Genomic DNA, 72,089 nt, shown 5'->3' with positions numbered 1-72,089 from the left:
ATACTAATTATTAACAAACTCTTGCAGAAAATAGGAAGAAGGGAACATGTCTAATTTATTCTATGAGGCCAATATTACCCTAATATCAAAAGCAGACAAAGATATCAAAATAAAAGAAAACTACAGACCAATGTCTCTCTTGAACATAGACACAAAAAATTTTTAACAAAATACTGGAAAAGTGAATCCAGTAACAAATTAAAAAAAAGACTATACTTGATGAGCAAGTGGAAGTTTTCATAGGAATGAAAGGTTGCTTTAACTTCTTAAAATTGAAATAATCCATTCTTCGAATTAAGGACAAAAATCACATAATAATCATGATAGAGGCAAAAAAGCATTTGTCAAAAGCCAATGTCTTTTCATGATAAAACTTTATAGGAATTTAAGTAAACTTCTTTAATCTGATGAAGGTCATCTATGGAAAACCCACAACCAAGATCACCCTTACTGGAGAAAAACTGAATGTCTTTCCTCTAAGAAAAGAAAAAAGACAAGAATGTCTGCTTTTACCACTTTTATTCGATATTGTACTGGAGGGTTTAGTTGGAGCAATTAGACAAGAAAAATAAATAAAATGCATAAAAACTACTAAAACTAATAAACAAGTTTGGCAAGATTGTAGGATACAAGATTAACATACAAAATTCAACTGTGGGGCCAGCCTGGTGATGTAGTGGTTAAGCTTGCATGCTCTGCTTCAGTAGCCTGGGATTCACTAGTTCAGATACTGGACGTGGACCTGCGCACCACTCATCAAGCCATGCTGTGGTGGCATCACACATACAAAATAGAGTAAGATCAACACAGATGTTAGTTCAGGGCCAATCTTCCTCAGCAAAAAAGAGAGGAAGAATGGCCACAGATGTTAGCTCAGAGCCAATCTTCCTCACCAACAACAGCAACAACAAGAAAAAAATTCAAATTGCATTTCTCTATACTAGGAACAAATAGCCTGAAAATGAGATTAAGAAAATAAGTCCATTCACAATTGCATCAAGAAAAATGAAATACTTAGGAGTAAATTTAATGAAGGAAGTGTAATATTTGTACACTAAAACCCATAAAACATTGCCGAAAGAAATTAAGGAAGACATAAATAAATAAAAGACATACCATGTTCATGGATTGGAGGCCTTCATATTGATGAGATGGCAATATTCCTAAATTGGTGTACAGATTCCACACAATCTCAAAATCCTAGTTGGCTTTTTTTCAGAAATTGACAAGCTAATCCTAAAATTCACATAGAAAGGGAAGGGATCCAGAAGGGCCAAAACAATCTTGAAAAATAACAAAGTTGGGGGACTTAGAGTATTCAATTTCAAAACTAACTACAGAGCTACAGTAATCAAGTCACTATCAGTGTTGTGTTAGCATAAGGACAAACATACACATTGATGGAATAAAACTGAGAGCCCAGAAATAAGCCCTTAAATTTATAGCCAACTGATTTTCAACAAAGGTGCCAAGAAAATTCAATGAGAAATACACAGTCTTTTCAATGAAAAACTATGGAATATTGGCCATTCACATGCAAAAATATGAATTTCAGTTCTTATCTCATACCATACACAAAATTCAAAATGTATCACATACCTAAATATAAGAGCTGAAACTATAAGATTCTTGCAAAAATATAGAAATGAATCTTCATGACTTGAGTTGGGCAATAATTTCTTAGATACAACACCAAAAGCACAAGTAATAAAAGAAAAAATTAGGAAGTTAGATTTAATAAAAATGTAAAACTTTTGTATTTCAAAAGACAATGTCAAGAAAGTAAAAAGAAAATCTAAACTGAGGTGTATACTAATCAGGAATGCATGCTTATGATCACCACAGGCATAGATAAGATTATTTATGCCAGAATTTATTCATAGAAGCCACATACTGAAAACAACTCAAACAGAATGTATAAACAAATTGTGGTATATTTAGACATTGGAACATTATACGGCAGTGAAAAATGAATTAACTATAAATTCATACCTCAACACATAATATTGAATAAAATAAGCCATACACAAAATAATACACACTATTTCATTTCATTTATTATCAGATAGATTATTTATTTAATTTATTTATTATTGTATAGCTTAAGATGTAGTCACTGTTGGAGAAACAAAGGGGGCAGTGATTGAGAGGGCCACAAAAGGAACTTCTGAGATTAGAAAATCTTTTATTCCTTGAGGTAGATAGTAATTACAAGGGTGTTTGTTTTATAATAATTCACTGTACTATACATGTATATTTTCAGCACTCTTTGGTGTGAGTATTACTTCAATTAAAATAAAACTGATTTAAAAATATATCAGCCAAAACAAAGAATAATAAAACAGAGAAATCATGGTATGGATAAACTAATAGTAAACAGGGAAACAATTCACATGTTCCAGTCTTAATAATTGTTCTAAACATAGTGTCAAATAGCATGCAAATGGCATTAACAAGTCTTTTAAGAGATGATTATGTGGAAGATTTATAATTTGTTTGAAAAACTAGTCTAAAATCCTAAAAAATCCTAAGAAATACTGGAAAGAGGAGGGGAAGGTGCAAAGAAGTAAAATTGTGCTAGTAGATTCATCCTGCCTGATTGGGGAGGTCAGTAGATTATACTTTGTTTTGTCTTGCTTTTGATATTTAAAGGCTACAAACTTTTCTTTTTTAAAACTTGCTATATCTTGCTTGCAAGAGCTATACCATAATAAAATGACTCAGGAAAGACATAAATAAAGAGTTGGGCAAAACATATGAACAAATGTAAACAAAATTAATTTCAAAAGAATATATAAAGTAGAATACGTGCAAAAATATAAAAGATTCATTGGTCATCTTCTGTTAATAAAGAACTTGATCCATGGTGGAGATGTATCAGTCAAAATTATGTACTGAATAACAGAATTAAGATGTGTGAAGCAAAATCTGACTGAAATTAAAAACAAGTATTGAGATAAATAAATATTAGTAAAAAACTCCAAAAAATGTCTTTTTTAACAGATAATACAGGAAAATTAAGAAAGGACAGTAAAGATAATAAATATAAACCAAATTCAATGCCTAGAAATACTACCTTCTTTTCCAGAACTCATGATGCACGTATATAAAATTGATAAATATGTTATGCTTCAAAGAAAGTATCAATAAATATTAGTAAATTGAAATCATTTAGGCAATATTTTTTTGAAAACTACATAAGTCCAATTAGAAATTAAGAGCAAAAATACAAGAAAATAAAATGAAACAAAATTTGGAAAAGTGACCTGGCAAATAATTCAAATTAGAGGAGAGAAATCTGAACTGTAATTACAGGGCATTTAGAAAATAATGAGCATAGGAACACTACATCTTAAAAACTTAGGTTGGGACATGGCTAAAATAGTAATTAAAGGAACATTTATAACCATAAAGAAGAATAAAGGATAATAAAAAAATAATATAAATAAAAACTCAAGAAGTTAGAAAACAAGAAATCGACCCCAAGGAAAGCATAAGAAAAGAAAGAGAAATAATAGCAGAAACTAATGCATTAATAAATCAAAAATTGTAGAGAGGTAAATCTAAGAGCCAATTCTTTAGGGAGTGTAAAGCATAACAAACAAGGCTCTAGCTCTAGCTGAGTGTGGTTGTATTCTCAAACTGATTGTTATCTATCTACTGCAAGACAAGGAGTTTGTGCAAAAATGTAAATTGACTTAGTCACTATACACATATTGCTGTTCACTAACTTTTTGCTGTGTTGCCATCCTCTCTTGAAGCAGTGTATTGATTTACAGCCTTGTGCAAACTCCTTACCCCATTGAAGGCTGATTACATTAGCTCTGCTATTAGTGCGAAGTAAAATTGTTAATGCATAATATACAAAATTAATAAAGAACATAGGGACAGTTACAAATCAACAGAGACCAAAAAGTTATAAGATTACATGTAATACTAGGTTAAAACTTTGAAACTCACAAATAATCTTCAAGGAAAATAAGAATTAATTAAATTCATATATGAAAAAGTATAAAACCTATAAAATGAAGGACTTAAAAAATAAAAATTATCTCCAAGAAAATAACCAGACTCAGATGGTTGCCCAAGAAAATTGGTGTTAGCCTTCAATATACAGATAATTACTATACTATATAAACTGCCTAAAGTGTAAAGTAACTATTGAAATGTCTATACAACTCTAATAACAAAGATAGCATAACCTTGACAAAGACAGCACACAAAAGTAAGCAATAGACCAACCTAAGTTATAATTTTAAATGCAAAAACTCTTAACGAAGTTCTAAGAAATAGAATCCAACACTTTTAAACACTGGTATATCACAACCAAGTAAGATTTAATATAGAAATGCAAATATGGTGCGAATGGGAAATCTGTTAATATAATCCATCACAGCTATAGATGAAATGAGAAAAATGTATGATTATCTTAACAGATTCCAGGAATCTATTCAATAAAATCAATACTATTTCCTGATTAAACACACACATACACACAGAGCTACGTAGGAGGAGAAGAACATTTCCTTAACATGATGTAGCACATGTTCCTTCGACAAAGAGCCAACATCATACTCAAGGGTAAAACACACAAACGAACAAGTTCAGTCACCATTTCTGTTGGAAATTGTTCTGGAAGTTCTAGATAACTTGGTAAATGAGAAGAAAAATACAGGAATACTTATCATTTTCATTTGTTGATTCTTTGGACTGATATGAGACTATGAAATGTTTAGAACAAATGAGAGTTTAGCAATGGTTGAAATTCTGTATCTATAAACTACTAAAAATATAACATATATGTATAGTTTTCTATACTATATGTAAGTAAATAAAATATATATAACTATAAACTAATATGCCAGTAATAGATAAGTTAAAACATATAATGAAAAAATTATAGTAATAAGAAATGTAACTAGAAATCAACAATAAAAATGATGGCCCACGTGAAGAAAACTCTACTACAGGATGCAAAAAAAAGACATGAATAAATGGGAAAATTCCTTGTTATAAAGACGTCAATTATCCTATAATTAACTGATAAATTGAATAAAATTTTATCTCTTGGAACTTTGCAAACTTAATCCAAGTTTCATCTAGAAAAGTAAACTTGATGGGAAAGTCAAGAAAATATTGAAAAAAAGAGTAATGATTAAAGGCTGCACAGGAAAAATCTCAAAAATCCTTTAAAGCAACAATGATTAAATCGTGTGGTTTTGATATCTGAATGGAAAGAAGCATTAGAGGAGCAGGAAATAGAGATCCACAACAAGAACAAAGCTATAAAGATGGAGGAGTTTCTAAAGACGGCATTGCTGACATGGTAGGGAAATGATGACTTGTTCAAGGAAATTGGCAGAGGCATCGAGTGAATTACTGAAAAAAAAAAGGATCAAGTTGAAGGTTTACTTCATACCATATGTCAAAATCGAACTCTGGAAATATCAAGGAGTTAAATAAAAACAGAAAACCATAAGAAAAATAACTAATATAGATGAATAATTTCATAATCTGGAGACATGGAAGACCATGAGTCTAACACAACAGCCAGTAACTATAAAGGAAAAAATGTATTTCACTTGATAAAAATGGAAGAAAAATCTATGTAATTTTTAAAAGCTAATGACAAAATGAGAAAATATTTGAAAAGGGTATAAAAGAAAAAATTGTTTCTATTCATAATATTAAAAGATTTCTTTCAACAAAAAGAATAGAAAAATGTAGAAACATTCTTCAAATTCACCAAAGAAGAAATACAAATGGACCAAAAATATATGAACAGAGTTTAGACTCGCTGATATTCAAAGAATTGCAGATTCCATTAAGAAAATGGAATATTTATGTAATTAACAAGGAGAAGGAAAAGGGTATCTTCAAACACGTTTAATTATGATCAAACTGCTTTAATCTTTATAGGAGACGATGTAAGGGAAATCTGAAAAATTGTTCCTCAAATGCCTTTGACTCAGCCCTTGCCATTGGAGGAATTTACCATTAAGAAATAGTCAGAAATACACAAAATGTTTAATATGAGGATGTTTTTGGTCAATCACTCCCAATCTCTGTTCTAGCTTTGGTGATAACGCTCTATCAATGGAAATGTATTTAGATTCATCATCTATCATCCCAGGAGACAAAACGCTTCCCCATGTTTTCCAGATTTCCCTATAGATCAATTCTCGAGCTTTTGCTGTCTTAATGGAATTCCTTCCAGGCTTCTTTGTACCTTTGACATAGTTAGACCTTGTGAGAACAACATAATTACCATGTTTAGAAAAATTTGATGACAGGACAGTTTCTTTACCTGAACTCCAATTTTAAAAGTCAGATGGAAAAAGAGAGACGAAGGGAGGGGTTTTTGCAAATTAGCCATCACATAAAACTCACCTTGATGGACTACCTCAGTGCTGGAAAGAGCAAAGAAAACCAGTAGTTTCCTTAGGCGGCAAACATCCTGAAGCCGTATCTTTACCTCGGCACCTGGAGACTTTAAGAGTAAATCTGCTTTTATTTTTCTTCTTGCTACAGGTTTGTTTTATGACCTTTATTTCCTTGAAGATGCTGGGGCTTAATGCGATTTTTAAAATTTTATCTTATGCCACATAACTGCATGATAAGAAAAATATCCTTATGTTCCATATACGCAATCAAAAGATAAAGGCTAACTAGTTAATATGGAATATTCACAAGGGAAGGAAAAATAGACCAAGAATTTATTAAAAGAGCAACTCATTACCATTTCCAGTGGAGCAGAAGACAGGTTGGGGACAGTGTTGGCTGTATATGTGGAGAGAGATTTGGCCCACTGGGGTTTTTTGGGGGTTTCTTTCCGGTGAGGGGATAAACGGACAGAGGTGATTGGGAACTAGAGTTTAAGGGGAGCTGCTGCAGGAGGGAGGGGATATAAATGATTGAGGACCCCTATAACACACTGAACACAGATTGTATGTGCTAATAGCTTCTTATTTCAACAGTCAAGGAATTCAAATACTCTGAAGAAAAGTATTTGACTAGATATTTTTGATATTTGAAAGGTGATTTTTCAAACATACACATATATACCTAATGGAAACATAATAAGCTTGGGATTTAGAAACGAACACTGAGTATTTGGATCTGCTTTTCAAATTAATAAACGCAATATTCTTTATGCATCTATTTCTGATTTCATTTTCTTGGATAATATAGACTCATTCTGCTATTCTGTAGTCCAGGGCCGTGGCTGACATTAAAATCCTGTTAAATTCTTGGAACATCTATTCGTTACCTGGTGTTATCAGGAGGATTATTTAGGTACTCGCTGTGGTCATTGGGTAAACTCATTGCTTATAGCCTTTGCATGCATTTTCAAGCGGTAGCAACACATCAGCGGTATGGGGTTATGTTAGTAAGCCTTAAATTTAAAAAGCTTACTAAGGAGCTCTCTATCGAAAAATAGTCTCATAGTTTAATAGCTGCTCCAATCCACCATAACATAAAGTTGTTAAAATGCAGTACAGAATTCCATTCAATATCTCCCTCAATTCAGAGCAGAGAGCAAAGATATGGGGAAGAAATCAGCAGTTGGTAAACTAAGGAGACATCTCTTAAGAAATTCTGTTACCTTGTGGTTCAGCTGAGTGGTAGAGGAGAAAACATTACCTTGTAGAGTGAGGAGAGAAGTAGCGTCCTCAGAGGCACTTGTAGGTAAGTAGCATTTCTGAATATCTGTTAATGTTGCTTAGTCCACATATTTTCTTTGCACCATCCTTTGAAAAAGTGCACTGCCTGATCTGATCTCTGATACCGATACTTGCTCTGATAGTGGTGCCTAATGCTTCCTCTCCAACTGCAGTATATCTTTTGCACCCTTTGGGCACCCACTCACAAAGCTTCTCTCATTTATCTTCAAAAACAGCCAGTGTGAACCTGCCTCAGGCAATCTTGGAATTCTCTTTCAGATATTCACATGGCTTGATCCCTCACTTCCTGCTTAAATGTCATCAGTGAGCCCTTCCCTGACCATTTTATAGAAACTAATACCCTCCCTCCTTTATTCATTATAGACCCTACCCTGCTTCATTTTTCTCCGTAGTATGTATTATCATCTGGCTTACTACATGTTTACTTATTTGTTTAGTCTCTACCTCATCAGAACGTTTTTGAGGAACTGTCTGATCTGTTCATGGCTCTATCAGCCCCACTAAGGTGGTGTTTGGCACATAGTAGGTACCCAGTAAATATTTATTGAATGGATGAATAGCGGGATATTAATCTCTGACATGAAGGCAGTTGGACTGTTTTTCTAAAGACCACTTAAATTTACACAGCTCACACTCTGCCCCAAGGAGAGTGATACTTACTTGATGAAATGCTCACTTGGGGTTTTCTTTTTTCCCTTACTTCAGACCCTATCATGGGGAAAAAGTCAAAATTCTTTGGCCTAAATAAAGTAAACTGTGGAAAAGTACCCAACCTGAGTGTTCCAACAAGCAGATAGTAGTAGTGGGAGGAATTAAATGTCAGTTTGGACAAAATCTATGTATGACAAGATTTTTCAGAGTATATGTGTGTGTGTGTGTGTAAATGTATCAGGTAGATGGAAGCCATCCAAAAATGTAAAAGTGAAGTCATGTGACTAGGGATATTTTAGAAGTCAAATCTTTTTTTAAATATACTTTATACTGGAAAATGAGAAAGCCTTTGTGAGGTACGATTTTCTGTCCCTCGGAGAGCCTTTGAATGACATAACCCCTTTAAGTAGGATTTTCGTTAAATGCATTAACTAGCAATTTTAGAAAAAAAAACCCTTGCAGTATAGGAAAAATTACTTGACAATAAAAATCTGATTTTACGCTAATACTTTTCTTGATGCAAGACTCAATGCCGGGAAAAAGAGTCGCAGTGATTGGTGCTGGCGTCAGCGGGTTAGGCGCCATTAAGATATGTCTGGAAGAGGGCCTGGAGCCTACCTGTTTTGAGAGAAGCAATGACATTGGAGGACTGTGGAGATACGAGGTAACTATGAATAGATTTAATGCTTCTATCCGTGCGCTGACATTTTTTCCATATCTGGGAAATAGGAATGAAAGGATTACAGCACTAATTTATCCTTCAGTTACCAGCATAATAGTTGTAATTTTATTAGTACATACATCTGTGCATTAAATCTCCGTCTTTCCTTGCCCCGGAAGGATGATGTTGCATTAGTTCTTCTTCCTTTCAGAGTCTAGCCCCTTGGAGGAGAAACGTGTGCTTGCTCTCCCCTCCTGTCGCCGCCATTGTTACATGATGGGCAACTCAGCACTTTCCAAAAATTGCTGTCCCTGTTGTTACTGATCAAAGCTGTCAAATCAAATGGACTTCCTGTCCAGAATTTTCTTGCTTTCTCAAGGGGATCTAATAATGTTAAAAGCCAACTCCTTTTTAAAACACTGGTCCCTACCTTCTGAGATTTCATGATCTTTTCTTTCTCAATATTTTTCCACTTGGCTTCTAAGTGTGGCTGATTGTGGCTCTATTCTCAGTCTTCTGGTCTTTCACCTTTTTGCAAGTTCTTTAGGATGCTTCGTTATCCCCCCTTGGCTTTAGCTACCACATATGTGCTGATACAAGACCCCTATACTTTTATCTTCAGCCCAGTAGCATACATGTATTAGTGAGGGCAACTAACACTAACTGTCCCACAGACAAACCCTAAAATCTCGAGAGCTTAGCACAATAATAGTTTTGTGCTGCATCGTAGTAATATGTGATTAAGTGGCCCTTCTCCAACTTATAGTTATACCCTTGGACCGTAGGGCCTCCAAGATTGTCACGGAAGGGAAAAGAAGGAAAAAAAAAGCATACCAACCCTTAAGTGAGTACATCTAGCCTAGAGGTGGTGGTGCTGCCTGCTTTTGCTAATCTCTGAGATGTCTCACCAAACCTCATTGGTTTTCAGGGCTTTCATTACCTGTGTGACCAGTTCCCTGCATTACATTCCCTACTTCAAGTATTGAGAGTAGTTTCCATGTTTCTGGTTGGACCCTGACAGATACAGACACATCTCCAGGAAAGCTTCTCCAGCCTTGCAGCCTGATGTCCACAGCACCCTTTGCTCACATCCACTATTATTCCTATCACACTGCATGAGAGTGTTGATCTCCTGTGTAGGGTTTGTAAGGCATTTTGTGTGCATTATTTGGTCTCCACAGCAACACTATGAGATAGGCAAGCATTTATTTACAGGTAAAGAAATAGATTTCGAAAATGATTTGATATCAAATTCCTTGTCCAAGCCATGCAATGATTTATCTCAAGGACCAAATCAAAATTCCAAAACATACCACATCAAATCACTGATTCCACTAGTGATGCCCATATTTTAAGCTTTTACTTATTAAAAATGCTGATTATATTTGCAGAGATTATCCTTATTAAGAGGGGTATTTTTGTATATGAGTGTTTCATCACGATGGGCTTTATTAATAAACAATGTTCATTTTGAAGAAGAAAGTGCATACTTTGATTTGTTCTTAAAGTTGATATAGTTTAGCAGGAATTAAATTTCTTATTTCCTGGCTTCCAGTTTAGAGGTACATGCATTACTGTAGCTTCGTAATACCATTCATAGTACATGCATTGCTGATCCTATATTTCACCAATATTGCACATAAGATGCAGAAAAAAATAAACCCCTTCAGATTGTGTTTTCTGTGTACATATATGAAAACGATTATATTTTAGGATTGCAATAAATTCTTCTAGGAGAAAATAACATATTTTCAGTGATGGTGTGTTTTTTCCTTAGCCTTAAATTACTTCGGTATCTAGCCTTCATTTTGAAAAAATCAAGAATGTCTGCTAATGCACATAACAGATATTATATGTTGTATGGGCTGCCGTTATAACCTGAAAAGTGAGGATAATAATGTGCTTCACAGGATTGAATTAGGTAATGTATGTGAAAAACCCTTTAGAAAATATAACAGTAAATGCTGAAGTACTATATACCTATCTGTATTGTATAAATAAGTAGATAACATAGAGAGAAATAGAGAGAGAGATACTGAAAGATTGAGAGACTAAGTCTGAAGGATATACATCAAAACATTTAAAGTGATCATCATGAGTGATATATTCTCTGTAACTTTCTGTAAAATTGTAATAAACATGCTGCTTTTATAATTAGAAAAAAAAGCCAATAAAAAGAAGGGAATAAAGAAAGTCTAATGTAATCATGCTCTTTCTTCTTTTCGGTCACTCACTATAAGAGCTCGGACTTCTCAGATACCCTCTGCCCGGGACTCTCTGGTCACCCCACAATCCAGTACTCTGACCCCATCAAGCTCTGTGGGCCAGGAAGCAGCCCCAACTTCCCCTGCTCATTTTCACTCTCTGGTGATCTACGTACGTTTTTCTTTTCATGTCCTTTCCGTCTTCTTTTCACGTTCTTGTGTTTGTTCCCCAGCAAAATTACCTGCTCTTTTCAATTATTTACCACAAGCTAACAGAAAAGCGACTTTAGTTTCTTTGAAAGAATTTATCCCAGGAGCCTCATAATTTGGCAAATAAAGTACTTATTTTTTAACTGTTAGTCTTGTATTCTAAAAGGACAGTGGGTGTCCTTTTTTGGTAGGAGAAGGTTGAAGCTGGTAGGCCAAGTATCTATAAATCTGTTACCAGCAACGCTTTGAAGGAGATGACAGCCTTCAGTGATTATCCCTTCCCTGATCACTTTCCCAACTACTTGCATAATTCCAAAATCATGGAGTATATCAGGATGTACCTCAAACACTTTCACCTGAAGAAGCACATCCAGGTTCTGCTAAGTGGGACACAGAACACTCAGCATGTGTGGAACCCTCTGGGTAAAGAGCCAGGCCAGGGCAAAGCGCAGTAAGCCATATTCAGTCTTGGAGCTTAGCTTTGTGTACATCTCCAGTGAAGTCAGCAAGAGCTCCTCTCCTCACTTCTTTCAGGAAAAAAGTAAAGTGGATTGGCTGAAATGCCAAACTGTGCACCTGGTGTTGGCTCACCGCTAACTACATTCAGGACCACAGCTGGGAACAAACCGGGCTACATCTCTGCTATAAAAGGCCTGGTGGGCTGGTGGTGTAGTGGTTGGGTTCTCACACTCAGCTTTGGTGGCCCTGGGTTTGAGGGTTCCGATCCTGGGCAAGGACCTAAGCACCACTGGTCAGGCCATGCTATGGCAGTGTCCCACATACAAAATAGAGGAAGATTGCCACAGATGTTAGCTCAGTGGCAATCTTCCTCAGGCAAAAAGAGGAAGACTGGTAAGAGATCTTCCTCACCAAAAAAAAAAAAAAGGCCTAGTAGGGAAACCAGTTATAAAGGAACTCTTTCACAAAACCTGAGAGGAGAGTAGCTGTAACCAAACTTATTCTTTGCGTTCTTGGACAGGAGGGCAACTGTGCAGAGTGGTCACAAGTCTGGGTTTGTCTCTTTCGCAGTCAAAGGTGTGCAGTGTGAGGAAGCACTCCGACCTCTCTTCCACAGGACAGTGCGATGTTGTGGTTGAGGTTGAAGGGAAGCAGAAATTCTTTGTCTTTGATGGGGTTATGGTGTGTACTGGCCTTTATACCAATCCCTTCTTGCCACTCCAGAACTTTCCAGGTATGTCATACTGAATGCTAAGGCACAGGTGTTGGGTTTTATCATTGTTGCAGTTATTACTTTTCAAGAAAGTTTATAACTCTGAAAGTCACCTTATTTTCTAAATAAATATTATTTTTTCTGATTATAAAGTAAGGCATGCACTTTCAAGTTTCATTCAAATAATACATAAAGTTATAAAATTGAAAATTAAAGTTACTAATACACTATTACCACCAGTTCTGGGCTGTTTCAAGACAAAAGTGCTACATTTACCACAACTGGAAGGCAAAGTGTGGGAATCGTTTTGTGTCAGTAATAGTTTGGAGTAAATAGTGAGATCAAAGCTACAGAAAATTAAATATTAAGATTTAACTTTGTGCCTGAATGTGTATGTATTGCATGATGAATATAAATATCTATGTGCTAGTGTCACTAAGCATCTTAGAGGAGACCACAATGCTATTATTTACTATTTGGAAACTTAAGCACCCTGCATATAAGGAACGGTGCAGGAATAATTTACCTGCATAAGATCTCCCTGTTTATCTCTAGAAGCGGGATGTATACTCAGTCTTCTCAAAGAAGGTTGAACCTGAGATTCCTTCGAGGTTCTCAGGAGTTTCTAGTCTGCTCCACTTTCACTGCTATGAGTGTCTGTTTCCTGGTATACGAGAAGATAGAGGAGATTAAAATTGGTCAAGAGAGGTCTATTAGTTAATCAGTTAGTTAGTTCATTAGAGATTTAAGTATTCCTGTATTCATTCATTCAACATTCATTCAAGAAATACCTATTGAGCACCAACTGTGTGCCAGAGACTCAGCAGAGAACAAAACAGATGAAATTTCTGTCCCCAAGGAGTGTGCATGGCAGTAATCGGAGACAGACACAAATGGGATAAATATGTGGGAGGCAATAACTGTGAAGAGAAACATTTATCAGGGAATGGGGAGGTATTTTAGGGATGGGGGCTGTGCTGCAAGATTAGATAGGGTGGCCATGTAAGGCTTCAGTGAGAAAGGGACATTTGAACAAATACTCAAAGGAGTTGAGGAAGTGATGCAGATATCTGGGGAAAGCACAATGCAGAAGGAAGAGTAAGTGCAAAGCCCTCAGGTGGAAGTGTGCCTGACAGGTCCAATGTGGGAGGAGTAGAAGAAAGAGTAGGAAGGAGATGATGTCAGAGAATGATATTGGTGGGTCAGATAAAGAAGAGCCTTAAAGGCCCTTGTTTGGACTCTGGTTTTAACTTTGAGTGAAGTGGGAGCTGTTGGGAGGTTTTGAGCAGAGGAGTGGCATGCTCCAATCATTTTGGCTGCTATGTTGACAATAGTTGTGGAAGGAGGTGATAAAGGTGAAAGCAGGGAGACCAGGGGCAGGCTCTTGCACTAATTCAGGTGAGAAATCCTGGTGGTTTGGACCAGGATGGTGGCAGTAGTGACATAAAGAAGTACTTGGATCCTGAGTATAGTTTGAATATAGAGATGCCACAATTTTCTGATGGACCAGATACGAGATGTGATAGAAAGAGAGGCATCAAGGATAACTCTAATCTTGTCAAACTGAGCATGGAAGTTGCCATTTCCCGAAATGGGGAAGGCTGTGGGAAGAAGAGCTGATTCTGCCCGTACGAGGGAGAAAGATTGAGGAGGCCACAATGTGACAAGGTTGTGATGTTCACTGAAAATGGGAGAGGATGGGATGGGATTGAAGACATTCAAAGAAGAGCATTAAAATTATTTTTCAAGTACTTATTATGTTATAGGAGTATTTTAAGGGGTGCTTATACCATTCCTATGAGATAGGTGAAACGATTTCCATTTTACACATTACAAATGCTGCTAATAGAGAAAGAGCTGAGATTCATGCCTAGGTTTGTTTGGCCTCAAAGTCTTCTCTCATATTGACCCACAGAGCAAAGGGTTCATTCTGGAAGAGAGGAGAAATGTTTTCTCCTGGGGAAAGGAGACAGAGGAAGGATGGATGTAAATACTTCTGGCGTTGAAGAGCTCACATAAGGTCTTTGTTGTTTCATAAAATGAGAAGAAAAGCTGTTTTCAGGGAGTGAGAGAGATTGCAGTGGGGCCAAGGAGGGGGGAAATAATTGAAAAAGCTGCAGTCAGAAATTTGATAGACAATAGAATTGGGCCAAATTGGTGTTTGGGAACTATTAGATTCATGCCAGGAGTTCTCTAGGTGAATGTCGAAGAACTGCTTCCAGGGGAAAGCTGAAGTTTTGGAGCGGATTCTGTACGGAAAATGCAACAGGGCAAGGAATGAACCACAATCAGCACTGAGTAAGGCTGTCGAGTGTCACAGGAGGAGCAAATGAAGCCGTTTATGTGCAGGCCCTCATGTTGTTTAAAAGATGCAATGCTGTGAAATCAACCAACTTTTGTGGCTTTGCCACAAGAGGTTTCTGTTTAAGTCAGAGCAAATTTTTAGGCAAAATAAGTTCTTCCATCATCTCGGCTTCAGATCCTGTGGGTGATGTTGGAGCATTGGTCCCCAGTAGGAGAGCAGAGTGGATGGTGCAAAGCAGGAAGGATGCACTAGGCCTAGGAAGAGATGGAAACAACCTAGACAGAGAGGCAGCTTGGGCTGGGAAAGGAAGACAGCGAATCGGGTCCACAGCAGTAGTTGTAAATAACAAGGATGACAGATGAGGAAGATGTGTTACTTAAACAGGAGCCAAGCTCCTCTTTGAAGGCTTTGCAGGGTATAGCTAAGTAAAAAGGAGGCAGAAATGAGATGTCTGAGATTCTTAGAAACCTGGGAATTTGAGCATAGAATTTGTGGTCTAGAACCAGACTGTAGAAGGATTCATTTTGTCTCATGATGTTGGACAGGCAGAGTCCACAGACCAGCAACAGCAGACCAGCAAATGAGAGGTTTAAATAAGATTTAAAATAGGCCTTTGAGTTCAGTAATAAGCTTTAGAATACACCAGCAGTTAAAAAAAATAAAATAATGGCCAACACTTGAGCAATTCTGTTCTTGCCCATAGGAATCAAGAGGTTCAAAGGTCAGTAGATGCACAGCGGGGAATACAAGACTCCAGAGGAATTTAGGGGCAAGAAAATCATTGTGGTCGGCATTGGAAATTCTGGAATTGATTTGGCCATCGAACTCAGTCATGTAGTTGCACAGGTTTGGTTTCTAAAATTCCCTTTCCTGAGATGCAAACTGCCTACTGCCCGCTGAGATGTGAGCATTGCATGGAATGTGTGTAGTGTGTACCCACACACTGGTTCAATCCTGATTGTTATTTACCTCTTTATACCTTTTTCTCGGTAGACATCTCAGCAATTCATTCCCCCAAAAATTGAGCATGGAATAAAAATAAATATTTCAAATTTTAGTGACTGCCATATTGTTTATTTTTACCAGAGTGCGGAGGTTTCATCAGCTCAGCCAAGAATTAAAAAAATGAACATGTCAGAAAACCTTTTTTTAAATCCCTTTATTTTAAGTTGACACGACACTTGATGCCATCTCCCAACTCTGATTCCTTCTATACTTAGATTTCTAGGGATGCAGATTAACTAAGCATTCTAGATACAATAATAATGTAATTAGCAGATAAATAGAATCTTATGTGTCAATTTGATGATCTCTAGTCTTCATGCATCACTGTTTTTTGTGGGTTTTTTCCCTGCTTTTTCTTCCCAAATCCCCCCGGTACATAGTTGTATACTCTAGTTGTGGGTCCTTCTAGTTGTGGCATGTGGGATGCCACCTCAGCGTGGCCTGATGAGCGGTGCCATGTCCACACCCAGGATCCGAACCAGTGAAACTCTGGGCCGCTGAAGCGGAGCATATGAACTTAACCACTCGGCCACGGGGCCGGCCCCAGTCACTGTGTTTTTCCAGAATTTGAAATTTAAGAGAGTGCAGGCATCAAACGCTACGTTGGAGAAGGCTCAAAAGAGATAGTGGGTGAAATCCAGAGGAAGCCTTGGGGAGATCTCTGGAGCTGTAAGCAACAAGTCAGGTGTGCGAGTGTGTGTGAGATCTGTTGGTCTACCTGTCTTTGACAATGGAGGAACTCTTCATGCTAAAAAGGCGAGAGAGTTCTTATCCATTTCTCCTCATAAGTCAAATGAGAGATATCAGAAGAACTGAGAAAAGGATCCTATGAAAGGACACTGCTATATTGTGAGGAATCTATTTTTCATTTATTTGCATTCTCTCCTAGGTGTTTCTCAGCACAAGGCAGGTTGCATGGATTTGGAACCGGGTCTGGGATAATGGGATGCCTATGGACACTGTTCTCTTCACTCGTTTTAACAGTGTCGTCAACAAATTTTACCCTACATTCTTAATCAACAAATGGGCAGAGGATAAATTAAACCTTCGATTTAACCACAACATTTATGGTTTGCTACATCAACACAGGTATGTTCTAGGATTTTTAAAACATAATTTTGCCTCTGCCTTTTGGAGTCAGCAGGTCAGACTTGGAACATATGGGTAGTTTATAGTTCATGTTTTACCACCTTGAAAATAGACTTCAACTATCTTAGGAGAACGTTAATCATTTCCTTTCTCACGTTTCTCACGTTCTACTTACTTACTTAGAGGAAAGAAATAAAGTTTCAGGAGATGGTGGCAGCTTCATCTGTCTCCATCCTTCATGTTTTCAGGCTACTAGTCACCTCTTCTCTGGACTCAGAGACCTTCAGATGATGGACAAGCAGTAGATGGTATATTATGTCATAAAAATCAACTATTTTTCCAGGCTAAAAGAATGACTCAGGAATCCAGTAAGATTCCAGCAGTAAGATGGGAGACTTGAGGGACAGAGGAGTCCTTGGAGATGCAACACATGCTTTCTTTGCCTTGACCAGAACTCTGGAACCAGATAGCTGTAGTTTGAATCCTGGCTTCATTACTTACCAGCTGTGCGATATTGTCAGATTTACTTAACTGTTTGTGCCTCACTTTCCTGATATATAAAATGAGAATAACATTAACACCAACTCAGAGGACTGTTCTGAGCATTCAAGAGGAAAATATATGTACACCTGATGCTAGTACCCAGCACATAGTCAATGCTCAACGATTTTGTGGTGTTTTATTATATTATTAATTTTCTGACTATATTAAAATTATACTCATGGGATTTTAATTTTTGAAGGTGACTGAGTGATGACATAGAGAGGCCAATGCCATTGAAAGAAGAATTTATTACTTACATTTTCTGAGAGGAGACACGCTGGGCCATGTAGGGCCACATAGGAGCACCAGGTTTGGTCAGACAGGAGAGAAGCAAGGGAAAAAGCTGAGGCCAGAGCCTTTAGTTTCCATGGGAAAGGGAAGGCAGGGCAGGTAAACAGTTTAGAATTGGCTAGTTTAAATACTTTTGGCTGCTTTGGCCTAGAGCGGTGGCCTCTAGTTGCCTGGTTCCTGGCCCTGGGATGATTTAGGACAGGGGAAATATTAGCTTGGTGTATGAGAGTTAGATAAAGAGTTGGTTGGGGCTATGGACTTGGAATTGCTTGGTTTGCTCCCGGCAGAGCCCTTTGCCATCTCTAAGAACTGGCTAGCCCTGAGAGGGTCAGCCTCTCCCTGGCCAGCAAGCTTTTCAAGATGAGAAAACATCATAAAATACAGAAAATAAAAAAAAACATGATTATATGTTGGCATTTGGTTTCTAGCTTGAATGACTGAAAAGAGAGTGTACTATCCTACAAAGGTAAGGAATTTAGAAGGAAAGCAACTTTGGAAGGTATGGGGAGGCTGGTTGCTGATTTAAGGTTTAGAAATCTGTGTTTGGGATACTTGTGAGGTAGGGGGTTAGACTTAGAGTCATCAGCCCTGGGGAGGTATATCAGAGACCCAGTGCTGGAGGGTGTGATTGCCAGAATTGGGAAGAGGGAGACCGGTGAAGTTTGAACAGGTACTTCTGGTATTCTCACTTGTACTCACACACACATCTCCATGCACACACTCTTCTCCCCATGTTGGCTTAAGAAACAATGATCTAGGGGGAAAAGACAGAAGGTCTAGATCAGAAGCTAAGGACTCCCAAATGTTAAAGGAGAAGGTGAAGAAGGGTAGTCATTAAAAACACTGAGCAGGAAAGTATACATGGAGAGGTAGGAGCATTTGTATTAAGGACAGGGAAATAAGAAGGAAAACATTTTGAGGAAGGAATGGTCAACAGTGTTGAGAGTAGCAAGTCAACAAATATTATCTGAGCCCTTCTGTGTGTTCCTTATTACCCTCAATAAATACATAGTGGAACCACAAAAATCTGAGGAAGACAATGAAAATAATGAAGGGAGACTGAAGGTCTGCCACATGAAGGCAGTCGAAATCTGCAGATATAATGGGTATGAGAAAAGGGTGAATGTGGATTCACTGAATATTTGAATACAAACTAGTAGGAAATACCCGTGAAGCAGAAAGGAGTAAAATGTGAGACGAATATAAGCATATACATTATATGATTAATACAAACATGGTGTTGATAGAATAAAACTTTGCTTAAAATGTTAGGAAAGATAAAGAGAACTATTTTCCCTTTAGTTGAATCCATATTCATCCAAGTATAAAGAATATAAATATATGTCAGTTAAAATATTTTATCAAAATCATGGATGATAAATTTATTTTGTCCTTGTTGGTAAAGAAAAGGTATTTTAGTTATGTGTGTGTATATATATACATATATATATATATATATATATGTATATATATATACAGAACACTGGACCTGCCATCACCAGCCCAGTTTTAACCAAAGTCTAGTGTTTACCTGCCATATGACTTTGGGATAGTTATGTATTTTCTCTTTCGTGTTTTATGTTGATAAAATGCAATGTCTTTTCGCCTTTCTGTTGTGAAGTATAAATAGAGAAACATGTAAAATTGACTATCTTTACAGCCTAGATACATTTAATATATTTTTGAGTACCTACTATGGTCAAGAGGGTTCTGGGTACTAGGAGTAGAATGATGACAATGCCAGATAGAGTCCTAGCTCTTGCTGATCCTCCTTTCTAGTAGGGGAGAAACCAACAAGTCTATATGTAGTGCAATGATGTGGAGTAATACGTGCTGTGAAGAAACATTAAGGATGGTTGGGGAGAGAAATATTTTTATAGATGGAGTGGTTATGGAATGCTTGTATGATGAGAGACATTTGAATCGAGATCTGAAGGAAGTGAGGAGGCAAGTTTTGAGAGAATATCTGAGTTATCTGAAAGAATAACACTTTAGGCAGAAGAAACACCAAGTTCAAAGGCAGGAATGAGCATGATTTATTCAAAGAGCAAGGAGTCCAGTGTAGCTAGAGTCCTAGGGGAGGGGGATAGCGGTAGGAAACATGTTCAGAGAGGTAGGCAGGGGACGGATCATATGGATTTTAGGATTAGGGCATGGTGATAATCTTGGATTTTATTTTGGGGGAAATAGAAACCTGTTGGGGGAATAATTTTACACTTTAAAAAGATCATTCAGGCTGGAGAGTATAGAAGAAATTGCAGGGAGTCCAGCGTGGAAGCAGGGACTATTAACAGTGTTAAAATTACATAACATTGATAAAATTTATAAAAGTGATAGACAGGTTCTCAAAATAAAATGGAAATCAGAATACGATCTGATTTTCCTCTTCCAATGTGAACACTTTGCCAACTGCTTTAAAAAATCTCTCCTCAAAAAATTGTTTTAAAGAAGTTAGATATCAATATATTACTTGTATAAACTTATATATCACCTTTCAAAATCTTCTCTTTGCATATAGTAAGCATGAAATAAATATTGTTGGCTTTCTGATCAATACAGTGTTTATTCAGTAAATAATTCAGAAAAAGCATTGAGCAAAAGAAATCTTTTGTAAAACAAAAATATAGGTCTTTCATTTTTTCAGCTAAACTAAAAAATATTTTAAGTATTTTCTCAGTTCAACTCCTTTCCAAAATAACTTACATTAATTTTTCTGAATTTCAAATTTTATTCTTCGGATATCTGAGCCATCACTCTTCTTTCGCTGATGATCTACCCAATCACATAATTTCTGGAAGAGTTCTGATAAAACCAAATATTGGAGAGTTCACAGAGACATTGGCCATCTTTGAAGATGGCACAGAAGAAGACCTTGATGTTGTTATCTTTGCCACAGGATATACTTTCTCTTTTCCCTTTTTGGGAAACGACTCAACAGTTCTAGACAGTCAGTGCTCCATGTTTAAATTTGTCTTCCCTCCTCAGCAAGAGAAACCAACACTAGCTTTCATTGGCATCCTCCAACCAGTGGGACCACCATTCCCACATCAGAACTCCAGAGCCGATGGGCTATTTGTGTATTCAAGGGTATGTGCTGACCTTAAACATATTTATAAAAGATGGCCATCCAGATAGTGTGATTTCAGATGCATTGCAAAGGTCTTTTGCTGTAAAATATATCTGAAGTTAACCTTTACAGTGTCTGAAATTCTGCAACTTGAGATTTGTTACTTCAGTATTTGATATCTATTTAATCTTTAGGATTCTTGTATGAAAATGAAGGTTGAAAAACTACTACCTTAAGCTATCATCAAATGACAATTTATTGGCAAGTAATTCTTTAGAGCACTTCAGGGAGGTATGTAGTACAGGAAGTGAGGGCAGTAGAAGAAAGATCTCAACCTAAAGTATAGATGGAAAATAACAGTTATCTTTCTTCCCAGTGTTGCTAGGATCATTCTGGAATGAATGAAGGTTAGCTATTGTCATCATATTTCTTTATTATTATTCTCTACTATATCATCAATTCTAAGGTTGAGAGTAAATTGATGAAGACAGCTTCAAAACATACCTTTATGAAACGAGGCCAATCACATTGTAATAATTCTGATCACTTGTGTGCTTCTCCTTTAAAAAGTTTCCCATGTTTTCCTGGAACATGGCTGTGTTTCTCAAAATGTAGGATTTCACCCATCAAAGAAATGAAGGAGAATTGTAGGGAGGTGCCTTCCATGAGTTATAATGGAAAGTTAAGAATAAATCTCTGTTCAACAAAAACAATCAGGAGACAATGAATCACCATTAGTAGCTACAATATACATTTGCAAACTAAGTCATCACATAAATGAACAAGTTTAACTTTTTGCTTAAAGGAAAGCCAGAGAGAATACTCTGGTAATGGGACTACACACGTACTATTTTGTGTTTTGTCAGTTAAATGTGACTGCCTTCAGTCCATCCCTCTTTGTGGGCTTTGAGGGCTGCTAGCCAACACATGAACTCATTAAAGGACACGTAAGGCACACGCACCCGATAACACAAAGAGTGGAGGGCATTCCAGAGCGACTCCTGGATCCATTTCCCCGACTCCTGTGCTACCTCACCCATGATGTTTTCTAGCAAACTGACCCTCGGGGTATCCATTTCTTCCTGAAACCACATCTTCTCCATAAGAAAGCCATGTTCAAATTTGGAATTTCTTTTCTAGGACTGAACAAATTACCTTCGATGGGTGTCATGATGGCGAACATAAGGAAGAAGAGAAGAAAAATTGAAAAAGAGTAAGAAACTTGCTTTCTGGTGAAAGTCAATTGAAAGTGGTTAGGTGGAGTTGTTTGCCTATCAAGTATTCTTCATATTTTTCTTATCATAGAGTTTGAGTCTATTTGCCTAGATGAGATCTCAAATGATCACTTTTTCATTTCCTCTTAACCAAGCATAATATCATATCTGGAATGTGTATGGGATGGAATGGGTACAGAATTGCCCAACATGGAAACCTCGGAGCTTTGTTTAAAGTTCATGGAACACTAGACACAGCAGACAATTATAAATTTATGTCACATCAAAGCCTGAGAGATGTAAACCATGTGAAAATGTAAAATGAAATAAAGAACTGTTTCACTCTTTTAAGGAGTTGGAAAGATAAATCAATGTGAGAAATGAGTTGGCAAATCATAATAGAATCCTATTAAAATTCTAACCTGAGGTTAGAAACTTGTAGGTTGTGCCAAATCTTCTTAATGAAAAATTATTCTCAACCGTTGTCATTGGGAATGCAATTTACTTCTATTCAACAAACATCAGCTGCGGATCTACAAGGTAAATGTCATAGCATGTTCTCTAGATCTAAAGGCTTCATCCTCAGAATAGTCAGTTATCCAGTAAGTTTGGTTTAAGAATGTGGGCCAGGAATTTCATGTCAGTAATACGGAAAATCAAATTAGTGTCACACATACCTAAATAACTGGCCTGTGAAATTCATATATCATATTCCTCACCACTGATTTACCAAAATGAGATTACGTCTTGAATGAGAATCAAGTGCAGGGCCAAAGTACAAGATTTAGGAAAAGAATGTCATTAATAACACAAAAATCTTCTGAAGCCCACCAATTACTATCTGAGACCATTGGAGGGATTTAAAGGGAAAAAAGTCTGCTGAATAAATATATTGTTAGAAACCAGTGAGACCATGATCACTGAAAACAAGAAAACTCATTTTATCTCTCACTTTTTTGGCAAAATCATCAGTAACTGTTAATTCTTTTCACCACAGATTATCCCCTTATACAAGGTCCACCATGTTTTAGAGGAAATTGTACTCGGAGGGATGGAAGTTGTTATCTGACTTGTTTCTGACTTTTTTCCCTTCTGATTTCAGAATGCTGAATAATCCTCGTAACATATTCAGAGTGCAGTAGGTGGATTACAAGGATGAAATTGCCTCTGAAGCAGGAGTGAAGCCCAATCTGTTCTCACTCTTCCTGAGGGATCCAAAACTGTTTAAGGAAGTTTTCTTTGGGCCATGCACACCTTACCAGTATCGCCTACAGGGGCCAGGGAAGTGGGCTGGGGCCCAGGCAGCCATCTTGACCCAGAAAAAGTGTATCATCAAGCCCCTGAGGACCCGCATCCTCATCCGTAACCAGCCTCTATACTCTGTGCTATTTTGGCTTAAAATTGTCTGTTCAGCTCTTCTCCTTTGTTCTCACTTTAGTCATTATTAAAGGATAATCTTCCTATGATGATTATTATATTGTAGGCTAACAGTGATGCACACCAATTAAGAGACTGGGCACGTGAAAGTGTTTATTCCTCAGTTCAGATCAGGCTAATGCAGTGAATTATCTAATAATTCCAAAATTTCTGATGCATGAGAATTTTGGCAAAACTGGAAATTTCTTAAACAGAGATTTCAAATGAAGTGGTTTGAATGAAACTTTGCTTTGAAGTACATATTTAATTTCTATAATATGACAAATGTTCTTCAGTTACACCAACGTCTCCTAGGCCTCCATTTATAGTAAACACACAGTTTGTCAGCTAATTGCAATTGGAAAATTTTTTGTTTTGCATGTAAAGCACAGGCAGGAAAAATTCTCTCTTCAAATGATCTAGAAAAGTAAATAATAAACAAATGTCACCAGCAGAAACCCTTTCTGTTAGGGTCACATTCTATAGGATCATGGATAGTGAGGTAACAGGTTATTTCAGGTATTATTGAGGGTATTTTTAGGGTCTGGAGGGTGCCATCGAGAGAAAAAGAGGGAGTAATAGAAGTCAGGAAATGTACGTAATCTTGTGTTCTCTTAAAACTATCAAAAATACAGGGAATAAATTCTATAGTAAACAAACAAAATTCTATAGAAACACTGAGGATAAGAAGAAGAAGAAATGAGGAGAAAGGTAGCAAATATTTGCAACATTTACAGAGACTTTTACAATTAATCAGAGGGGAAAAAACTTTATGCTCTTATTCAGTCACTCATATCACAAGCTATGTCTGAACTTAGTCTTGATGTTCTGCATAACCGTTTTTCCCCCCAGTTTCATCGATGTATGATTGAAAATAAAAATTGTATATACTTCATGTGTGCAATGTGATATTTTGATATACATATACATGATGAAATGGTTACCACAATCAAGCTAATTAGCATACTCATCACCTCACATAGCTACCCTTTTTTTTGTGGTGAGAATACTAAGATCTACTCTCTTAGCAAATTTCAAGTCTACAATATAGTGTTATTAACTGTAGTCACCATGCTGTGCATTGTCTCACTTATTCATCTTATAAATGAATGCTCCATTTACCCAACATCTCTCCATTTCCCCCAAGCGCCAGCCCCTGGTAAGCACTCTTCTACTCTCGAAGAGTTCAACTTTTCAAAATTCCACATACGAGTGAGATCATGCAGTATTTGTCTTTGTGTGTCTTATTTCACTTAGTATAATGTTCTCCAGGCTCATCTATTATGTGGTAAATAGTAGGATTTCCTTCTTTTTTAAGGCTGAATAATATTCCATTTTATACATACCACATTTTCTTTATTCCTTCATCCATCATTGTTCACTTAGTTTGCTTCCATAGCTTAGCTTTGTGATTAACACTGCATGAACATGGGAGGGCAGATATCTCTTTGAGATCCTTTTTTCATTTCCTTTGGATATATACTCAGAAGTGGGATTGCTGGATCATATGGTAGTCCTATTTTTAATTTTTTGAGGAATCCTCATACTATTTCCCATTTACCAATTTGCATTCCCACCAACAGTGTACAAGGGCTCCTTTTCTTCACATCCTTACCAATACTTGTTATTGCTTGACTTTTTTTTATTGCCATCTTAACTTGTGTGAGGTAATATTTCATTTTACGTTTGCATTTTCCTGATGATTAGTGATATTGAGCACCTCTTCAGTACCTGTTGGCCATCTGTGTCTTCTTTGGGAAAATATCACTTTAAGCCCTTTGCCCGTGTTTAAATTGGGTTATTTGGTTTCTTTTTTCTATTGAGGTGTATGAGTTCCTTATATATTTTGAACATTAACCATTATTAGATATTTGGCTTGGAAATAATTTTTCCTATTCTGTAGATTGCCTTTTTGTTTTGTTGCTGATTTCCTTAGCTGCACAGAAAACTTTCAGTTTGATGTAGTCCCACTTGTTCATTATTGCTTTTGTTGCCTTTGCTGTTTGTATCATACGAAAAAATAATTTTCAATACGCATGTCAAGGAGCTTTTTCACTTTGTTTTCATCTAGGACTTTTATGGTTTCAGGTCTTACACTTAAATCTTTAATCCATTTTGAGTTGATTTTTGCATATAGTACAGAATAAGGGTCCAATTTCATCCTTTTGCATGTGGATATCCAATTTTCCCAGAACCATTTATTGAAAAGACTATTGTTTCTCCAGTGTGTATTCTTGACGTCTTTGTCAAAGATTAGTTGACTGTATACACTTGGGTTTATATCTTGGCTCTATATTCTGTTCCGTTGGTATATGTGTTTCTTTTTATGCCAGTACCATACTATTTTGATTACAATAGCTTTGTAATATATTTTGAAATCAGAAAGCATGATGCCTCTAGTTTTGTCCTTCTAGCTCAAGATTGCTTTAGCTATGCAGGGTCTTTTGTGATTCCATACAAATTTTAGCTTGCTTTTTCTCTGAAAAATGCCATCAGGATTTTGATAGAGATTACATTGAATCTGCAGATTGCTTTGGGTAGTATGGATATTTTGACAATATTAATTAATTCAATCCACGAACACAGGATATCTTTCTATTTATTTGTATTTTCAATGTCTTTCATCAGTGTTTTGTAGTTTTCAGTGTACAGATCTTCCTTCTCCTTGGCTAAATTTATTCCTCAGTATTTTACTCTTTTTGATGCTATTGTAAATGGAATTGTTTCTTAATTTCTCTTCAGATAGTTTGTTGTTAGTGTATAGAAATGGAACTGATTTTTGTGTGTTGCTTTTGTATCCTGAAACCTTACTGAATTCATTTATTAGCTCTAACAGTTTTTGGTGGAAAGTTTAGAGTTTGCTACATATCATCTGTTAACAGAGACAATTTTACTTCTTCCTTTCTGATTTGGATGCCTACTATTTCTTTCTTTCTTTTTTTTTTTTTTGCCTAATTGCTCTGGCTAGGACTTCCAGTACTTTGTTGAATAGAAGTGTCTGGTGTGAGCATGCTTGCCTTTTTCCTGATCTTAGAGGAAATGCTTTAAGCTTTTCACCATTAAGTTTGATGTTAACTATGGGCTTGTCATATATGGGCTTCATTATGTTGAGGTATGTTCCCTCTATACCAAGTTTGTTGAGAATTTTTATTATGAAAGGATGTTGAATTTTGTCAAATGCTTTTTCTGCATCTATTGAGATGATTACGATTTTTATCTTTCATTCTGCTAATGTGGTATATTACATTGACTGATTTGTGTATATTGAACCTTGCATCCCAGAGATAAATCTCATTTTATCGTGGTATATGATCCTTTTAATATGCTGTTGAATTCAGTTTGCTAGAATTTCGTTGAGGAATGTTGCATCTGTGTTCATCATGGAGATAGACCTTTAATTTTCTTTTCTTGTAGTGTCCTCGTCTGGTTTTGGTATCAGGTTAATGCTGACTCTGTAAAATGAGTTTGGAAGTGTTCCATCCTCTTCATGTTTTTTGGAAGAGTTTGAGAAAGATTGGTATTAATTCTTTTTTAAATGTTTGATACAATTCATCAGTGAAGTCATCTAGTCTGGGTTTTTCTTTGTTGGGAAATTTTTTTATTACTGATTTAATCCTTTTACTCATCATTGGTCTGTTCATATTTTCTATTTTTTCGTGATTTGGTCTTCTTGGTTGTATGTTTCTAGAAAATTATCCAGTTCTTCTGTTATCTAATCTGTAGGCATATAATTGTTATAGTAGTCTCTTATGATCCTTTGTATTTCTGTAATATCAGTTGTAATGTCTCCTCCTTCATTTCTGATTTTTTAAAAAAATTTTCCCCCTTTTTTCTTAGTCTACCTAAAGGTTTGTCAACTATGTTTCTCTTTCAAAAAACCAGCTCAGTTTTGTCGATCTTTTCTATTGTCTTTCTTGTCTCTATTTCATTTATTTCTGCTCTGATCTTCATCATTTCCTTTTTTCTGCTGACTTTGGGCTTTGTTTGTTCTTCTTTTACTATTCTTTGAGATGTGAAGTTAGGTTGTTTAGTTGAGACCTTTCTTTTTTCATAATGTAGGCATTTATCTCTTTAAACCTCTCTCTCTGTACTGCTTTGCTGCATTCCATAAGTTTTGGTATGTTGTGTTTTCATTTTCATTTGTCTCAAGATTTTTTTTGATTTTCCTTTTGATCTGTTGGTAGTTCAGGAGCATTTTGTTTAATTTCTACATATTTGTGAATTTTTCAGCTTTCCTCCTGTTATTGATTTTTAGTTTTATACCATGTGTTCAGAAAAGATATTTGATATGGTTTCAATCTTCTTAATTTTCATAAGAATTCTTTGTGGCCTACCATTGCTATTCTGGGGAATATTCATTTGTGCTTGAGAAGAATGTGTGCTCTGCTGCTGTTAGATGGAATATTCTGTTTATGTCTTTTAGTCCATTTGGCCTAATGTGTAGTTCAAGTCAAATGTTTTGTTATTGATTTTTCTGTCTGGGTGATCTATCCATTGTTGAAAGTGGGGTACTGAAGCCCCCTACTATTATTATATTTTTGTCTATTTCTCCCTTTAGATCTGTTAGTATTTGCTTCATATATTTAGGTTCTGTGAAGTTAGACGCACATATATTTACGATTGTTAAATCCTCTTGATGAATTGACATTTTGTCATTACATAGTGAGCTTCTTTGTTTCTTTTGACAGATTTTGACTTAAAGTCTTCTTTGTCTGATATAAGCATAGCCACCCTTGCCTTCTTATGGTTATCATTTGCATGGGATATCTTTTTTCATTCCTTCACTTTCAGCCTGTGTGTGTCCTTAAAGCTGAAGTGAGTCTCTTGTAGGCAGCCTGTAGCGGGGTGATTTTTTTGTTGTTTTTTTGTGTGTTTGTTTTTCCACTCAAGCTACTCTATGTCTTTTCACTGGTGTATTTAATCCATTTACACTTAAAGTAATTATTGATAGATAAGAACTTACTATTGCCATTTTGTTAATTGTGTTCTGGATATTTTGTAGCTCCTTTCTTCCTCTCTTGCTGCCTTCCTTTGTGATTTGATGATTTTCTGTAGTGGTGTGCTTTGATTCTTTTCTCTTTATCTTTTGTGGATTGATTCTAGCTTTTTGCTATGTGGTTACTACGTGGCTTACACATAACATCTTATAGTTATATGGCTATTTTAAGCTGATAACAACTAAAATTTGATTGCATACTAAAGTTCTGCTTTTTTCTTGCCCCACTGTACATTTTGTTTTTGATGTTACAATTTACATCTTTTTGTATTGTGTATCCATTAACTACTTATTGTAGCCATAGTGATTTGTTTGTTTGTTTTGGTGAGGAAGATTGTCCCTGAGCTAACATCTGTGCTAATCTTCCTCTATTTTGTATGTGGGACACCACCACAGCATGGCTTGATGAGCAGTGTGTAGGTCCACACCCAGGATCTGAACCCATGGACCCCGGGTCCCTGAAGCAGAGCATGCAAACCTAACCACCATGCCACTGGGGTCAGCCCCATATATTTATTTTTAATACTTTTGTATTTTAACATTAATAATAGAATTAAAAGTGACTTAAACACCCCATTACAGTATTAGAGTATCTAAATTTGACTATATACTTACCTTTAACAGTGAGTTTTATGCTTCATGTGTTTTCATGTTACTAATTAGCATCCTTTCATTTTAGTTTGAAGAACTCCCTTTAGAATTTCCTGTAAGCCAGGTCTAGTAATTATGAACTCCCTCAGCTTTTGTTTGTCTGGAAAGGTCTTTATCTCTTCTTTATTTCTAGAGGACAGCTTTGCCAGGTAAAGTATTCTTGGCTAGAATTTTTTTCTTTCAGCAATTTGAATATGTCATCCCACTCTCTCCTGGCCTGAACGTTTTCTGCTAAGAAATCCATTGATGGCCTATGAGGGTTCCCTTATATATAACAATTTATTTTCCTCTTGCAGCTTTCAAAATTCTGCCTTTGATTTTTGACAGTTTGATGATAATGTGTCTCAATTAAGTCCTCTTTGGGTGGAACCTGTTTGGGGACCTTTAAGCTTCATGTTCCTGATTGTCCATATCCGTTCCAAGATTTGTGAAATGTTCAGTCATTATTCCTTTAAATAAGTTTTCTGCCCCTTTCTCTCTCTCTTTATTCTCCTTCTGGAGCCCCCACAAAGGTTATATGTGGTAGTATCCTATGAATCCTATAGGATTTCTTCATTCTTTTTCTTTCTTTTTTCTCCTCTGACTAGATAGTTTCAAATGACTTGTCTTCAAGTTCACAGATTTTTTTCTTCTGCCTGGTCAAGTCTGTTATTGATATTCTCTATTGGAAATTTATTGTCATTCATTGTATTTTCATCTCCAGAATTTCTGTTTAATTCTTTTTTATGATTTCTATTTCTTTGTTAAACTTCTCATTTTGTTCATGCATTATTTTCCTGATTTTATTGAGCTGTCTATCTGTGCTCCCCTGTAGCTCACTGAGCTTCCTTAAGACAACTATTTTGAATTCTTTGTCAGGCAATTCATAGATCTCCATTTCTTTGAGATTGGTTACTGGAACTTTATTAGTTTCCTTTGGTGCTGTCATGTTTGCCTGATTCTTCATGATCCATGTAGCCTTGCATTGCTGTCTGCATTTGAAGGAGCAAACACCTCTTCCTGTCTACAAACTGGTTTTGACAGGTAAAGACCTCCTCCTGATGGATCCTTGGACTGATAAGACTACCCTAAGATGTCAATCAGGGGAAGAATCAGGTCATCTGACTGTTTTCAGGTCCATGGTTGGGTTTGTGGTTGGCAGGTATATAACCAGAGGCATAACAGCAGGGCCCATGAGCAGAGGTTTGGATAGATTTGGCTCCCACTGTGTCGCTGTGTGGCTCCCTGGGAAGGCAGGATTGCTTCTGGGACCACAGTAGAGCAGAGCTGAAGCCAGATACAGAGTTACTCAATATCCAGTCAGGACTGAGGTCAGCAGACCTGTCACTAGGTGCTTGGATAGGGTGTCTCCTGCCAGTTTCCTAGGTGGGCAGGACCAACCCTGAACCATGCCAGGTGGGGCTGGAACCAAGTCTCAGGGACACTTCAGAGTCCACAGCTAGGGCTGAGTTCAGTGGGCCTGCTGAAAGAGGAATGGATGAGGATTACTAGGTCCTTAGGTGAGGAAGACTGAGAGTAGGGCTAGAGCTGGGTCACAAGGCCACTTCAGGATCTGCAGTATTTGGTCTGCAGCCAACAGACCTGTTTCCAGAGGTATGGACAGGCACACCTCCTCCAACGTCACTTGGCAGATAGGGCTGTTTGCAGCACCATGGCCAAGCTGGGCTGGAGCCAAGTTCACATGGGGACAGCACTGTTTTGGGCTATAGATGGGACCACATTCAATGAGTCTGCCATCGAGGCTCAGACCTTCCTTCTCAAAGCAATTCTCATTGGTCTTGGGCTTCACTAGCATTTTGCAACCTCCTACTTAAATCCCAAAGCTCTCACAAAGGCACTTTTGTCTATGGATAGCTGCCAGGTCTTGGGTAGTGAAGCCTGAGGTAGGGACCTCCTACTCTACCATCTTGCTAATATCACCTCAGTTGTTTTTGGCTGAACTATAATACTAATTCTTTCACTTACTCAAAAAAATGTTTATTGAGCATCTGCTGTGTCAGACTTTGCTCTAAGCACTGGGAATAAACAGATGCATTGGATAGCATCTGGTCTCATGGATTCGATGTCATTTATGCACTGATGGTTCTCAATCGCATGTCTCTAGCTCTGACTTCTTCCTAAAATTTAGGCTCACATCACTATATGCTTATTCAGCATATTCAAACTTAACTAAACCAAACTCGTGCAATTTACCCCCAAGATGGGTTTCCCCATCTATGTAAATGGAAATTTTGTCTTTTCAGTCGCAAACAAAAAAGTTTCAAGTCCCTTTATTCCTCTCTTCCATATCCTATATACAGTCTAGCAACAAATCTTGTCCTCTTCAAAATAAATCCAGACTCTCACCACTTCTCATCACCTCCACTCATACCACCTTAATCCCTGCCACCATCTTTTGTTTGTATTATTGTAATATTCTCCTCACTGGACTCCTTGCTTTATGCTTAATCTCTGTGGTCTATTCTCGTTATAGCATCCAAATGATACTTTTAAAGTGTAAGTCAGATTATGACACATTATGTCCAAAACTTCCAGTGGCTTCAATATTACTCAGAACAAAGGTCAAATCCTAACAATAGTCTACGAGTCCTTTCATGATCTGCTTCCCCACTACTTCTCTGACCTCATCTACTACTGTTCTCTTCTGTGTTCCTTCCTTGAACAAGCCAACCCTACTCTCACTTCAGGGCCATTGCACTTGCTGCCCCTTTTCCTGGAATACTCTTCCCCTTGGATATCCAGAAAGCTCATCCCCTCACCTTCTTGAGGTCTTTGCTCAAATGTTACCTTTTTAAGTGAGATCTTTCTTGACTACATAAGGTAGCACTTCCCATCCTCCTTGCCCTGCTTTATTTTTCTCCCTAACATAAGAGCTTCCAGACTAAGACAGAGTAGGAAGAAGGACCTGGCCACTCACTTCCAAAAAATTGGTCATGAAAACCCCATGAATAGCAATGACTCATCATCTGATATAGCTCTGGAAGGCGAGAGGATGGTGCAAAAAAGACTGGTTAGGGTTCCACTCTGCTGTAGACAGGGTCACTAAGAGTTGGAATCAACTCCATGGCATTCACAGCAAACACAATACATATTAACTGTTATTCTGTTGTGGTTTTTTTTTGGTTTTCTATCTCTCTATTCAATATAGCAGAGACTTACACTGTTCTGTCTAGAATAGTTCCTGGAACAAATTAGGAGCTTAAAACGTATTTGCTGAATAGATGAACAAGTAGATATTGTCCCTGTTCTCAAAGAACTCAAAATTTAGTAGAAAAAGTGGCAACATAAACAGGTAAATAACAAACATTGACACAACTGGCTACAGCAAATATATAAACAGCTACCATTGGAATACAGAGGATAGAGCAAAGAACTCAGAAAAGGGAAAGTGAGGAAGGAATTACAGAGATGAGGAAAGTGGACTTGTATCTTTAAAGCTGTTTAGGAGTTTTTTTTGGAAAAAGGGAAGGACATCAAATATGCAATGTGTGTGTGAGTGGAACAGACTGAAATGCTAGAATGTTCAGAGACTGACCTTAGCACAGGGTTTGTGGGAGTGGGTGACAGAGATGAACCTGAAGAGGTGGTCTGGGAACAGAATTGGAAGAACCTCTGCCCTCTACACTTACCTGATTCTCTTGGTTCGTCTGAACTACCCCACTTTCCATCTCCCCACATCCAGCATCTCCCCCTCATCATACCATCTCCTAAACTGCCACTAGAGTTGAATTTCTAAAAGTCAAATTTAGTCATATCATTCCCCTGCTTAAAGCCAATTTCACTCTTTATTGTCTGTAGAACCAAATTCAAACTCCTTAGCTTGCATATAAAGTTTCTTTTTATAGACTGTAAGTGAAGTAAAATTTCCTGTTTTTGTTGGAAGTTTTCTTTACTTTATTAAATTTTATTTACTTCAGTAATCCAGAAATGCAGTGTTGAAATTCAAATTTCCATCGGATACATATTTCAGTTGTCCTCACCTAAGATCCCTAACCATACTTCTGAGGAGAGTCATCATACAAGTATAAACACATCAGGGTAATTCCAAGCATGGAAGTTTTGTGGGATTTTTTTGATAGTTTTGGTCTGGCCTCTTCCTGACAAGTGATCTTCTTCAACAATCGTTCTCAAATTTCAGTGTGCATCAGAATTCTCTAGAGAGCTTGTTAAATTACAGATTGCTGTACTCTATCCCCAGAGATTATAATTTGGTAGGTCTGGGGTGGGGCTCAAGAATTGGCATTTCTAACAAGTTCTAAGGTAATGTTACTGCTTCTATCTGGGGATAGCACTTTGAGAACCATTGCCTTACAATAGCTGAAACCATGTGGGCAAGGTTACTTCTGAACTCATTTTACATGTCCACAGGAAGTGAATCCAGCCAAGAATGTGAAAGCATGAAGATTTTAGAAAATGACGGATTCTACTCTCTCACTCTGGACCAGCTGTATACAGATATAGAGATGATAGAGACCAGACCATCTGGGATGCTGTGAGAACCAGCTCAGCACGCTCTTTAAGTGAGTCAAAGAGGTATTCTCCATTTTAACCTTCATCTGAGAGACCTAGAGAGAGATTTCTCCTTGGTCACAGCCAGTTTCACCTGAGGCTGTCCCTGCCAGTGGGCCCATGAGTGGCAAGAAAACTCCCTACTCTATCAGCTTCTATATGCTCAACACCTATCACAGAGCTTATATCAGTGGAAACACAATAAATACTCATACCTAAATGATCAAGTTCCATTGAACCCAAATACCTTGGAGGCATTCAGTGCAAGTGGAAAGTACTTTTGGAGTACTTATTCTGGATTTTTGATGGTGTGGGTTTCAAAGAAACAAAACTTGCATACATATTATAATATCGACATCAGATAATACTTTGTACAAAATCCTTCACAGGTCAGACAGTTTTAATATCCTTTGATCCTCAAGAAATGAAACAGACATGTTAAGCTGTCTAGCCTAAGGCTGCACACTGAGTCACTGCTGGGTATGGAGATTAAAAACCCAGGAACTCTTAACAGTTACATGTTATGCCTGAAACAATACAGATGCCCAGTCACAGTGCCTTCATTTTTCTTGAAGAAATTACTAAAAGAATTGAAGGAAATTAAGAGCTCAAAAATAGAGAAATCATAATAGAAGACTGGAATTATTATGAAACCAACTAAACATAGAAATGTCTAATAATTATTTCAGCTCTGAGTACAATACTGAACACAAATGTCGATGTTATTTTCTGAAAAAACAAGTTACATAATGACCAGAGTTTTAAAAATGACAGTGGAAACTTGGATCTAAAATCTGAAATTATATTAAGGTAAGTTGGGTTGGAGGAGATGAAGAGAGACTAAACTGAGCTAAATTCCCAGTCTTGGGGCCAGCCCGGTGGTGCAGTGGTTAAGTTTGCATGTTCCACTTCCGTGGCCCCATTGTTCACCGGTTCGGATCCTGGGTGTGGACGTGGCACCGCTTGGCAAGCCATGCTGAGGCAGGCAGCCCACGTATAAAGTAGAGGCAGATGGGCACGGATGTTAGCTCAGGGCCAGTTTTCCTCAGCAAAAAGAGGAGGATCGGCAGCAGATGTTAGCTCAGGGCTAATCTTTCTCAAAAAAAAATAATAATAATAATTCCCAGTCTTAATTAATAAAGGATATTCACAATATGCCACTTACTCGTGACCACCCTGTGGTAATTCTGAGATACCACTTGGGGTAGGGAATGTTTCTGACTTGACCCTGATCCCACTTTCTGGAAGTTTGGTGTCCTCTGTGCCCCAGCTCCAACCCCTGGGCAGTTCTGCTTGTTCAGTCATCCTCCCTGTCCACACCTGGAATGGGCTTTAGGGACTCCACCCTCCTGCGTGATTAAGCGACTTTTCCTGTCTAGTATTGCCTTCATCTGTACATATATGGGAACCCAAGGGTCATTTTTAGTCTCAAACAGTTACAGTCTATTTTAGTCTAGGCAGATGGTTCTTTTGACTCGGCAACTCTCTCAAAAACTAGCTTTTTATCTAATCCGTCAGCTCCAGGTCCAAGTCAGACCAATGGCCATCGTCACAGCCTTTTCTATATGCCCTTCCTAAATTTGCTGTATTTCTTTACCTTTTCACAACCATGCTTCCCTCCAACACACACACCCACACATACTCCCACCTCCTCTGTTTCTCTCCTCTTTCTTCTCCTCCCCATCTTGAGTGAATCGCATGTTTTTTGAGACTGTCGGATATCAATGGGAGAGCAACATCCTGAGCTTTTTTGCTCATTTGAAAAGATTTACTGGGCACGACTGCCTTGCCTGGACTTGATAATCCACTCAGAGGCTTTAACAATGGATGGGATGGCTGTGTGGGGGATCAGAATTTGCCACCCCAAAATGTGTCTCTTTGGCTTGATTATTTTTAAGAACAAAAGACTCTGAAAGAAAACTTTGACCTTTCCCCTGTCTAAAAGAATTTAACATAGAAGGCCTGTTCTAGGACAGGCCATCACCGTAGATAACTCTGGGTATGATAGACTGGGAAGATCCTTGTTAAGCCCATTTTTATCAAAATTCTCTCTCTTCGGGTCACATTGTCTATACATGGTCCAGCAAACATTTGTTTACTGAACATTTGCTTTTCCATCTCCATGTAAATTGCCTTCCTCCCCTTTGAAGTCCCAAACCACCACCCCCAACTTCCTCCTTGGTCTTTAAATGAAGAAGGTATTTAAGGTAGTGGCTTCAGTCATTTTGGTGAGTTACTCAGTTTTCCTGGGTTTCTCCCATGTATGTATGTTATTAAAATTTGATTTTCTCCTATTATTTTATGTCACGTGAATTTAGTTCTTAGACCAGCCAGAAGGACCTGGAGGGTAGAGGAATAGTTCTCCTTCCCGTATGGCTGTACTCCTAATTTGATGCTGGTCCCAACACTGAGTTTTAATCAACTTTTGGTACTCAAAAGTCTTCCTAGTTTTATATTTTACTTGTTGGGTTAAGAAGCAGTTGCTTTCTCCAAATCCTGGAAGCCTTCAATTTTTTGGATTCTCTTTATTCATTTTATTCTTGTTCACAAACTAGCCAGTTCTTTTCCATGCTTATTTCTTTCTCGTAGTGCTGCCATTATAGCATGAAAGCAGCCATAGGCAGTGCTTTAATGAATGAGCATGGCTGTGTTCCTGGAAAACTTTATTTACGGGCACTGAAATTTGAATTTCATATAATTTGCACATATCATGAAATAGTATTCTTTGATTTTTTTCTCAATCATTTGAAAATGTAAAAACCATTCTCAGCTTGAAGGCTGTATAAAAACAGAGTGGGTCAAACTTTGGCCTATGCCCATAGTTTGCTGACTCCTGCTTTAGAGTTAGGAGTAACTTCATCGTTTGCCTTCCAAATTATCACAGGTGACCATTTAACCAAAAATTTCAGCTCTGCATAACTTGGATCTTTAACACTTTTCTAGATTCTGGGCATGGTAACATCCCACTTCAAGGCATCAGTATGTCTATCACTCAGAATAGGGTAGACTTTGCTGTAGTTCAAACAGCCCCCAGCCTCATTGACTCAGAATCACAAATGTTTATTTCTGCTTGTGGTAGGTCAGCAGGAGGGTTCCACATGTCATAGTCAACCAGGGACCTAGGTCTGTCCCTCTCTACTCACGTTTCCAAAATTGTTGAGACATGAGCAAGCAAGCATAATAAATTGTGCACTCATTCTTCCATCAACTCCTGAAGGTGATGTGTGTCACCACCATTCACATGTTATCGGCCAAAGCAAGTCATGTGGCCACACCTAACTTCAAAGAAGAATAGAAGTACAACCCTACTACCATTAGATAAAGTGGTTTCCCAGGAAGGCCAAAAACTGAAACATTTTTGAACAGTCCTAATGACTAGGACACAGGGATGGGTTAAAGAATACTTCTGAAAATTTTAACCAGTAAAACCAAAAAAATGATATATACAACTTTCTAAATGCCGGAGAAGAGAGAGGCAAAGAAAGTATTGTTCACATACCTAAGAAAAATATACGGATATCTTAAAAAATGGAAGCCATAAAACACAATAAATGGAAATAAAGTCCAAACTTACCATTTTTGAAAATAAATGTAAATGGGTTAAACTCTCAAATTGGTTCAATAAGACAAAGTCAACTATAGAATATAAAACAATGACACAAAAGGTTAGACCAAAGGACAGAAAACTATGTCTCGTAGGCCAAATCCAGCCTAGTTCACTGCCTATGTTTGTAAATAAAGTTTTATTGAACACAGTCACGCCCTTTTGTTTACATATGGTCTATGGCTGTTTTCTGTTGAATGATGGCAACAGAGACCGTACGGCCCACAAAGCCTATAATATTTTTCTGCTGCTTTACAAAAAAAGCTTATTAACCCCTAAGCTAAACAATAAAGGATAGACTAAGATATATGATACAAATAGAAATAAATCAATGATTGTGGCGTTATTGATAAAGTGTAATGAAATGTCAGCCTTCCTTAAGTGTATAGAAAATCCCTGGGTGTTAAAGAGGAGGAAAATGAGCTCAAAGTAGAGCAAGCTACACTTTTCAATTTCAGTTTAAGCTATACTACTCTCCTTAAAGCAGAAGCTTAATTTCCCAAATCAAAATTCTTCCTTTACAACCAATAAAGGTTAAATATAGTCTTTCGTTCTATCTAAATCAATTCTTTAATTTCTAATTTACCCTCTTTTCGGAGAATGGTATTTGAGTTAACCCAGCAACACAAGACAGTGGGTAAAGTGCTTGGCAATACAGAGATGAATTTTGGTTGAACATATGAAAAATTTTAGGAAATTACGTGCAGCATGCATTTACAACGTACCTGAGAACTTTAATAACTTCATTAAACCAAGATGCCTTGGATGAAATGTTTTTTAAAATTAGCTAAATGCAATGTTTCTCTATCTTTACTTCATTCTTTTATTGGATTAAACTTTTTTTGGTGAGGAAGATTGTCCCTGAGCTAATATCCATGCCAATCTTCCTCTATTTTGTAGGTAGGACCCTGCCACAGCATGGCTTGACAAGCAGTGTGTAGGTTCATACCTGGGGTCTAAACCCACAAACCCTGGGCCACCAAAGTGGAGTGCATGAACTTTTAACTACTATGTGACTGGGCCAATCCCTGGATTAAACTTTTTAAACTACAATCTGAAAACGCCGTGGCTCACCTCTTTGCAATATGTGCTCATTTCTTTGAATTGCTTGGAGGGCTGTATCCTAGTTTGAAAGGAATTCTCCACTGAAGCTGGAGTGGGCTTACATGCCATGAGCCAAGCCACTCCTGCCCTAGAAGAAACCAGTTCCTTTAACACTTCTGAGTCATCAAAACAAAGAGCTCATGTATCCATTACATATTTTTTAATCCTCTTATTAGTTTTTGAACATTTATGAAAGACCATATATACATCCATAAGTTCTTTGGGTAGTTAATATCATGAAATGATGTCTTAATGTTGAATATCCTGCCCCAGTACTCCTGGACAACTTATTTATTTGGAACAAAAAGGACTGTGCCACATTCCCACTCTCTCTCCTGTTTATTCATCTCACAGATATTTATTGAATGTCCATTGTATGTATTAGTCAGGGTTCTCCAGAGAAACAGAACCAATAGGATATATACAGATAGCTAGATATAGATAGAGACAGATAGATATAGACAGATCCTTATATATACAGAGAAAGACAAAGAGAGACAGAGAGAGTGAGAGAGGGAGAAAGGGAAAGAGAGAAATTTATTATAAGGAATTGCCTCATATAATCATGGAAGCCAGGAAGTCTGAAGTCTGCAGGACAGGCTGGCAGGCTGGAGACCCAGGGAAGAGTTAATGTTGCAGGCTTGAGTCTGAAGCAGTCTGGAGGCAGAATTCCTTCCTTCTCAGGAGATCTCAGTCTTTTCTCTTAAGGCCTTCAACTGATTGGATGAGGCTCACCCATGTAATGAAAAGTAATCTGCTTTACTCAAAATCTAGTGATTTAAACACTAATCACATCTAAAAAATCATCACAGCAACATCCAGAATGACATTTAACCAAGGGCACCTTTGTGTTAGTGCCCACTGAGTTGATTCTGACTCCTAGTGACCCTATGTACAGCAGAGCAGAACCCTGCCTGGTCTTTTTGAGCCACGCTCTCACCTTCTGGCACTATATCAGCCAATGCTCCTCTGCTATTCACAGGTTTCTCACCACCAGGAGGTGGGTGGCCAGGTCGTTCTTCCTACCTTGTCTTAGTCTGAAAGCTCTGGTGAAACTTGTCCACCATGGTGACCCTACTGGTATTTGAAATACCAGTGGCATAGCTTTCACTGCCTGCCTCTGCTCACACATGACCCAGAGAGAATTGTCTTTCCACAAATGATGAAGTGTGGGAGCCTTCAGAATACACTTCTGATTTCCCCGAATCTTTCTGGTTGTGGGTCCTGAGAAGGACCATGTGCTCCCAGACAGGGGGCTGTGGGCTGGTTCCCTCTGCAGATGGTGCGTATCTCCTCCACACTGAGAATAGTGTCATCTACCAGACCTTCTGTGACATGACCTCTGGAGGTGGCGGCTGGACCCTGGTGGCCAGCGTGCACAAGAACAACATGCTGGGGAAGTGCACGGTGGGCAACCGCTGGTCCACTCAGCAGCGCAGCAGGGCAGACTACCCAGAGGGGGACGGCAACTGGGCCAATCACAACACCTTTGGGTCTCCAGAGGCAGCCACCAGTGATGACTACAAGCTTGGTGCCACTCACCACCCACTTAGGAAAGGGTGAGGAGCTGAGTGTGGCTCGACCACACTGTGTAGAAGGGAGGGTTGGGAGATGGGGATGTGGAGACAGGGCTGGAGAAGAAAGACCTACTTCCAGGTCTTGAAGCACAGCTTCCTCCCAGCAAGGCCGTTAGGGACCTGGGTGGTGGGAGGCATCTTCATCTGCTGGAAGTAGGGGTGTCTGAGCGCTGCTGGCCACCTGCCCTCCTGGAGCCCAGAGCTCTCAGCTCCACTGAGGGCTGCATGTGTGTGTCTGGTGCCTGTGGGACCTCCTGGCCTGGTCAGGCTCAATGTCTGTTGCTCTCCAGAACCCTGGCTACTATGACATCCAGGCCCAGGACCTGGGCACCTGGCATGTGCCCAACAAGTCCCCCCTGCAGCAGTGGAGGAACAGCTCCCAGCTGAGGTACCGCACCAGGAATGGCTTCTTGGAGACTCTGGGACATAATCTGTTCGGCCTCTACCAGGTAACCAGGGCTGTTGGCTGAGGGGCACTTCCTCTGGTGAACAGAGAGCCAAGTGTTTGGGGTGAGAGGCAAGTCTTCTCTGTGGCCACGCGTCACCGTGAGGTGCCTGTGCTTGGCCACTTCTCCTACTCTGGGTCACTGTGAACTGCTGTGCTGCCTCTTTCAGGACCTCTGAGGCAGGCAAGGGGAGAGGCCTGTGGGAGAGGAGCGGAGAGGGAGAGCGGGAGAAGGCCAAGGGGCTTGGGGCTGTCAGAGAGACACAGCTCTGGGGAAAGAGGCGTGACTATGATGGAGACGGATTTCCGAATAATGACACGGGAAGGCATTAAATCCCCTACCTCTCAATATGATGGCATCTCTGCTGTCCTCACACAACCGCTCTTTTGGGTCCCTGCAGAAATACCCAGTGAAGTATGGAGCAGGGAAGTGTTGGACTGACAACGGCCCAGCTGTCCCTGTGATCTACGACTTCGGTGATGCTCAGAAAACGGCATCTTATTACTCACCACTTGGTCAGAGTGAGTGTCAGCTTCCTCACCCTGGTCTTAAATCCTACCCTGCTCTCTTGGGAAAAGTGTACATAATACGAGTAATAATTACTAGCATTTCCTGAACACTTTACAATGTGCCAAGCTCTTTTCTAGGAACTTGACATGGTTTGATGTCATTTCATCACCTTAAGAAACACTATGAAGTTAAAATTACTATTATCTCCATTTTACAGGATATAAACCAAGGCTGCTTAACCACCACCCTGTGTGGCCTCCCATAATAGTTAAAAAAAAAAAAAAAGTGGAGCTAATGTTCATAGGAGAGAAAAACTAGAAAAGTGATGAGAAAATTTTATTTTTGTTATGAAGGACAGCTATTAATTATCTTAAAGACATTTTTCAGCATAATAAAGGCACAGAAGTTAAGTCTTTGTTTGGAAAATAAAAGCCATTACTGTTGACGTTTGATATTTTACGAAGGCGGGTAATGGCAGTTAGGAAAACTAACACATGGTAATTGGATGAGAAGCTTGTCCACAGAAACACATGGCCACATCTGATCATTGGTTGTCCTCCTGCACCTTTGGAGATCTTCTTGGTGATCCTCTGTGGAGTCTAATTTCTCCTGTAAGCCTCGGGCAGACAAGTGTCCTCTTGCGAGCCCCAGCCTCTGTCCTCTTGCCCCAGATGGACAGAGGTTCTCCCCTGGCCAAGTTCAGGGTCGGATGTCCCGGCCACAGGAAACACAGGTGCTGGGCTCCACCCCTAAAGCTTGGAGGGCTGGGCTGTGACTTGAACTCTGGGCTTAGGAAATCCCTGGGCTGTTCAAAGGGAAGCTATTCCTGCTTCCTCCTTTGAATACTTGGCCCTTTCTCCGCTGCTTCTTTTCCAGGGAATTTGTTGCAGGATTCATCCAGTTCAGAATGTTTAATAATGAGAAAGCAGTCAATGCCCTGTGTGCTGGGGTGAGAGTTACTGGCTGCAACACTGAGAACGTGAGTTTGGGGAGATCAAAGCGTGTGCGCGTGTACATGTGGGGTGTGTTGATGTGTGTCTCCGTCACTTGCCTTTTTACTCTCTTGATGGTGTCTGGTGAACACAATCTATTTCAATGACGTTTTGTTTATCAAGATTTCCATGTATGGTTAGTACTTTAATGTTTTGTTTAAGAAGTATGTTTCTATGTTGAGGTCATAAAGATATTCTCCAATATTCATATTAACTTCCAGAAGCTTTATGTTTTTGTTGTTTTCCCAGTGCCGGAGCAGAGAGCGCCATAGCTGTGGTGACTGCAGAGTATCTTTGAGGGACATCTTGTGACTGGGGGAGGAGGAGGGAGTCAGAGCCACAAGAAGAAGGGCATTCACTTAGGGCCCTCTTGCCTGCCCAGCTGACAGTCTGAGAATGTGACCCCAAGATCACTCCATCTTCACTTCCCCCTCAGCCATCAGTTTGTCCATTTTTCAGTCATGATGAGGCAGCTGTGCCCTCATGGAAGGACCTCTAGATTGTGATCCAGAGGATAATGCAGCTGTGGACCCTGGGAGTACAGTGGGGGGGTGTGTCTCTTTTCCTAGACAACCGTTTCCTACACTGGCTTCCCTGGCTTCTTACACTGTGTGTTAGTGCATCTTTGCATATAACCTTCAGGCATTGATTCTTTCCTTAAAAATACAAGCATAGACTCGTGGTGAACACGATGCAGTCTATACAGAAACTGATAGATAATAATGTACACCTGAAATTTACACAGTGTTATAAGCCAATATGACTTCAATAAAATAATTTAAGAAAATACAAGCAGAGAACACCTGCAGACTGCTAGGTGTTAGAGGTGCACAGATGACATAACCATCTTAAGGAGCTATGAGTGGGACAGAGATGGCGATCTCCCATGGTCTGAACTGTGAGGGTAACGTAAACAAGGGGCTCTCAAACACGATAGAGGAGCTTCTAATTCTACTAATGGCACAGAGTTGATTCTCTAAGGAAGGTGACATTTGTGATGAATCTCAAAAGATGTATAAAGTTCAACAAGTAGGAAAGGTCAGAACAGTGCATTTTTAGCATGTATGACTACGATGCTCAAAATCATTGGCGTTTGAGAGGGCACGGTGTGCATATTGGGCAGAAGCAGGGGCTGATGAAGAAGATCCCTATAGGAACCAGGACCAGGAGGGACTTTACGTTATGTCAAGGATTTAGAGTTTATGTTGCAGGTGACGGGACTCAGAGAACTTTGAACAGAGGAGTGACGTGATCAGCTTTGGTTTTGCTAAGATGATGCATCGCAGTGTGGAGGACAAGGACTCAAGAGCAGGAGAATTAGGGGCCAGGAGACCGTGAGGCAGATGCAAAGGTCCAGATGCGACACACTAAGGTCCTGAGCCAAGGCTTTCTTGATGAGGTTGAACGAACGTGGATGGCTTCCAGGGATACGTAGGGGAAGGAATCATCAGTCCTTAACAAACAGATAAATACGGGCGGATGTCGAGTGAAGGAGACTAAAAAGACCTTAGGTGTTGGTTTTGGGTGACTGTGTACTATCAATTAAGACAGGTGGCAGGATGAGGAACAGATTCCTCAATCAGGGACAGTAAGAGAGATCATTAGTTTTGTTTTGCTCAAGTGGGGTTTTAGATACCTGTGAGATATCCAGGTGGTGACACCCAGGTGGTAGTTGGATATGAGGGTCTCAAGAATGAAACTATCTGGGCTGGCCTCAGAGATTAGGAGTATACTGATAGTATATGAGTATGCTAATAATGGCTGAAGTCATGGGAGAAGATGAGCCATAACAGGGAGAGTGAGATGTGGACTGAGCTCTGAAGAGCATGTAGGGGATGGGCTGAGGAAGAGAGGCAGGCCAAGGGGCCTGAGAATGCATGTTCAGGAAGGTAGAAAGGAAGTCAGGAAGGAGAGTGATTTCAGAGTCCACAGAGGAGAGGCTTTTGTGGGAGGGAGTGGTCAAAGCCAAGTCAGATGAGGACCAAAGATTCCAGGGGACTTGGCCATTAAGAGCTCAGAGCATCGGCAGCAAATCCCTCATTGTGTCTCTTCTCCTTGCTTCCCAGCACTGCATCGGTGGAGGAGGATTCTTCCCGGAGGGCAACCCCAGGCAGTGTGGGGATTTCTCCTCCTTTGGATTGGGATGGATACGGAGCTCACACTGGTTACAGCTGCAGCTGGGAGATAGCTGAGGCAGCCGTGCTCTTGTTCTACCGATGAGAGCTCTGTAGTTGGAGACTGGGAACCCGGATACTCCAAAGTGGAAAAGCTGCAACGTTAACAAGGAGGAGAGGAGAATAAATTACGTCAATTTGTGGCTCCAGGTTTCTTTGAATTCTTTTTACAAATCACCTGAGACCTTGAGGAATATCTTAAAATAGTACCTATTATTCTGGTGAATATGAGTTTGTAATTTCAAGTCTCAGGGATCCCAGAACCCAAGTGCGCCCCTCTCTCTAGGAGCCCCGAGTTAGATTCATGGGTAGGGGAAATGCTTCCTGTTAATTCTTCCTTCCATACTGTTATCAGCTAATCAAATACAGCCCTCAATATAAACATTTTAAAGAAGAAAAGATGACTATTATTTAGATTCAATAGAAAAAGAGGAAACAGAGGGCACAAGTACCCATTTCCTTACTTTCTCCTGCTTCCACAGTCAGGATACTCTCCCCAAAATGATTCTAGTACTTATTCCAACGTGTGTGTATGTGTGTGTGTGTGTGCACGTGTGTGTGTTTCTATGCCACCAAGAAATTCTCCAGCATCAGCTGGGTGTCCTAGAACTCAATTCAAATTTGGTACTATCTACTCAGAGATAGCATCAGATTCCACAGATTAAGGACTCAGTCCTCCCAAGAGTGCTGCCCCCTCCACTTTAGATGACAGTCACAAGCCCAGATTGTCACCTATGCTTTTGACCAACTGGCTATAGATTGGAGGTTCCAATGTCTCTCTCGGTGGGTTTGATTAATTTGCTAGAACAGCTCACAGATCTCAGAGGGACATTTCACTTACTAGATTACCAGTTTATTATAAAAGGATATAACTCAGGAAGAGCCAGAAGGAAGAGATGCATAGGGCAAGGTATGAGGAAAGAGCAAGGAGCTTCCATGCCCTATTCAGAACATGCCACTCTCCCCTCATCTCCATGTGTTCATCAACCTGGAAACTCTCCAGACTCCATCCTTTTGGGGTTTTATGGAGACTTCATTACAAAGGCATGATGATTAAATCATGGATGATTGATTCAACCTCCACTCCCACTCCTCTCCCTGACAATCAGGGGAGTGGGACTGAAAGTTCCAAACCTCCAATCATCAGGTGGCTTCTCCTGGCAACCAGCCCCCATTTCTAGGTGTGGTCCAAAAGTCACCTCATTAACATAACAAAAGACACCTTTGTTGCTCTGGTCACTTAGGAAATTCCCAGGGTTTGAAGAGCTCTATGCCAGAAACAGGATAAAGACTAAATTTATACTTGTAATAGATCACAATACCCCACTCTCCAAAGGCGGATGTGACTGGCAAGGTCTGGGCTCCCATCTTCAGTTGCTTATTCAAAAGGAGAGCCAAGGGTGCCAGTGAAGTCTCACTGTGTCATCTGTGCCAACAGGGTGCTGACAACAGCAGTCCTGCTTGTGAGCAGAGCTCAGACGTTTTATATAGTTTTGCTCAAAATGCAAGTCTGATGCGAACACTCCCCACCTCCCATCACCATCCTTTTTCTCCTTTGCTGCCTGTGGACTAGAGCAACAGTTCTCAAATGGGGTGGGAGGTGGGAGAGATAGGGGTAATCTCGCCTCTCGGTATGGCTAGGTAGATTTAGCAAATAAAAATACAGACGTCCACTTGAATTTTAATTTCAGATAAACGATAACAATATTTTTACTATAAGTATGTCCTGTGCAGTATTTTCTCAGGAGCCCTATCCCCAGGGACCATTTGGCAATATCTGGGGACACTGGCATGTCTGAGAGGTGGTATGGAGGATGACAGGAGCCATCTAGTGAGTGGAGGCAGGGATGCTGTGAGACGTCTGACACTGCACAGGACGCCCTCTGCACAGCAAAGAATGATATGATCTGAGGTGTCAGCAGTGCTGCAGTGGAGAAATCCTGGATGAGAGGATTTTGCTTAAAATGTATAGCGTGAAAGTCCTGAGGCCCTGGCCATTGGTAGCTGAAACCAAAGAAGAAAATTTTCAACGATGTGGTTAATTAAAAAAATAGACCCAATGTTTATTTGTTTTGCATTTTTGTCCATTTCATTATTGGTGGATAGCACATCTAACAGTTAAATACATTTAGATAATGTGCAGGTGACTGCCCCACTGCAGCATTGGTAACTAGATAAACAATTTAACTAGGACCTAGTTAACAAGAAACTGACTCCACATTTAAAATACAGCTCTCATTTAGATCATCCTTTGTTTTATCACTGGAGGGGTGGAGGGGAGTTGGAGGGAGCCTGTGCTCACACTGGAAATACATTAAGACCAAACCTTCTGAGACCCATTCCCGAGGGTTCCCACCCTGCCGGGTTAACCTCCAACTCCAGAGAAAGCCCAAGCTCGTGGCCTCCAGCATTAACTCTCATTCCATTGACCAGAATAGACAGTGTCAGCCTCACACCAGGGCTCAGAGTCTGAGTGCAGCTTACTCCGTTTGAACTAGAGCTGTTGACTTTTGCAGAAATGGAAGCAGTGGGACCCAATGGATGCTTAGCTGTAATGCCAAAACAAGGACAGTCGGTACCTAATGTCCAAGCAAGATTCACTGAAGCATCAAGATCTTCATATACTTTCTGATAAATATTCTCCAAACTCTGTCCAGTTATTGACCATAGCATGTAGCTGGATGTCTCCACTCCTATGCCTCATGGCAAAGTTACTCCTTGTCAGCTTTGATTTGGCACTGTCAAAAGTCACCCAGTGTCCAGCAAGTCAGCCCTCAGAATCAAAGCCAGCTGAACCATGGATGGCAGGTCCAGCAAAATCTAAGTCCGCATTACAACCAAGGATTTTACACTCCCTCCTGTAAGAAGACTTGAGTTTACCACTTTTCTTTCTCGTGTTGGTGAGAAGGTAGTATCAAATGTCAATTTCTACCCTTGACAAATCTGACCTTCAAGTCTGATTCAATTCTGTTCCCAGACTCTTTTCAGTGTCCCATTTTTCTGTGAAAGTCAGACCATACTCACACTGTATGAATTTGGTTTCCAAGGTCCCAGTAACTTGACCAGTGTCTGATTTAGATGGACCAGATACCAAGAAATCCGTGACACTGCATGATTTTGCTTTCACATCCAGACAACCTAAAACCAAATCCTCTGCTGAAAATATCTCTGGCAGATTTGCCAAGGTCAGCATATGATGGAGGAATATGCATTGACCACACATGGCTCTGTCTGTAGGTCGCCATGGCCAGGCCGTGAGAAGAGGTGATGGGGTGGTCTCCTGAGAGGTATGCCGCATCAGCATCTGGGGCCGCTCGGCTTGATCTGGTTTGGGCCACAGCTGCCATGGCCAGAGGGCCAAGTGAAAGCCCAGTGTTGTTCTTGGCTAAACCTGATTGATATAGTACATGGTCAGCTACTGTTAATGTATTTTGTTTTTTTCCAGTATCTTCTATTGTTTTCTCCCTCTTTAATAAACTTTTATCCCTTAATAGCTCATGCCTGCTTTTCTTCCTACTCCTTTATTCCCTCTTTCTCTACTCACTTTTGTTATCTCTTGTCTTCTTTCTTTCTCTCCCCCAATGTCAGGGTTCTGGAGGAAATACACAGTACACTCAAATGGTAATGGAACAGAGTTTAACAGAGTCAGTTTGTAAAGGTTTAGGTGGCATTATGGGAAACCAATAAGAGATGTGTAGTTTCCCCGAGTCAGCAACAGTAGGCAGCAGTTATCAAGGCTAGCATTGAAGGGCACGGGGAGAGAGCAGTTACCTGCATCCCCAGGAAAGAACACCTGCAGAAGTCTGCCAGATAGGAACTGACTCTTGGTAGAGGGATGTAGCCAGCACATGGCAACCTAGCAGGTTACCTTCATCCTTCTGTCCTTAGAACTCTTCCAGTGCCTCTCATTGGCTAAATCTATCTGGAAGCCCATGAATGAATTCGATAAAGGTCAGCAAGAGAATAGGGTGAAGAACGCATCAGAAGGGAAAATGAGAAAAATCCGATATGCTCCACTCCTTTTGCCCATCAGCATGCATTTTCGTTCTTTGTCCAGATGGAAAATTGATATCTCCAATCAGAGGACACACAATCATCCCATTAGCTCTTGTGTCATTGTGGGCTGATAATAATTCAGTCATATGCTCACGTGAAACCTTAACACATTAGTCACCACCAATGGTCTTCATATCAGGTAGCAGGTGAAAAAGAATGAGGAAGGAATTAAAACATATAAAAGAACTGCCACAGTTATTGCTTCCGTAGCTGTTCATGAGGCCTTAGTTGGTAATCCTAGTTTCATTCTTCCCCCACCCATTGCTTGTTTCCTTTACCCTCTACCCACTTCTTGGCTGGAAAACCTCCTGTAACCCAATTCTCCATTCTTGCTGGATCTGAGTCTTTGTGGTTCTACCTTTACTGGGTTGTTGTACTTTTTCTTTGACCAGGACTATTGGCCAATGTGTCAAGACATAGTCCTCCTTGTCTCCATTATGAAGCAGTAGGGAATTTCCCCTGGGAAATCAGGAACATCACCAGCCAGTACAGTGACATCTTCTTTGCCTGCTGGATCATTGGCACAAGGAAGCCAAAATGGCAAGTGGGTGGACTCAGCTTCCAAATTGAAAGAACCATAACTGCATTCCCTGGTGGAAGCATTCTTCCAAACCCACTAGCCTACTAGGACCTCCAAACCCATTGAACCCCAGGTTGTGGGGAATGAGAAGCAAAAATTCCTTCAGTACATTGTTTGGTGTAACTGTAATAGGAGCTATTTCATTTCCACCCCTGGACCCCTAGACCTGTGCATTTAGGCTGTTTGATGTGGCTGGTTTATTAGTTTTCTTGGGCTGCTATAACAAAGCATCACAGGCTGCGGGGCTTAAACAACAGAAATTTATTTCCCCGCAATTCTAGAGGCTAGAAGTCCAAGATCACGGTGTTGGCGGGGTTGGTTTTTGTGGAGGGCCGTGAGGGAAGGATGTGTTCCAGGACTCTCTCCTTGTCTCCCAGATGGCCTTCTTCTCCTTGAAATGATGACATTTTTCAAATGTCTTCCCTCCTTGTGTTTATCTGTGTCTTAATCTCCTCTTCTTATGAGGACATTAGTCATTTTTCTGGATTAGGGCCCACCCACATGAACTCATTTTACCCTAATTCCCTCTTCAAAGATCCTATCTCTAAAAACAGTCACATTGAAGTGATAGGGATTAGAACTTCAATACGTAAATTTGGGGGGGACGGGGGAACAGAATTCAGCCCATAATAGGGGGCAACCACATGTTGGCATCATTTATAGTTTGTGTCCAGTAGGACAGCAGTCTCACCTTGACAGGATGACACTGAGCCATTAGTAGCCTATTTCATCATTCTATCTATACCTCCTGAAAGATGGGGCTTGTGGTAAAATGATGAATTCCATAAAATGTGCCCCTTAGCTGGAGGCAATGTTGTGTGAGATGCCATGATATTCTGCAAGTCGGTGACTGCTGGTGTTACTAGAAGCATCATGGTCAGGGAGGGTAAACCTATCACCAGAAAATGTATCTATCCTTTTGAAGGCCAGTCATTACTCTTTCCCTTATAGAAACGTTGCAAAATAACCCAACTTATCACTGGGTAGCTTGTGGTCCCCTAACATGGGAATAGTGACACATTGAGGCTCCACAATGTCTGGTGATGTTGGCCGGTTGGATACTCAGGAGTGGTGTCAACCAGATCAGCCTTGGTGAAGAGAAGGCTGTGGAATTGAGTCTGTGCAGATCCTTGTCCCTGATGCCATTGCTGCTTTGTACATGAGCCCAATAAATGAGCACTGAGGTGGTTGGGGAAAGACACTGAGTGCCATCCACAGGTTGTGGCATCCTACTGACCTGGTAATTCAGAGCCTCCTTACGGAGGATGCGCCCTGGTGCACATTTACATGGAAGGCAAATTCCTTATTCTCTGTGCTCACAAGTAGAGGTCCATTCATGTACTTTCCCTCACAGCTTTTTGTTGCCATTCTTTCAGTCCTGCTCTATTCAAGTTCCTCCCCAAAGGGCCAACGTGCAAGCCACCGCTCATGAAGCAGTGTAGATTTGTACTTCAGGCAATGTCTTCTTCCTCACAAAGTCAGCAGCCAGATGAATCACCTGAAGTCTCCCTCAGGGAGAATTCCTTTTCACTATCACTTTTCAGGTCACCCCTGCTTGGGGCTGTAATACCGTGGCTGTCTACTTATAGCTAGAGCCAACAGATCAAGCAGATCCATTTGTAAATCACACTTTCCCTCCATTCCTTCTTCATTAGCTGCTCATAGGTTAATTCATATGAGGCCACAGGTGTGGATTTAGGAAGATGAAGCAAAGAGTCGGAGAGGATAATACGGAAGTCTGAGACATTTTGCTCATGTAGTGTAGTTCTGTCACCTTGACTTGCCTTGGTTTGGTCTTAAATACACCATTTCCTTTCACAATTATATGATTTGATGGGTTAGATAGTACCTAGTTCATGGTCATGATGGGAAGTTTGGGTTACACAGTCACTTGATGGTCCTTTGTTGAGCATTTAGTCCCTCCAGGGCCCAGTAGCAAGACAGGTTATCTTAAAACAGCTGTTTTAAATGGAGAATAATTGGCAGGAGACACAATGTCTTTACTCCAAAACTGTAGGGGTATGTGGTGTGGTTCTCCCACTGGGGCTTGCCAGAAACTCCAAATAGCTTCTTTTCCATCTGAAATCTTATCTGTTATGCTCCACAATAAGGTCCATGTGGGAAACAAAATTTCACTGGTACCCGGACCTGTTGTAGAGCCTTTTCTTGTTTTGTGTCCGCTCACAATTGGTACCCCTGTGGCCTGAGTAAGAGCAGCAGGCTCAAATGTCATATGTATTGCTTCCATATTCTGAAGAGACTAGCCTGATCTGGGATTGTGTCTTTTTCTTCAAAATAGCTGATGAAAGCTGTTTCTCACTTTAGGAAGGAGATTCAGATGTCGGAAATTCCCTGATGTGGCACATTCCGCATATACTCTGTGAATTCTTTGATAATTGTCCCTCAAAATTTGGGCTCACTTAGTGACTCAATTCCAATGAATAGAACGTGGCAGAAATGACATTGTGTGACTTCTGAGACCATGTGAAAATACCACATAGAGACAGAGGGATGTCCAAGAAGCTCTGTGTGTGTGATCCCTCCTCCAACAGTTTGAGTCTTCCCACCCAGGCAGCAGACACGTGAGTGAAGGAGTTTAAAGATTATCCCAACCTTAGCCACCAACTGACTCAAATGAGTCAGAGAACTGCAATAACAGCTTGACCTCTGGAGAGCTGGAGACTGAGGGCAGCCAAGCAGCTTTATGTGGTTGATCCCCAATAGACTCTAAACAGCAAGGACTGGGTGAGCTTTCCTGGTTGACAATTCTCTGTGTGTATTGTTACACCTTGATTCCAAGAAAGCAATGGTGTCTGTAACTCTATGAGGAGAGGACACCTGGAAGCTCTGTGCTTAGAACTTTCCTGGGCTCTTCCTCATGCACCTCTTCCTTTAGCTGATTTTAATCTGTATTCTTTGGCTGCAGTAAACCATAACTGTGAATATAGCAGCTTTCAGTGAGTTCTGACAGTCATTCTATACAATTATTTAACCTAAGAGTGGTCGTGGGGCCCTTCAAACTGGGAATTAATTTCAGAGGTGATGGTGGTGGTCTTGGGGGAGCCTTAGATTTACAATTGGTGTCAGAAGTGAGGGTGGACTTGTGCCCCATTCTTCTAACTCTGCACTCAGCATAACCATACTACAAATATCAGACAAGAATATCACAAGATAGGATAGTCACAAGCCAATCACTTTGATGATCGTAGATGTAACAATCCTAAAGAAGATATTAACTAATCTAATCCATTAATTAAAAATGCATCATGACAATGCTAAGTTTATTCCAGGAATGCAAGAAATCAATCAATGTAACTGGCTGCATTAACAGGATGAAAGAGAAAAACGAAGATCTCATAGATGCATAAAAAGAAGCTGATGAAATTCAAAATTTATATATGATGAAACCTATCAATATGATAAATAGTACATTCTAGAAAACTACAGAAGATATCATAGTCTATGGTGAAATTCAAAGCTTTCCTTTATGGGACCGGCCCCATGGCTGAGTGGTTAAGTTTGTGCACTCCGCTGCGGCGGCCCAGGGTTTTGCCGGTTTGAATCCTGGTCACCGACATGGTACAGCTCGTCAGGCCACGTTGAGGCAGTGTCCCACATGCCACAACTAGCAGGACCTGAAACTAAGATATACAACTATCTACCCGGGGGCTGGATTTGTGGAGATAAAGCGGGGGGGGGGGGCGGGGGGGAATGATTGGCAACACTGGCTAGCTCATGTGCCAATCTTTAAAAAAAAAAAAAAGACTTTTTAAAAAAAAGCTTTTCTTTAGAGACTGTGAACTCGGTGAAGATGGCTAAACCTACCATTTCTAGTCAACATTTATAAGTGACCTCAGCCAGGGAAATAAGGTGAGAACAAGAAAAGATATGATTGTGTTTGTAGAAAACACTGAAGTCTCTCTAAGCTTTAGAATGAATAAACGAATTCAGGAATGTCACAAGATCTACACACAAATATTAAGACCTATTGGAAACAAACAACTAGAAAATAAAATAAATCACCATTTACCATAACATCATCATAATCAAATACCAAAGGATAAATGTAATGGAAGATGAGCAATATCTCCAGAATAAAATCTACAAAATCTCACTGGGAGAAATTAAGACTTCAATAAATACAGGTATAAACAGGGTCATAGATTAGAAACCTTAATATTACAATGATGTCAATTCTCTCAAATTTGTCCATGGATTCAATGCCACCCCAATCAAAATCTAAGCAGGTGTTTGAATTCCAAGCTAATTATAAATTTTATGTGGAAATGAAAAGAGCCAAGAATAGTGAAAACAGTCTTGAAGAAGAAGAAGAATTTGGAGAACTTAGGCTACAAAATACATATCAAGACTTGTCTCAATTAGGGTTCTTCCAGAAGTGGATGCTGAGATGGGCATTTGGGTAAAAGGATTTTTTGGGAAGTGACCCCAGAAAATATGGTGAGGGAATGGAGAAGTGAAATAGGGTAGGCAAGAGAGCCCAAAAAATATGCCTTCACTTTAGGTGATGTGAGCAATGAAGGGGTTGCTGGTTCTGCAGGTCTTGACAATGTCCTTCACGATCTAGTCTATGCGGTGTGTGTATTAGGCACTACGGATAGACAAACGTATACCCAGTCTCTGAATAAAATCTCCTTCAAATCTTTTGCCAACAGTAACTGGGTTAGTTTTTTGTTAAGATATGCTTTTCCCATCCTGAATATGTATAGACAACTACTCAGATATCTTCATCTAAATAATAGTGTGTTATCTGAAAACAGTCTATCTCAATATTTAGAAAGGAATTCAAGGGAGGCAGTGAGCTGTCTTTCTTTTTCTTTTTTCGGTGGCAGCTTTGTTGACATTATATACTTGGAAAATTGGGCAGATCTGAGTCACCCTGGAACATTTTGGGGCCAACCATGTCTTATTATTTCTTCCACCGCAACATCTCCTTTCGCTGTTCTATTTTCTCCATTCTTTATGTCACTGGGGCAACATGACTGAGCAGATCTTTTGGCATCACCAAGTGGTAGTCTGGGCCATGGCACAGAAGATGTGCAACAGGCATGGAGTGGGTGGGTAATAGACACCCTCGGTCCCCAAGACTTCTTCCTCAATATGAGGGCCTTGATCTAGCAGAAGGGTAACATGGAGTTTCAAGAGTAGTCAGTTGGAAAAAATTAAAACTTAGGTGAAATCTGGCGTAAGAAATGGTTGTTCTTTTGATAATGTTATCAAACAATGCATTTTCACTTTTTGCAAAATATAGTTCAAAATTTTTCACTAGTTAATATATGCACATAGTACAATATTCCAAAGGCATAAAAAATATACAGTGAGGAGTATATCCACCTCTTACCACTGACCCCAGATCCCTAGCCCCATGACCCAGAGAAAACCACTGTTATACCTTTTCTTATAATAAAATTTTGAACTACAGGAGCTCTTCAGCACATTAAGTGACAGAGAGTAAGCGGCAAAGATCCTCTGAGAGAAGCTTCTGAGTGACAAGCTGCAACAAAACGTCACCTTCTAATCTGAATACCCATCCTCATTCTGGGCACAAACTGTTATTTGTAATTAAGAAAAAGGTCTCCATTTGTTCATATCCACAGGTTGACATCTCCCTGAAACATCTTGAGAATTTGTTGTTATTCCAAATATCACACTCAACTTGTTCAACTATTTTGTTAGTTTAGAAAGTATCTTTTGTCTTTCATTCAATTTTAGTATTTCCTGCAGTTTTGATGTTAGGCAATGAAAGAGTCAGAACTCTTGAAAAATCTGGCAACATTTAAAATCTTGAGGTCCAGGTATCTGTGATGAATACAAGCTGAAGAGGAGCCTGTGACTAAAGCTCTAGGAGAAAGTGATCCCTCCACCGGAATTGTAGCCATGGGCATAGTACACAGGCAGGGCGGCTGCCTGGCTTTGCATGGTTCGAGGAGGGCTGTGTGTCAGGCAGTAGGCTTTTGCTTGTCTCCATGACTTAGTGTTGTCGCCCCTAAGGTAACTCTATCGTCTCATGACAAAAGAGGAAAAGTTCTCATCCTAATTGGGAAGACCTGGCTGAACTCCACTGGAGGAGGGAAAATTATTCTTCCGTTTCCAGCAGCCAAGCTCCAATTAGTTGTATTAAAGAGTCAGCAGTTGAAGAATATCCCAATGTTTATTATGAATAATGGCCAGCCATGTCTCAAAAGGTACATTTTGGTGAAATTGCAGTTATCCTCAGGACCTTGGGAATGGCTTCTACTTGGGAGGTATTGGGTGTTGTGCCGGGAGCCGTGGCTACATCATTTGATTGGCTGTTTGACAGGGTCCAGCCCATTAACACCGAGGGGTGCAGGGTCGCCCCTTGGTGAAGAATAACCGGCCGGCCCCTCACATAGTTCTGAAACCTGTGCTGCTTCTAATTGCCCTTCATTCCTTTTCCTTTCTTAACCTCTAGTTTTCACTCCTTTGGGTGGCTGCTTGGGAGGCACTACCTCCCAGGAAAATTAGATATAGTAAGAGAACGTGACCACCTGCAGGTAACTTTCAAGATATTTTTCAGTTAATTAATGGAGGAGCACACAGTCCCTTTTGAGACAAGCAGAAAGGAATCCTGCCCAGATAAGATGTCGAATTACGTTTATGGCCTCCATCTGGTTAATGTTTCCTTCTCCCTCCAGTTCTTTGTCTAAATATATATATGCATCGTCCTTCTAAGTTTGCTGGTTAATTGGATGATCAAGAAGTATCTATATATATTATTCTTGACCTTCTGCTTTCTGTTAAAATGTTATGGAGGTTTTCTCCTAAAAGCAATAAATAATAAATAATTGATGAGTAGAAGGGCTGAGGGGTGCAGGGATGCCCCTCGGTGAAGTATGGCCAGCCGACACCCCTGATATTTTCTGAATTATATGCATGCTTTCTATCAAGGTTATGTCTATACTTATTTCTGTTTTTTATTCTTGAAGATATATAGTTTAGCTTAGCTTTTCAGCCCTTTACTTTAGTAACAAAATGATACTTTCTCGGGCAGTGTGCTTAAGGGACTGTTAGCTCTACAATCTAAAAGACAAAGGAATGCTTTCACCCCCTAAAGGGCACGAAAATACAAAGATGTTTAACTGCATGCTGAGAATGCAGATAGCCCTGGGGATAAGATACCCTGGAGTCGCCTTTTGTTCCCATTAACCATCTACACTAATGGCGTAAATGATTGAGGGAGGCAGGGATGGCTCCACCAGGATGTAACCAGACGGACCGCTGTCCTGTCTGGAGGCCTGGACCTTCTCTCTTTGATTTAACTTTTCCATGAATTACAACAGATGTCTAGGTACCTATCTCTTTTAGCTTAGAGACAACAAACACTAGTTAATTGTGGAGAAGACTACCATTAACCTTATGCTCTATAGAATAGAATGCTAATAAATATTCTTGTGCTCGTTTTTTACTTCCTTATCTCTCTGAGAATATTTCTAGAACTATTTCTGTACTAATCCCGAAAAATATATAAATGACACTTGTGCACAGTAAAGTTGGACTTGCTAACATCAACCCAAGTCTCACGTCCTCTTTATTTTCCCCTCATTGCACCAACGCCATCCATCCCTCAGGAACCTGGACTCAGCCGGGGCGGGACTCAGGCAGTGTTGCATGACAAGACATGTCACAGGAAAGAGGCTCATGCCAAACAAAATCGTAATTTTTCCTTAGAAATCTCATGGCCCTTTTAAATGAGAGAAGAGAGTAAAATTACTGAGTCCCACTTGCAGGCATGAATTGAGGAAGAGGCTGGTGAGAGGTCATCTACCTACTAGACAAGCATAGAGTATCCAGGAAATAGAATACATACTATCCAAATCTTTTTTATAGATTTGCAAAGATACGTGGACTTCTAGTATCCAAGGATACAGGAGATCTTGATGTTTAACAGCAAATAAAAACAGGCTGTCAGGATGAACGAGGACAGAACAGAAGGAGGAGGAACACCTATCTACCACCAGAGAAGGGCAGAAGATGGAATGATGATTACACACTGGCCAGATTGAGAGAAACTGGGGCCAAAGGCAACACCATTGCACTGACTGCCCAGGGATCTTGAAGAAAACGGTAAGCACATTTGTTTGTCTGTTTAGCTGAAAGAATCGAGGAATCTCAAGAGCTTTTAAATGGAACTATAATTTCTTGTTGCAGCAGTTGTGGGAATGACATTACAGTGTGATACCTACTGCTGATTCTGGACGCAAGGGATATAGAGACATTTTAGGAAGGAGCTCAGCTGCCTTTCATCTGATTCTAACTGGCTGAGTAGAATGAATGAGTCTGACGTCGTTAGCATGTTGGGGCCTGTCTTAGTATGTTTGAGATGCTACAACAAATTACCATAGACCAGGTGGCTTCTAAGCAGCACACATTTATTTCTCATGGTTCTAGGTTCTGGGAAGTCCAAGATTAAGGTCCTGGTAGATTCCGTGTCTCATGAGAGCCTGCTTCCTGGTTCATACATGGCCATCTTCTTGCTGTGTCCTCACATGGCAGAAGCAATGGGGAATCTCTTTTATGAGGGCACTAATCCGATCCATGAGGGCTCCACTCTCAGGACCCAATCGCCTCCAAAAGTCTCCGCCTCCTAATGCCATCATCTTGGTGGTTAGGAATTCAGCATGTGGATATTGGGGGAACACAAACATTCAGACGACAGCAGGACCAGAGTGAAGAGGGGATGGAGACAGGAATCTCTCGTATGTCATAGTCATTGAAACCTCTGGCAATGAACTGGGAGTTGCAGAGATGATGATGTTTGCTCTTGGTTGCTGCTCTGAGGCACTAGTATTCAGGGATCACCAATTTCAAGAATTAAGATCATTCAAAGCTACGCCTCTGCTGCTCCAGGGCTGTTGTGGTTTTTATACATATTAATGGTCTCCAACTCTCGCTTAAATTGTGTCATTTCTCTTCAAACACAGGACATTCCTGCACCAAAATCATGAATTATAAAATTTCAAGCTAAATAATAATTTTCAGTTCTTTGCTAAAATATTTATTCTGTCTTTTATTCCTTTGAACATATTAAACACAACGTAGACTCCAAGTCTGATAACTCCATTATCGGAGTGTCCTGTTGCTTTGTTCCCATTGGCTTGTTTCTCTTGGGTTGTGGTCAGATTGTTTTGTCTGCACATATGCTAGATTATGTGTGATTGGATGCTAAACGTTGTCTATGAAAAATTCTAGACAGAATTCAAGGTCTAGAACGATGATTGCTGTTGTGGGCTGAGTTGTGTTCCCCATAAAGTTATGTCAAAGTCCTGATCCCAGGTACCCGTGAATGTGACCTTAATTGGAACTACAATCTTTGCAGATGTAATGGGTTAAATTAATGAGCGCATACTGGGTTAGGGTGGGCCCTAGATCCAATATGACTGGTGTCCTTATAAGAAGAGAAAGAGACGTGGAGACAGACACACATAGTCGGAAGTCGGCTGTGGAAGATGGAGGCTGAGAACGGAGGCACGCTGCCGCAAACCAAGGAATGCCGGGATTGTCAGCAAGCACAGGAGCTAGGAAGAGGCAGCATCCTCCCCCAGGACTTTCAGAGAGAACGGCCACAGACACCTTGATTTCAGACTTCTCACCTCCACAACTGTGAGAGAAGGAATTTCTACTGTTTTAAGCCACTCAGTTTGTGGTAATTGGTTATGGCAGCCCCAGGAAACTAATACAATGGTGCTTCTGGCTGTTGGAAGCTGTGCCCACAGGGCCCGTCTGCGTTTGCCGGCCGACTGCCACTGCTTCACACACACAGGCCCAAGCTCTCTGGCGGGGACCCCCTGCCCTGGCCAACCAGCTGAGGTGGTGCTGAGGATCCAGCAACAGAAAAGGCAAAAACGTCAGCCTTTCTGGAGATTGCCCTCTAGTGTGGGAAATAGACAATATACAAAATAAATAAATAAAATAAATATAATGTTAAGTTTTGATACGTGCTATGGAGAAAGAGAAAGAAAGTATGTGTGCTAACATATGAGCAAACTCTACTTTCTCTTTCTCCATAGCACGTATCAAGAGCTAACATCATCATCTCTGCAACTCCCAGTTCATTGCCAGAGGTTTCAATGACTATGACATACGAGAGATTCCTGTCTCTACTTTCTACTGTCTCTACTACTACATGTTGGGGGTGGTGGTGGTTTGCAAGTTTAAACAGAACTTTAGAGATTCAATGTCATTCCGACAAAAATTCCAAGTTTGTGTGTGTGTGATTTAAATAGACTTAAAATTTTATGTAGAGGCAAACGGCCAAGAGTAACTGAGACACTTTTGAAGAACAGGTGGGAGGCCTTGCTTCACTGCCTGTCAAGACGTCTCATTAAGTCTGTAATGTTTACAGCAATGTGGTTGGGCACAAGGAAGTGATTCCCACAATTTAGGCTCCCGATTACCTTTAGAGAGAAGGTGGGGCTTTGTGAAGGCAGGAGCATTTCTGGGGAACTGGCAAAGTGTTATTTCTTAGCCAGGATGGCGATTACAGAGGTATTTGCCTTTCTGTAATTCATTAAACTGGATATTTAGGTTTCATATGCTTTTCCATATGTGTGTTAATTTTTTTTTACAATAAAGTTTTGTTTTCAACAACAAAGAATAAACAAGTCACTTGGAGAAGCTGGGCTGGATATGAGGTTGGAGGAGAAGGCTTTCTTCCATAATGTTCTCTCTCAGTGCACACACATACTGTCCATTTTTTTGCCTCAAGTGTGTCTGGAGCTATTTTGAGTTGGACTGGCCATTGGTGATGAATCTAAACCCACAAGAAGCAATACTCTATCAAAAGCAATTATTTTTCCTTCTTTTACATTCTTACCAACCCTCTTCCACCTACCAACAATTCCCAGGAAGTTACTACACACAACCTGGCCTCAAACTCTCCCTTGCTACCCCAGTTTAGGCTGTGATATGGTGGGAGGGTCAGGTGTCCGAAATTGCTACTCCTCACATTTCCCTCACTTTCCCTCAGCCCCCCTTCACAGCCCATGCTCTTACAGTGCTTGCCGGGTCTACACTCACCCTCTTAACTTCTCTCCCTGATTTGTATCTTCTGGTGCACATGGATGTTCAGTGATCAGAGGAGTTGATCTAAAATACATAAAAGGCCCAAAGAGGGGAAGAGAAAGGTGGAGAGGGCAAGCGCCAGGTGTTAATGCAGCTTCATTGACCAGCAGCAATGGGGTCACTATTCCTTTCAGATATGTAAGCAATTCAACTCTGAAATTCCATGCTGACAGCCTATTTCCAGAACCATTCCTGGTACTATTTTTCTCAGCCTGAGTCCTCTACAAATGAAAGCCTGAGACAAAGACTAAAGTGCTAACACTTGACTTGGGGGGTGGAAATTCAGGGAGGTAAAGATCAGGAAAAAATGGAAGAGATGCAAGGAAATATGTTAATTTCAGGATTATTCAGAACAGCCAAGGCTTTGAAACATCCTAAGTGCCCATCAACGGATGAATGGATGAAGAAGATGTGGTATGTATATACAATAGAACACTAGGCAGCGATAAGAAAGATGAAATTGTGCCACTTGCTACAACATGAATGAATCTTGAAGGTATTATGTTAAGTGAGATAAGTTGGACCCAGAAAGACAAATACTGTGTGATTTCACTCACATGAGAAGATGAATGAACAAACTCATAGACACGGAAAACAGATTGGTGGTTACCAGAGGGGAAGTGTGTAGGAAGGGAGAAAGGGGTAAAGGGGCACATATGTGTGGTGACAGATACAAACCAGACATCACAATACAGTCTATAAAAAAGCCAAAATATAATGCTTTACACCTGAAATTTACACAATGTTGTAAACCAATGTGACTTCTACAAAATAATTTTTATAAAAGATAAGACCAGAAACTACATGATTTGTGATTATCCTGCCTATCACTTTGCAATGATTCCCTAAGTGACCGGGAGGAGGCAGAGACCTGAATAGAAATCTGTCCCGGGTCCCATGGCGCTTTCTGCAGTGTGGGAGGGAGCATGGCTGAAGGACAGCTGTTGCAGTATGAGGAACGTGGAAAAGGGTGGGCAGAGAGAGGGTGGGAGAACAGAGGAAAGGGTCAGGAGGCAAAGCAAGTGCAGAGCAAAAGATGAAGGGAGAGGAGGGGGAGAGAAGGCAAACTGGGCGTGCTGAGGGGAGAGGCGTCATTGAGGAAGGAGAGAAGTTAGAAGGGATTGAAGAAGAGAGACGGCATTCAATGTCCCTGCTGACGGCATGTGCAGAGACCAAGCCATCCCCACTAAGCTCTGCTCAAATGGAAGACTCATGAGCAAAGTAAATGATTCTTGTAGTTTTAATCAGTAAGTTTTAGAGTAGTTTGTAATGCCCACAGACAACAGATGCAACCTCTATGATATGGAGTTTGAGCTTGGTGTTCTAGCTGATGACACGAACCTTTTCAGTGGGATTGTGGGTGGTTTGTGTTTTACCAGGAGCCCTTTTGGCAGCAGTATGGAGAAGGGATTGGAGCAGGCTAGTACTGGACACAGAAGAGGATTAGGAATGGGCAGGAGGCCATGTTTTCTATATTTATTCTGAGTCGATCAAGTTCAAATTTTGCTGTTAAAATTTCCTTTTCCTATCAACTGATGATATGGTAGATGTTTAATCAAAATTTTTTTTTTTTGCTTTGCTAGAAGTAATGACACAAACGGGGCCCAGCCCCGTGGCCAAGTGGTTCAGTTCGCACGCTCTGCTTCAGCGGCCCAGGGTTTTTGTTTGTTCTGATCCTGGGCAAGGACATGGCAGCGCTCATCAGGCCATGCTGAGGGGGTGTCCCACATGGCGCAACCTGAAGGGCCGACAACTAGAGTATGGAACTATGTACTGGGGGGCATGGGGAGAAGAAGAAGAAGAAGGAGCGGGAGGGGAGGGGGAGGGGAGGAGGAGGAGGAGAAGAAGAAGGAGAAAGAAGATCGGCAACAGGTGTTAGCTCAGGTGCCAATCTTCAAAAAAAAAAAACCCAAAAAACCAAAACCTACATCAACACATACCAGTCTTGTTGTCAACTTTTTTTTTTTTGGAAAAAAACACAGGTCCATGAAATCCCCAAATCCAGAAACAATGCTGGGAAATGGTGTTTCAGATTTGTATTTTAGAGCCTGTTAACTCCATGAATTATCCCTGTAGAAAGACCCTGCCCCTAGATACCTGGAGCCCTCACCTCACTGGGCATCCTGCCATGAAAGCCTGTGCTGGGTCCCACTGGTCTTTCTCCATCAATGGCTCAGGGCCCTCAACCCACACCAGGAGCCTCTGCAGAGCAAGCTCCAAGCTCTGCCCAGCTGGCAGCTCTCAGCTCCTGGCCCCAGTATGGAGGGAAGGAGGGAGCTCTGTGTGATGGAGGAAAGTGCTGCTGAACTCAGACTAGGTCTGTGAGTGGGGGGAGCCCTGATTCCAGCTCACAGATGCATGGGGTTTAGGGCAAGGGGTCCTTGGCCTTTTAGTTTTTGTAGGACTAAATTGGGGTTGAAGGTGGGGCAGGGTTGGAGAGAAAAAGGATGCTAGTGACGTTAACCATCTTGTTTTTCCTCAGGTTGCAATGACGCAACTCGGCTTCCTGCTGTTTCTCTTTATGACCACCAGAGGGAGCAGTGCAGGGGAGTAACTCCTAGGAGCAGCAGTTCCTCCAGCTCACCTCTAGGGGTCAGTAACAGAACTGGGCTGTGCTGCTCCCAGGGTCTGGTCTGTCCTGGGCCAGAGGGGATGTCTTTGAGTTGCACAGAGGCCACATCTTGCTGCAGACTTGAGATGTAGGCTGGATGCTGATTTCTGGCCTCTGGTGGGATCTGGCCTGTAGCAGTTAGGGTGTTGGCTGAGGCGTGTCCTGGGCCCAAGCTCTGTGCCCCTGTGTGGTCCAGAGGAGGCTCTGGTAAGAACTGTGTCCTCTCTGAGCCATGCTCTACTCCTGTAGCCTTGGCCTTGGGATGTCGAGGGAGTTGCATGGTCTGTTTTGTGCCCAGGAATTCTCACTTCACAGTCTTCCTCTCCACAACAAAAATAACAATGGCATTTTAAAATTTGTATTTGTCGTCTTTGTTATTTATCTATTTTTTTTTAAAAAAAAAAAAAGAAAAGCATATTCCTAAATATAATCTCACTTGATCTTGACAAAATCACTGTTTCCTAGAGTCCTTTTAGGGGTGAGGAAGCTGAGAGGGGCTCAGATATGTGAGGTGTAATTCCAAGGACACTCAACCAATAAGTGTTGAGCTACTTGTAACTGAAGACATCTGACCTCAAAGCTTGGGATTCTTCATTCTTGTAGACTTTTAGAATTGCCTGCAAACTCTTTAAAGTTTGGACTAGTATACAAGGTTCTTCATTTGATGCCTCAGTTAGCTTCTTGGTCACAGTCTCACCACCCCCTACCTCACACCATAGGTTTCAGCCACATTAAACTACTTACATTTCCTCAAGAGGCTGGGCTGGGCTTTGTTTTTCCCTCCATGTCTTTGGGCTGTTCTCCCTAGCCAGCATTGTCTTTTGTCCTACTAATAAGTCATGTTTACTCTCTTGGAATAAGCTAAGGTGTCTCTAGGACTAGGAGGCCATCTCTGACTATCAACTGACCTCTGTTCCTGGGACAACCCCCTGACCCCAGACTGCCCTCTCCATTCTCCAGTCTCACCTCAGAGTCTCTCTTTTGTTTTCCTGGGCTGGTCTTTCATTTATTCTTCTCAATATAATTTTTTTCATAGTTCAAGATAGATCAACAGACTTTAATGTGATTGAGTACAAGAAGTTCATTGACAAAGTTTCATATTCTACATTACAACTACCATTTAAAAAAATACTGCTTATTGAGTTTTGATATAGCATCAAAGAAAAATACCCACAATGATCTGAAAAGGCTGAAAACACTAAAATTTTTATTTTATTTATTATTATTATTTTTTATCATGACAATTTCCCAACTACATGTCTGAGTTAGGCTGGATTTCCTTCATTTTTTTTTTTTAATTCCACCATACGAGTTGTATTTCTAAGCAACCAGATAGCCCAATTGATGCAGAAAATTTCTTCTTTTATTATTTCATTAAAGTCATAATAGTCTATAACACTGTGAAATTTCAGGTGTACATTATTGTTTCTCAGTCATCATATCTACGTACCGCTTTGCCCCTTTTGCCCTTCCCCAAAACCCCTTCCACTCTGGTAACCACTAATCTGTTCTCCTTGTCCATGTGTTAGTTTATCTTCCACATATGAGTGAAATCATATGGTGTGTGTCTTTCTCTGTCTAGATTATTTCACTTAACATAATACACTCAATGTCCATCCATGTTGTTGCAAATGCCACGATTTTGTCTTTTTGATGGCTGAGTAGTATTCCATTGTATATATAAACCACATCTTCTTTATCCATTCATCAGTCAATGGTCACTTGGGTTGCTTCCACATCTTTGCTAGGGTGAATAATGCTGCAATGAACACACAGGTGCATAACTCTCTTTGCATTATTGATTTCAAGTTCTTTGGATAAATACCCAGTAGCAGGATAGCTGGGTCATATGGTATTTCTATTATTAATTATTTGAGGAATCTCCATACTGTTTTCCGTAGTGGCTGCACAAGGATGCGTTCCCACCAGCAATGTATGGGGGTTCCCTTTTCTCCACATCCTCTCCAACATTTGTTATTTTTTGTCTTGGTAATTATAGTCATTCTAACAGGTGTAAGGTGATATCTCATTGTGGTTTTGATTTGCATTTCCCTAATGATTAGTGATTTTGAACATCTTTTCCTGTGCCTCTTGGCCATCTGTATATCTCCTTTAGAAAAATGTCTGTTCATATCCTCTGCCCATATTTTGATCAGGTTGTTTTGTTGTTGTTGAGTTGTATGAGTTCTTTATATATTTTGGAGAGTAACACCTTGTTGGATATATAATTTGCAAATATTTTCTACCATGTGGTGAGTTTTCTTTTCATTTTGTTCCTGATTTCCTTTGCCTTGTAGAAACTCTTTAGTCTGATGTAGTCTCATTTGTTTATTTTTCCTTTTGTTTCCCTTGCCTAAGTAGACATGGTATTCAAAAGGATCCTTCTAAGACCTATGTCAAAGAATGTACTGCCTATATTTTCTTCTAAGAGTTTTATGGTTTCACATCTTACCATCAAGTCTTTAATCCATTTGGAGTTAATCTTTGTGTACGGCAAAAGATAATGGTTTACTTTCATTATTTTGCATATGGCTGTCCAGTTTTCCCAACACCATTTATTGAAAACTTTCCTTTCTCCATTCTATGTTCTTGGCTCCTTTATCAAAGATTAGCTGTCCATAGATGTGTGGGTTTATTTCTGGGCTCTTGATTCTGTTCCATTGATGTGTGTCTGTTTTTGTGCCAGTACCACGCTGTTTTGTCACCATAACTTTGTAGTATATTTTGAAGTCAGGCATTTTGGTGCCTCTAGCTTTGCTCTTTTTTTCTCAGGATTGCTTTAGCTATTTGGGTCTTTTGCTGCCCCATATGAGTTTTAGGATTCTTTGTTCTATTTCCATGAAGAGTGTCATTGGGATTCTTATTGGGATTGCACTGAATCTGTAGCTTGCTTTGAGTGGTATGGACATTTGAACTATGTTTATTCTTCCAATCCATGTGCATCGAATCTCTTTCCATCTCTTTATGTCACTTTCTATTTCTTTCAATAATGTCTTATAATTTTCATTGTATAAGTTCTTTTTTCTTTATGATTTTATTTTTTTCCTTTTTCTCCCCAAAGCCCCCCAGTACATAGTTGTATATTCTTCCTTGTGGGTCCTTCTAGTTGTGGCATGTGGGACACCACCTTAGTGTGGTTTGATGCGCAGTGCCATGTCCGCACCCAGGATTCGAACCAACGAAACACTGGGCCGCCTGCAGTGGAGCACGCAAACTTAACCACTCCACCACGGGGCCAGCCCCTCATGGTATAAGTTCTTCACCTCCTTAGTTTAATTTACTCCTAGGTACTTTATTCTTTTTTTGCAACTGTAAGTGGGATTGCATTCTTGAGTTCTCTTTCTGTAAGTTCGTTAGTAGAGCACACAAATGCAACTGATTTTTGTAAGTTGATTTTGTACCCTGCAATTTTACTGTAGTTGTTAGTTATTTCTAATAGTTTTTCCGATGGATTCTTTAGGATTTTCTATATATAAGATCATGTCATCTGCAAACAGTGAGAGTTTCCCTTCTCCACTCCCTATTTGGATTCCTTTTATTCCTTTCTCTTGCCTAATTGCTCTGGCCAAAACCACCGGTACTATGTTGAGTAAGAGTGGTGATAGTGGTCATCCTTGTCTTGTTCCTGTTCTCAGAGGGATGGTGTTCAGTTTTTCCCCATTGAGTATGATGTTGGCTGTGGGTTTGTCATATATGACCTTTATTATGTTGAGGTAATTTCCTTCTATCCCCATTGTTTTAAAGAGTTTTTATCATAAATGGCTGTTGGATCTTGTCAAATGCTTTCTCTGCATCTATTGAGATGATCGTGTGGTTTTTATTCCTCATTTTGTTAACATGCTGTATCACATTGATTGATTTGCAGGTGTTTAACCATCCCTGTGTCCCTGGTATAAATCCCACCTGATCATGATGTAGGATCTTTTTGATGTTTTGCTGTATTTGCATTGCCAATATTTTGTTGAGGATTTTTGCATCTGTGTTCATCAGGGATATTGGCCTGTAGTTTTCCTTTTTTGTGTTGTCTTTGTCAGGCTTTCGTATCGAGTGATGTTGGCCTCATAGAATGTGTTAGGAAGCATTCCATCTTCCCTAATTTTTTGGACTAGCTTGAGAAGGGAAGGTATTAAATCCTCTCTGAAAGTTTGATAGAATTCCCCAGGGAAGACATCTGGTCCTGGGCTTTTATTCTTTGGGATTCTTTTGATTACTGTTTCAATCTCTTTACTTGTGATTGGTCTACTCAGATTCTCTATTTCTTCTTGATTCAGCTTTGGGAGGTAGTAAGAGTCTAAGAATTTATCTATTTCCTCTAGATTGTCCATTTTGTTGGCATATAGTTTTTCATAGTATTCTCTTACAATCCGTTGTATTTCTGTGGTATCCATTGTTATTTCTCCTCTTTCATTTCTGATTTTATTTATCTGAGCTTTCTCTATTTTTTCTTTGTAAGTCTGGCTAGGGGTTTGTGGTTTTATTTATCTTCTCAAAGAACCAGCTCTTTGTTTCATTGATCCTTTCTACTGCCTTTTTTGTTTCAATAGCATTAATTTCTGCTCTGATTTTTATTATTTCTCTCCTTCTGCTCACTTTGGACTTTGTTTGTTCTTCCTTTTCTAATTCAATTAGGTGTAGTTTGAGATTACTCATTTGGGTTTTTTCTTGTTTGTTAAGGTAAGCCTGTATTGCAATGAATTTCCCTCTTAATACGGCTTTTGCTGTATCCCATATGAGTTGGTGTGGTACATTTTCATTTTCATTTGTCTCCAGATATTTTTTGGTTTCTCCTTTAATTTCATCAATGATCCATTGTTTGCTCAATAGCATGTTGTTTAGTCTCCACATCTTTGTCCTTTTGCAGCTTTTTTCTTGTAATTAATTTCTAGCATCATAGCATTGTGATCAGAAAAGATGCTTGTTATTCTTTCAATCTTCTTAAGTTTATCGAGGGTTGCCTTGTTTCCCAACATATGGTCTATCCTTGAGAATGTTCCATGTGCACTTGAGAAGAATGTGTATTCTGCTGTTTTTGGATGGAGTGTTCTATATATGTCTATTAAATCCAACTGGTCTAGCTTTTCATTTAATTCCACTGTTTCCTTGTTAATTTTCTGTCTGGATGATCTGTCCATTGATGTGAGTGGAGTGTTGAGGTCCCCTACTATTATTGTGTTATTATTGACATCTTCTTTTAGGTTTGTTAATAGTTGCTTTATGTATTTTGCTGCTCCTGTGTTGGGAGCATAGATATTTATAAGCGTTATTTCTTCTTGATGGAATGTCCCTTTGATCATTATATATTGCCCCTCTTTGTCTCTCTTTGCCTGTCTTATCTTGAAGTCTACATTGTCTGATATAAGTATTGCAGCATCTGCTTTCTTTTGTTTGCCATTGGCTTAGAGTATCATCCTCCATCCCTTCACTCTGAGCCTGTGTTTGTCATTGGAGCTGAGATGTGTTTCCTGGAAGCAACATATTTTTGGGTCTTGTTCTTTAATCCAACTCACTACTCTGTGTCTTTTTATTGGAGCATTCCATCCATTTATATTTAGGGTGATTATCGATATATGAGGGCTTAATGCTGCCATTTTATCACTTGTTTTCCAGTTTTCTTGCATTTCCTTTGTTTCTCATCCTGTGTATTTTGGTCTACCAGTCGAGATATGTAATTGTTTATGTTGTGTTTCTTTGTTTTCTCCTTATTTATTATTTGTGTCTCCGTTCTGCTTTTTTCTTTAGTGGTTACCATGAGGTTTGTATTCAAAATATTGTGGATGAGATAGTCCCTTTTCTGATGGCCTCTTATTTCCTTAGACTAAATCGATTCAGTCCTTTTCCTCTTCCCCCTAAGTTGTTTTTTTCACATCTTATTCCACCTTGTGTTATGAGTTTCTGGTTCAAATGACGAGATTATCTTTGTTTTTGCTATTTTCCTTCCCTTTCTCTTACATGCTATACTTGAGTGCTGGCAACCCTGCTCTTATTCTGTCTACCCATTTAACTCCTTACTCCGTGCTTTGTAACCCTCTTCTACTTTTTTTTTTTTTTCAGGTATGAGGGCCTTCTTGAGGATTTCTTGTTGTAGGGGGGAGGGGGTTCTTGAGGCTATGAACTCCCTTAGCTTATGTTTGTCCAGGAAAGTTTTTATTTCTCCATCATATCTGAGGATATTTTCATTGAATAGAGTATTCTTGGCTGAAAGCTTTTGTCCTTCAAAGATTTGAACATGTCATTCCAGTCTCTCCTAGCCTGTAAGTTTTCTGAAGAGAAATCTGCTGTAAGCCTGATGGGGGTTCCTTTGTAGGTTATTTTCTTCTGCCTTGCTGCCCTGAGTATTCTTTCTTTGTCATTCACTTTTGCCAGTTTCACTACTATCTGCCTTGCAGTAGGTCTTTTTACATTGACATATTTAGGAGATCTGATAGCCTCTTCCACATGAATTTCCATTTCCTTCCCCAGGTTTGGGATGTTCTCTGCTATTATTTCTTTGAACAAGCTTTCTACTTCATTCTGCTTTTCTTCTCCTTCTTGAATACCTATAATTCTTATGTTGCATTTTCTGAATCAGATATTTCTCAGAGACTTTCTTCACTTATTTTTAGTCTTAGTTCTCTCTCCTCCACTATCTGGAGCATTTCAACATGTCTATCTTTGATTATGCTGATACGCTTCTCTCTGATGTCCACTTGAGCATGCAGGGGATCCATATTTTGTTTTAGTTCTTTCATTGTGTCTTTCACCTCTAATATTTCCGATTGATTCTTCTTTATAGTTTTGATCTCTCTTAGAAGTAGCTCCTAAACTTGTGGAATTGCTTCTCTACATTGTCTTTTAACTCATTGAGTTTTTTGATGATAGCTATTTTGAATTCTTAGTCATTTAGATTATATATTCTGTGTCCTCAGGACTGATTTCTGGAGACTTGTCATCTTCTCTCTGGTCTGGAGATCTAATATAATGTTTGATATTGCTAGAGGGAGTGACTCTGATTTTTTGCATCTTGGTGTTATTTGGTCACAGTTACCACCTATTGCCACTGGGAGGGGGTCAAGAGCCATGTATTCTGAGTCTTAGCTGCTGGCAGTTGACCCTGAAGATCCTGTTTTTCTTTCCTCAGCCATCAGCTTGTCCCTCTCTCACTCAGGATGAGGCAGTTTTGCTGCCTAGGAGGACCTGGAATCCGATGGGGGAATGATGAGTGTGGGGACACTAAACAAGTGGGTCTCTGTGCCTTCCTTCTCTTTGTGACAACCTGGCTCTCATGGGGCCTTTCAACCATGGCCCAAAGCATGTGTAATATAGTGTGTACATGTGCCTGCATGCACCTCAACAAAGCACGCAGTGAGCACCTACACTGTGCTGCTGTGGGAGACATGAATATGGCATGTTCCTTGCTCAGTAGGTAGTAGGACAGGCATTCACACAAACACACAATTGTAGTCTGATGCATCCAAGGTATATGGAAATATTAATGAGGGGCTATAGGACCACCTGACTCTGCTGGAGTGTCAGGGGTAGCAACTGCAGGAAAGGTAACTTCTGAGCTATGTCTTGAGTGGTGTCCAAAAGTTTAGGATGTATCAGTGCAATTTAGGTTGAGGGAAGAGCACATTCCAAATCATCAATGTTAGAGAGAGCATGCAATGTTGTAGGAGCAGGAAGCTGTTTTGTAAATTTGGAGCATGGGATGTATGTCGGGTAGAGGCAGGAGCTGATGTTGGACATGTAACAGGAGCCAGATCATGGAGGGACTTTTTACATCATGACGATGATTTTGGACTTTATGCTGTAGATGATGGGAACATTAAATTATTTAAAGGGAAGACTGACCTGGTCATCTTTATATTTTACAAAGATCATGCTGTTTGCACAGTGGTGACGTACTCTAGTAGGGACAAGCAGACCAGTATTGAGTTAGGTTCAATAGTCCAGATAAAGCCTGAAGTAGAGCAGTGTGCTTCGGGATGAATGGTGGGTAATGATGAATCCTAAAGATTTTAAATTTGTGACCGGTTGAATACAGAAGATGGGAAGGGAGGAACTTTAGAATAACCCCATGATCTTCATTTGGGCGACTGATGGTCATTTATCAAGTCAGGATGTCTGCTTGATGAACTGGTTTTGGGGTAAAGAGGGATATGATTAACTCTCCTTTGGTCATGTAGAGCTTGAGGTACTTGTGTGGACATCCAGGTGGCAGCCGGATTTTGAGGTCTTCAGCACAAGAAATATTTGGATTGGAAGTAGAGAGTTTGGGGGCCATCAGTTAATTATTAGTAACTGAAGCCAAAGGGGTCATGCAATCTACAAGGGAGAGAGAGATGTGTCCTCTATTAGGGAACAACACTTATGGAATTCATGAAGGAAGAACCCAGCCAAGGAACCTGAGGATGAATGTTCAGAGAAGTTGAAGAAAAGTCATGAGATAATGAAATCACTAGAGCTAAAGGAAGAGAGGTTTTTATGTGAGGAATAGATCAACACTGCCAATGGAAATTCTGATGAGGACCAGAGATTCCCACTAAGATGTCATTGGCCTCACTGACAGATCTCTCATTACCATGTCTCCCTCTCCTTATTTCCCAGCACTGCATTGGTGGAGGAGGATTCTCCCAAGAGCTGACCCCTTGCAGTTTTGGGGGGATTTCTGTGGTTTTGATTGGCATAGATACAGAACTCATGCTAGTTTTAGCAACAGGCTGGAGACAACTGAGGCAGCTGTGCTTTTTATCTATCAGTGAGAGCTCCTTGGCATGGGACCCAGGCGTATTCTCCCAACCATGGGATCCCAAGGATGGGGAACAACTTACCTAGTAAGTAGAATGTTATTGGCAGAGGATAGGAAAATAAATCACATTAATTCAAGGTTGGTGTTTTTTGTGAATTCTTTTCCTGCAGAGGATGAAGCACTGTAACATAGTTCAAAAGAATGTCTACTCTTATGGTTGATTCTACTTTAACCACTTGTGTGCTTGGAATGTTAGGGCTCAGGAATCTTGCTAGAGGAGCAGGTCACCCCTCACCCCTCTTTCAAGTAGGCGTTAAAATAGCCAGAGGAATTAAAGGCAGGAGGAAGCATTTTATCCTAACCCTTCCTAACTCATCCAGATGGACTGATCAATTTGCATCCTTAACCTGAAGATCCTAAAAAAGAACGAGTTCTTTTAAGGGGAGCACTACATAAGGAAAGAGATACTCCCAGTAACCAGATCTGGTATATTCTAGCTGTAGTTGTGGGGCAATCTCCCTGGGGATGGATGGGACTGGGAGTCCTGTGATGATGGTGACTTTTCCTGGGCTGTGGTTTGACTGCTCCTGTGCTCCTATTGTCAGGTGCTTATACAAAAGGAGCCAAGTAGCCAAATCATCTCAAATGTGTTATCAGTACACATAGGGTGTTGGTGACATCAGTCCTGACCCATGACTAAATCTTAGACATGTTATTGTGTTTTCCTCTAGGATGCAAATCTGATGTAACAAGCCCCTCCAGTTCTCTCCACCCCAAGGGTCAATTACTACTCACTGGCTAGAACATGAAGTCCACAGTCCTTAGGCCTTGGGGAAATTAGAAGAAGAGGAAGAACAGGAAGGAACAGTAGGAGGAGAAAGAGAAGAAGGGAAAGAAGAAGAAGAAGGACAGAAATGGGAAGAAGGGGATGAGGAAGGG

At 39.9% G+C, this 72,089-nt stretch overlaps 2 pseudogenes; one reads left to right on the top strand and one right to left on the bottom strand.

Annotated features, from left to right (window-relative positions):
• The first annotated feature begins 8,865 nt into the window (after positions 1-8,865).
• On the top strand, positions 8,866-24,285 carry LOC106831105 (flavin-containing monooxygenase 5-like; annotated as a pseudogene).
• A 22,088-nt stretch (positions 24,286-46,373) lies between these two features.
• Positions 46,374-47,287, bottom strand: LOC106831102 (voltage-dependent anion-selective channel protein 2-like; annotated as a pseudogene).
• Between the last annotated feature and the right edge of the window lie 24,802 nt (positions 47,288-72,089).

The sequence above is a fragment of the Equus asinus genome, chromosome 25, assembly GCF_041296235.1.
Source record: "Equus asinus isolate D_3611 breed Donkey chromosome 25, EquAss-T2T_v2, whole genome shotgun sequence".
In the NCBI taxonomy this organism is placed as follows: domain Eukaryota; kingdom Metazoa; phylum Chordata; class Mammalia; order Perissodactyla; family Equidae; genus Equus; species Equus asinus.
The sequence above is the reverse complement of the archived record's forward strand: the minus strand, read 5'-3'. Positions and strand labels throughout refer to the sequence as shown.